The 70,918-nt window shown below is 49.9% G+C and overlaps 2 protein-coding genes across 2 annotated transcripts; both read left to right on the top strand.

Moving 5' to 3' along the window:
* The first annotated feature begins 10,742 nt into the window (after nucleotides 1-10,742).
* On the top strand, nucleotides 10,743-13,822 carry tyw3 (tRNA-yW synthesizing protein 3 homolog). Its single transcript, XM_079243557.1, has 6 exons — nucleotides 10,743-11,006; nucleotides 11,741-11,821; nucleotides 11,897-11,995; nucleotides 12,865-12,936; nucleotides 13,221-13,354; nucleotides 13,418-13,822. The coding sequence occupies exons 1-6, from the start codon at nucleotides 10,839-10,841 to the stop codon at nucleotides 13,599-13,601; spliced, it is 738 nt and encodes a 245-aa protein (XP_079099683.1). The 5' UTR covers nucleotides 10,743-10,838; the 3' UTR covers nucleotides 13,602-13,822.
* Nucleotides 13,823-14,202: 380 nt separating this feature from the next.
* Nucleotides 14,203-56,029, top strand: LOC306758589 (phospholipid phosphatase-related protein type 5-like; the record flags this gene model as incomplete). The annotated part of the gene is made up of 8 exons (XM_079243916.1): nucleotides 14,203-14,406; nucleotides 14,812-14,944; nucleotides 19,070-19,320; nucleotides 19,404-19,580; nucleotides 21,053-21,189; nucleotides 21,411-21,462; nucleotides 54,768-54,870; nucleotides 55,860-56,029. The coding sequence occupies 8 exons, from the start codon at nucleotides 14,203-14,205 to the stop codon at nucleotides 56,027-56,029; spliced, it is 1,227 nt and encodes a 408-aa protein (XP_079100042.1).
* Nucleotides 56,030-70,918: the final 14,889 nt, after the last annotated feature.

Raw genomic sequence — 70,918 nt, forward strand, 5'->3', positions numbered from 1 at the left:
GGACACAATAGGCCTCTATTTTCATAAAATTGTTTTTTTTAAAGTTGTACTTACCAAGTCTTTTACAGAAAGGCTTGTAATATTCATGACCATCTGCAAAATTGTTTGTATCTTTCTTCTTACACTGATGAATACCAGTCTCTTTAAAGTTGAAGGGACAGACCAGCTGGATTGTCTTAGCAGAACTATGCACCTAAAGTTTGTCCATAAAGGACCTGAGACCTGCGGCTGTGTGCAAACAGACTCAACCATCAGTGAGACTGACAAGGAGAAATAACAAGCATAATGACAAAAAGGTGAAAGAAAAAAAGATAATATTAATGATGTGCACTGAAGCCAGATTTACCGAATTTTGAAACTGATAAATTAGTGATAAAAAAAAAAAACCCCACACAATGACATTAAAATGATATAAAAACGGCTTTATGTTATGTTTCTGTAATCCCTCCTGAACTTGGACTGTTCATTCCCCCATCTCGCCTCTTCTGTGTGTTCTGGTACAGATCGCTTTCTTTTCCACACTTTGGTTCTTGTGTTTGTAATTGTTTAGTCTTATTGTTTTGTCGTGATGGCAGAAATGGAACGTTTTATAAGACTGAATCGTTTGGAACGACTGTTTCAATCAAAGAATCGATCTTCTGAAGACGTTACCGCAGTGACACCTAGTGGCCAAAATGTGACTGAACTCAATGAACTGGAACGTTTTCATGTGTTTTTGGTCTGTTGGAAACTCTTTTGTTGGTTTAAAGAAATGTCAGTGTGGAAAGATGGACTTCAGCATAATTTCAGTGTATTTCCGAAAGGGAGAATGTAAAAGGGGTCAACAGTCATCGTCCGCGATTGATCAGGTCAGGTCAACAAGCAGAGCGCCGCCAGGAATTGTGGGCCCGATGACGACCCCACCACTTGATTGCAAATTAGAGATTTTTGTTTCTGCTTCAACTGCTTCATGTTGATGAAATAAATAGCTTTTCATGGTAATAATAAAGATCTGTGGCTGTATTTAAATCACAATGCATACATCTAACTGGCTACTTTAATATTGACGGTTACAGACAGCTGGAGGATACTCAGAGTTTCATATCAATGGTCCAATATCCAGCAAAACCAGTAGAGACTGTTGTTTGTTATTTCATACTGATTATTGTATCATAAAAATAATGCTTTTTTTTCAATTTATTTAAAAATGTGTTTCATTCTATATGATATAAAAAACACAGGACACTGGGACAGGAGGGACACTGGGACAGAAGGGACACTGGGACAGAAGGGACACTGGGACAGGAGGGACACTGGGACAGAAGGGACACTGGGACAGGAGGGACACTGGGATAGGAGGGACACTGGGACAGGAGGGACACTGGGACTGGGAGAGAGGGACACTGGGACAGAAGGGACACTGGGACAGGAGGGACACTGGGACAGGGAGGGACACTGGGACAGGAGGGACACTGGGACAGAAGGGACACTGGGACAGGAGGGACACTGGGACAGGAGGGACACTGGGACAGAAGGGACACTGGGACAGGAGGGACACTGGGATAGGAGGGACACTGGGACAGGGAGGGACACTGGGACTGGGAGAGAGGGACACTGGGACAGGAGGGACACTGGGACTGGGAGAGAGGGACACTGGGACAGGAGGGACACTGGGAAAGGGAGAGAGGGACACTTGGACAGGTGGGACACTGGGACAGGAGGGACACTAGGACAGGGAGGGACACTGGGACAGGAGGGACACTGGGACAGGGTGGGACACTGGGAAAGGAGGGACACTGGGACAGGAGGGACACTGGGACAGGGAGAGAGGGACACTGGGACAGGTGGGACACTGGGAAAGAAGGGACACTGGGACAGGGAGGGACACTGGGAAAGGGTGGGACACCTGGACAGGGAGGGACACTGGGACAGGGAGGGACACTGGGACAGGAGGGACATTGGGACAGGTGGGACACTGGGAAAGAAGGGACACTGGGACAGGGAGGGACACTGGGAAAGGGTGGGACACCTGGACAGGGAGGGACACTGGGACAGGGAGGGACACTGGGACAGGAGGGACATTGGGACAGGAGGGACACTGGGACAGGGTGGGACACTGGGAAAGGGAGAGACATTGGGACAGGAGGGACACTGGGACAGGGTGAGACACTGGGACAGGGAGAGAGGGACACTGGGACAGGAGGGACACTGGGGCAGGGAGGGAGGGACACTGGGAAAGGTGGGACACTAGGGCAGGGAGGGAGGGACACTGGGACAGGAGGGACATTGGGACAGGGGGGGACACTGGGACAGGAGGGACACTGCGACAGGGTGAGACACTGGGACAGGGAGAGAGGGACACTGGGAAAGGAGGGACACAAGGGCAGTGAGGGAGGGACACTGGGACAGGAGGGACACTGGGACAGAAGGGACACCTGGACAGGGAGAGACACTGGGACAAGAGGGACACTACGGCAGGGAGGGAGGGACACTGGGACAGGTGGGACACTGGGACAGGGTGAGACACTGGGAAAGGGAGAGAGGGACACTGGGACAGGAGGGACACTGGGACAGGGTGAGACACTTGGAAAGGGAGAGAGGGAAACTGGGACAGGGTGGGACACCTGGACAGGGAGAGACACTGGGACAGGAGGGACACTACGGCAGGGAGGGAGGGACACTGGGACAGGGTGGGACACTGGGATAGGAGGGACACTGGGACAGGGTGGGACACTGGGACAGGGTGGGACACCTAGAAACGGAGAGACACTAGGACAGGAGGGAAACTGGGACAGGGAGGGACACGGGGACAGGTAGAGACACTGGGACAGGAGGGACACTGGGACAGGGAGGGAGGGGCACTGGGACAGGAGGGACACTGAGACAGGTAGAGACACTGGGACAGGAGGGACACTGGGACAGGGAGGGACACTAGGACAGGTGGGACACTGGGACAGGAGGGACACTGGAACAGAAGGGACACTGGGACAGGGAGGGACACTGGGACAGGGTGGGACACTGAGACAGGAGGGACACTGGGACAGGGAGAGAGGGACACTGGGACAGGAGGGACACTAGGGCAAGGAGGGAGGGACACTGGGACAGGGTGGGACACTGGGAAAGGAGGGACACTGGGAAAGAAGGGACACTGGGACAGGGAGGGACACTGGGACTGGATGGGACACTGGGACAGGGAGGGACACTGGGAAAGGAGGGACATTGGGACAGGATGGGACACTGGGACAGGAGGGACATTGGGACAGGGTGGGACATTGGGACAGGGTGAGACACTGGGACAGGAGGGACACTGGGACAGGGAGAGAGGGACACTGGGACAGGAGGGACACTAGGGCAAGGAGGGAGGGACACTGGGACAGGGTGGGACACTGGGAAAGGAGGGACACTGGGAAAGAAGGGACACTGGGACAGGGAGGGACACTGGGACTGGATGGGACACTGGGACAGGGAGGGACACTGGGAAAGGAGGGACATTGGGACAGGATGGGACACTGGGACAGGAGGGACATTGGGACAGGGTGGGACATTGGGACAGGAGGGACACTGGGACAGGAGGGACACTGGGACAGGAGGGACACTGGGAAAGGTGGGACACTGGGACAGGTTGGGACACTGGGACAGGGATAGACACTGGGACAGGAGGGACACTGGGAAAGGTGGGACACTGGGACAGGTTGGGACACTGGGACAGGAGGGACACTGGGACAGGGAGGGACACTGGGAGAGGAGGGACACTGGGAAAGAAGGGACACTGGGACAGGGAGGGACACTGGGACTGGATGGGACACTGGGACAGGAGGGACACTGGGACAGGGAGGGACACTGGGAAAGGAGGGACATTGGGACAGGGTGGGACACTGGGACAGGAGGGACATTGGGACAGGGTGGGACATTGGGACAGGAGGGACACTGGGACAGGGATAGACACTGGGACAGGAGGGACACTGGGACAGGGAGGGAGAGACACTGGGAAAGGAGGGACACTGGGAAAGGAGGGACACTAGGGCAGGGAGGGAGGGACACTGGGACAGGAGGTACACTGGTAAGGGGAGGGAGAGACACTGGGACAGGAGGGACACTGGGACAGGGTGAGACACTGGGACAGGAGGGACACTGGGACAGGAGGGACACTGGGAAAGGAAGAGACACTGGGACAGGGAGGGAGGGACACTGGGACAGGGTGGGACACTGGGACAGAGTGGGACACTGGAACAGGGAGGGACACTGGGACAGGGTGGGAAACCTGGACAGGGAGAGACACTAGGACAGGGTTGGACACTGGGACAGGAGGGACACTGGGACAGGAGGGACACTGGGACAGGAGGGACATTGGGACAGGGTGGGACACTGGGAAAGGGAGAGACATTGGGACAGGAGGGACACTGGGACAGGGAGAGAGGGACACTTGGACAGGTGGGACACTGGGACAGGGTGGGACAGTGGGACAGGAGGGACACTGGGACAGAAGGGACACTGGGACAGGGAGGGACACTGGGACAGGGTGGGACACCTAGACAGGGAGGGACACTGGGAAAGGAGGGACACTAGGGCAGGGAGAGACACTAGGACAGGGTTGGACACTGGGACAGGAGGGACACTGGGACAGGGAGAGAGGGACACTTGGACAGGTGGGACACTGGGACAGGGTGGGACAGTGGGACAGGAGGGACACTGGGACAGAAGGGACACTGGGACAGGGAGGGACACTGGGAGAGGGTGGGACACCTAGACAGGGAGAGACACTGGGACAGGAGGGACACTAGGGCAGGGAGAGACACTAGGACAGGGTTGGACACTGGGACAGGGTGGGACACCTGGACAGGGAGAGAGGGACACTGGGACAGGAGGGACATTTGGAAAGGGTGGGACACTGGGACAGGGGGGACATTGGAACAGGGTGGGACACTGGGACAGGGGGGACATTGGAACAGGGTGGGACACTGGGACAGGGAGGGACACTGGGACAGGGTGAGACACTGGGACAGGGAAGGACACTGGGACAGGGAGAGAGGGACACTGTGACAGGAGGGACACTGGGACAGGGAGGGACACTGGGACAGGAGGGACACTGGGAAAGGAGGGACATTGGGACAGGAAGGACACTGGGACAGGAGGGACACTGGGAAAGGGAGAAAAACTGGGACAGGAGGTACACTGGGAAAGAATGGACACTGGGACAGGAGGGACATTGGGACAGGGTGGGACACTGGGACAGAAGGGACACTGGGACAGGGAGGGACACTGGGACAGGGAGGGACACTGGGACAGGAGGGACATTGGGACAGGGTGGGACACTGGGACAGGAGGGACACTGGGACAGAAGGGACACTGGGACAGGGTGGGACACTGGGACAGGGAGGGACACTGGGACAGGAGGGACATTGGGACAGGGTGGGACACTGGGAAAGGGAGAGACATTGGGACAGGAGGGACACTGGGACAGGGAGAGAGGGACACTGGGACAGGAGGGACATTTGGAACAGGGTGGGACACTGGGACAGGGAGGGACACTGGGACAGGGGGGACATTGGAACAGGGTGGGACACTGGGACAGGGAGGGACACTGGGACAGGGAAGGACACTGGGACAGGGAGAGAGGGACACTGTGACAGGAGGGACACTGGGACAGGGAGGGACACTGGGACAGGAGGGACACTGAGACAGGTAGAGACACTGGGACAGGAGTGACACTGGGACAGAAGGGACACTGGGACAGGGAGGGACACTGAGACAGGTAGAGACACTGGGACAGGAGTGACACTGGGACAGAAGGGACACTGGGACAGGGAGGGACACTGAGACAGGTAGAGACACTGGGACAGGAAGGATACTGGGACAGGGAGAGAGGGACACTGGGACAGGGAGAGAGGGACACTTGGACAGGTGGGACACTGGGACAGGGTGGGACAGTGGGACAGGAGGGACACTGGGACAGAAGGGACACTGGGACAGGGAGGGACACTGGGACAGGGTGGGACACCTAGACAGGGAGAGACACTGGGACAGGAGGGACACTAGGGCAGGGAGAGACACTAGGACAGGGTTGGACACTGGGACAGGGTGGGACACCTGGACAGGGAGAGAGGGACACTGGGACAGGAGGGACATTTGGAAAGGGTGGGACACTGGGACAGGGGGGACATTGGAACAGGGTGGGACACTGGGACAGGGAGGGACACTGGGACAGGGGGGGCATTGGAACAGGGTGGGACACTGGGACAGGGAGGGACACTGGGACAGGGTGAGACACTGGGACAGGGAAGGACACTGGGACAGGGAGAGAGGGACACTGTGACAGGAGGGACACTGGGACAGGGAGGGACACTGGGACAGGAGGGACACTGGGAAAGGAGGGACATTGGGACAGGAAGGACACTGGGACAGGAGGGACACTGGGAAAGGGAGAAAAACTGGGACAGGAGGTACACTGGGAAAGAATGGACACTGGGACAGGAGGGACATTGGGACAGGGTGGGACACTGGGACAGAAGGGACACTGGGACAGGGAGGGACACTGGGACAGGAGGGACATTGGGACAGGGTGGGACACTGGGACAGGAGGGACACTGGGACAGAAGGGACACTGGGACAGGGTGGGACACTGGGACAGGGAGGGACACTGGGACAGGAGGGACATTGGGACAGGGTGGGACACTGGGAAAGGGAGAGACATTGGGACACGAGGGACACTGGGACAGGGAGAGAGGGACACTGGGACAGGAGGGACATTTGGAAAGGGTGGGACACTGGGACAGGGGGGACATTGGAACAGGGTGGGACACTGGGACAGGGAGGGACACTGGGACAGGGGGGACTTTGGAACAGGGTGGGACACTGGGACAGGGAGGGACACTGGGACAGGGAAGGACACTGGGACAGGGAGAGAGGGACACTGTGACAGGAGGGACACTGGGACAGGGAGGGACACTGGGACAGGAGGGACACTGAGACAGGTAGAGACACTGGGACAGGAGTGACACTGGGACAGAAGGGACACTGGGACAGGGAGGGACACTGAGACAGGTAGAGACACTGGGACAGGAGTGACACTGGGACAGAAGGGACACTGGGACAGGGAGGGACACTGAGACAGGTAGAGACACTGGGACAGGAAGGATACTGGGACAGGGAGAGAGGGACACTGGGACAGGGAGAGAGGGACACTTGGACAGGTGGGACACTGGGACAGGGTGGGACAGTGGGACAGGAGGGACACTGGGACAGAAGGGACACTGGGACAGGGAGGGACACTGGGACAGGAGGGACACTAGGGCAGGGAGAGACACTAGGACAGGGTTGGACACTGGGACAGGGTGGGACACCTGGACAGGGAGAGAGGGACACTGGGACAGGAGGGACATTTGGAAAGGGTGGGACACTGGGACAGGGGGGACATTGGAACAGGGTGGGACACTGGGACAGGGAGGGACACTGGGACAGGGGGGACATTGGAACAGGGTGGGACACTGGGACAGGGAGGGACACTGGGACAGGGTGAGACACTGGGACAGGGAAGGACACTGGGACAGGGAGAGAGGGACACTGTGACAGGAGGGACACTGGGAAAGGAGGGACATTGGGACAGGAAGGACACTGGGACAGGAGGGACACTGGGAAAGGGAGAAAAACTGGGACAGGAGGTACACTGGGAAAGAATGGACACTGGGACAGGAGGGACATTGGGACAGGGTGGGACACTGGGACAGAAGGGACACTGGGACAGGGAGGGACACTGGGACAGGGAGGGACACTGGGACAGGAGGGACATTGGGACAGGGTGGGACACTGGGACAGGAGGGACACTGGGACAGAAGGGACACTGGGACAGGGTGGGACACTGGGACAGGGAGGGACACTGGGACAGGAGGGACATTGGGACAGGGTGGGACACTGGGAAAGGGAGAGACATTGGGACAGGAGGGCCACTGGGACAGGGAGAGAGGGACACTGGGACAGGAGGGACATTTGGAAAGGGTGGGACACTGGGACAGGGGGGACATTGGAACAGGGTGGGACACTGGGACAGGGAGGGACACTGGGACAGGGGGGACATTGGAACAGGGTGGGACACTGGGACAGGGAGGGACACTGGGACAGGGTGAGACACTGGGACAGGGAAGGACACTGGGACAGGGAGAGAGGGACACTGTAACAGGAGGGACACTGGGACAGGGAGGGACACTGGGACAGGAGGGACACTGAGACAGGTAGAGACACTGGGACAGGAGTGACACTGGGACAGAAGGGACACTGGGACAGGGAGGGACACTGAGACAGGTAGAGACACTGGGACAGGAGTGACACTGGGACAGAAGGGACACTGGGACAGGGAGGGACACTGAGACAGGTAGAGACACTGGGACAGGAAGGATACTGGGACAGGGAGAGAGGGACACTGGGACAGGGAGAGAGGGACACTGGGACAGATTGGGACACTGGGACAGGGTGGGACACTGGGACAGGGTTGGAGACTGGGACAGGGAGGGAGGGACACTGGGACAGGAGGGACACTGGGACAGGAAGGACACTGGGACAGGGAGAGAGGGACACTGGGACAGGAGGGACACTGGGACAGGGAGGGACACTGGGACAGGGAGGGAGGGACACTGGGACAGATTGGGACACTGGGACAGGGTGGGACACTGGGACAGGAAGGACACTGGGACAGGAGGGACACTGGGACAGGAAGGACACTGGGACAGGGAGAGAGGGACACTGGGACAGGAGGGACACTGGGACAGGGAGGGACACTGGGACAGGGAGAGAGGGACACTGGGACAGGAGGGACACTGGGACAGGGAGGGACACTGGGAAAGGAGGGACACAAGGGCAGTGAGGGACACTGGGACAGGGAGGGAGGGACACTGGGACAGGAGGGACACTGGGACAGGGAGGGACACTGGGACAGATTGGGACACTGGGACAGGGTGGGACACTGGGACAGGAAGGACACTGGGACAGGAGGGACACTGGGACAGAAGGGACACTGGGACAGAAGGGACACTGGGACAGGAGGGACACTGGGACAGAAGGGACACTGGGACAGGGAGGGACACTGGGACAGGACGGACACTGGGACAGGGAGGGAGGGACACTGGGACAGGAGGGACACTGGGACAGGGAGGGACACTGGGACAGGGAGGGAGGGACACTGGGACAGGAGGGACACTGGGACAGGGAGGGACACTGGGACAGGGAGGGAGGGACACTGGGACAGAAGGGACACTGGGACAGGAGGGACACTGGGACAGGAAGGACACTGGGACAGAAGGGACACTGGGACAGAAGGGACACTGGGACAGGAGGGACACTGGGACAGAAGGGACACTGGGACAGGAGGGACACTGGGACAGAAGGGACACTGGGACAGGAGGGACACTGGATCTGAGCTGAGACAAAATGACTTTAATTTAACGTGACATTTACTAGATGTTGGTTAGCTCTGTGGTGGATTCCTCCTTCTTTGTCTGGTTGTGTCTGAATGTTTGTGAATTCTCAGAACTGTGAACTTTCTGACTTAAAGCTCGGCCAATAAATTAGCTACAGACACGTGATAGCTTTTTACAGAAACTTCAGACTCCAGGTTTTTATTATTTTAAATAAATAAATTACAAAAAAAACACACAAGACGTGTTACCCTGGTTGACTCGCGGGTCAAGTTTTTCTGTCACATATGTATAAATCCATCATTCCTGTCCAAACCTGTGGCTGAACATGCTGAGTATGCACGTGAAGGCTTTCTTTGGCCTGATATGTGCTGACAACAGGGACTTTTCTAGACCCAGTCGGACCCGACCTGCAGGAAACATGCGGGACCTGAGGGTCGCGGGTCGGCCTGCACCCCCAGCTGGCATCATGAACGATGTGACCTCCGACCTCAGACACTGATGAGGGCGAAGTGGAGACAACAGGTTCATTTAAACCGATCACAAACTGAAGAGGCAGGAAACTTTTCTTGGATTGGATCATCATTAGTATAAAGCTGATTGTCATTTATTTTTATTTTTCTGATTAGACAGTTATTGTGCTTCTTTTTGTTTGTTTGCTTTTCTGTTTCCTTCTGGCTGTTTTTGAGTTAATTAGACATTTTGTTGTTTAAGCAGCGCCGCTAACAACATTTTGTTTGCATGAAAGGAAAATCATTTTGATCATTTCATGCTTCATCTTCTATTGAGACAATAAATCTCTATTGGTCCATCATTCAGCATCTTGCCACAGTTCAGAGTTGGGTCGTAACACAGTGGTTGTGAAAAAGAGACACATCTTTCCTCAGAAAGCTTGAACACACCATCAGCATCGTGTCATTCTTTTGTTCCGTTGCTAACGATTATGAACATTATCTGTGGAGTTACAAGCTGTAATAACAAAAGTATCTCTCCATAATAAAGACTAATAAAGTTCTGGACAGGGTGGGACACTGGGACATAATCTAATATCTTGTTCATTATTCATGTAGTTTTTATAGGATTTGTATCCGTATCATCTGTTTTATGTCTTGTCTCCATTTACTGTGGCCAGTTTACCTGTCCAGATGCTAATTAGCTCTTAGCTGACTCTAGTGTGATTATCTAACTGCAAACTGTCCGTGTCAGATAAACAAAGGGGAGAAAAACAGAGAATAGACAGACAACTCATGGCCACATAAACCAGCAGAAGTGGCGGACTGGTTTTGGGGGTGATGTGCCCTCCGGTCCAGCAGGGGGCGGAAACGCGCCTTTAGACGGATTATTTTCCGTTCAGAGAAGAAGAAGAAGAAAGTGAAACCAAATAAAAAGATGTTTCTTTCATCTTCTCGATGTTTTTAGTAGAATTGTTGAATTTCTCTGAAACTTCCGGTTGTCATGGAGGAAACTTTCATCCGGTGGAAGAAACAGAGTCTGAAGAAGCTGGACCAGAGCAAGAAAGGCAGCGTGGATGAAGACATCGGACATGTTGTGTCTCTGCTCAACAGCCAGGACGAGTTCTTCACCACGAGCTCCTGTTCCGGCAGGATCCTCCTGCTGGACGGGGTGAGACAGTCTGTCCTCCCCCCCCGTCCTCCTGCTGGACGGGGTGAGACAGTCTGTCCTCCCCCCCCCGTCCTCCTGCTGGACGGGGTGAGACAGTCTGTCCTCCCCCCCCCGTCCTCCTGCTGGACGGGGTGAGACAGTCTGTCCTCCCCCCCCCCCGTCCTCCTGCTGGACGGGGTGAGACAGTCTGTCCTCCCCCCCCCCCGTCCTCCTGCTGGACGGGGTGAGACAGTCTGTCCTCCCCCCCCGTCCTCATGCTGGACGGGGTGAGACAGTCTGTCCTCCCCCCCCCCCCCGTCCTCATGCTGGACGGGGTGAGACAGTCTGTCCCCCCCCGTCCTCCTGCTGGACGGGGTGAGACAGTCTGTCCTCCCCCCCCCCGTCCTCCTGCTGGACGGGGTGAGACAGTCTGTCCTCCCCCCCCGTCCTCATGCTGGACGGGGTGAGACAGTCTGTCCTCCCCCCCCCCCCCCCGTCCTCATGCTGGACGGGGTGAGACAGTCTGTCCTCCCCCCCCCCCGTCCTCCTGCTGGACGGGGTGAGACAGTCTGTCCTCCCCCCCCGTCCTCATGCTGGACGGGGTGAGACAGTCTTTCCTCCCCCCCCCCCCCGTCCTCATGCTGGACGGGGTGAGACAGTCTGTCCTCCCCCCCCCCCCGTCCTCATGCTGGACGGGGTGAGACAGTCTTCCAGCACACTGAACTGTCCTTACGGATGTCTGTCCTCTTTTCCAGCCTCCAGGAAGCAGCGATGTCCAGAAGCAGAACTGTCTCTGGCTCTTCGTCTCACACCGTGTCTGCAGCTGTGAGGACCTGGTGAGTTCCTGTCCTCACAGATAAACTAGACCAGGACTGAACGTCCTCTCTGTTCACTGCTGTGTCTGTGTCCAGATGTCCGGTCTGTCCCGGTCCAGCAGAGACGCTGTCCTGAAGTTTGAGCCGTTTGTGCTTCATGTTCAGTGTCGGAGGCTGGAGGACGCACAGCTGATGGTGAGGCAAGGACATCTGTCTTCCGGCTAACGGAGACATTCTGTCCTCAGTGGCAACGTGGTCTGATCCGAAACCTGTTCATCGCCGCAGATCGGTCGGTTCTGATCGGTCGGTCCTGATCGGTCGGTTCTGGTCGGTTCTGATCGGTCGGTCCTGATCGGTCGGTCCTGATTGGTCGGTCCTGATTGGTCGGTTCTGATTGGTCGGTTCTGATCGGTCGGTTCTGGTCGGTTCTGGTCGGTTATGATTGGTCTGTTCTGGTCGGTTATGATTGGTCGGTTCTGATCGGTCGGTTCTGATCGGTCGGTTCTGGTCGGTTATGATTGGTCTGTTCTGATCGGTCGGTTCTGGTCGGTTCTGATCGGTCGGTTCTGATCGGTCGGTTCTGATCGGTCGGTTCTGATTGGTTGGTTCTGATTGGTTGGTTCTGATTGGTCGGTTCTGATCGGTCGGTCCTGATCGGTCGGTCCTGATTGGTCGGTCCTGATTGGTCGGTCCTGATTGGTCGGTTCTGATCGGTCGGTTATGATTGGTCGGTTCTGATCGGTCGGTTCTGGTCGGTTCTGATCGGTCGGTTCTGGTCGGTTCTGATTGGTCGGTTCTGGTCGGTCGGTTCTGATCGGTCAGTTCTGATCGGTGGGTTCTGATTGGTCCGGACTGGTTTGTGGTTCTGAATGAAGCTTTAAAATTCTGCTCTGAAAATCCAGAGAAATAAAGTTTCCTTTCCAACCAGTTTGCTGACTGGGATTGATCCCAGTCCTGGTTCCGGCTCTGCAGACTGCTTGGCGTTAAACCGGCTCGTTTTTCAGGTTTCATGTTTTAGATTTTTTATCTCATTGCGGCGACGTGTCCCGTCTTCTGTCCTGCAGCACAACGTGGCCGTCGGCTCGGGCTTCAGGAACTCTGGGATCTCTGTGGGGAAGACGGGAAAGATCGTTACGGTACGCTGAAGACATGCCGCTCACGTTCCCCTGCAGGGAGACGTCAGGCCTGGTGTCCACGCCAACTGGGACGTGGTCCTCCTCCAGGGACCAGACGTCCCGGTCCGGTCCGACTCTTCGTTCCAGACCGGCAGAGTCGGACCAGACGTCCCGGTCTCTGTCTCCAGCAGACAAGTGAAGAACTGGTCTTCATATGTCTCTCTGAGATGTTCTGTGGACAGACCTGATCCTGTAAATCGCCATGCTTTGCTTTGGTCTCTGAAGACCTGTCTCCTGCCCACCAGGCGGTCCGCAGCACCCACGGTCTGGAGGTTCCTCTGAGCCATGATGGGAAGCTCCTCGTTGGACAGGATTACGTCCACTTCCTGACAGAAGCAGCCAATCAGAAGATGGAGGAGAACCTGAGGCGCATCCACCGGTCAGTCTACGGTTGGACACATAAAACTGTTGGTGTCCCGTCCTGATCCTCTGTCCTTTCCAGGTTTTACCAGAATCTTCAAGCAGCCTTGTCCTCAGAAAAACCCCGCCCCCTTTCACCGGAGACCAGGAATGAGACCAGTGTGTATAAACGGAGGAGGAGGAGACGGCGGGAGCCTGGCCGTTACCATGGTGACGGGGACGGCAGCCTGTGGGAACTGGAGGACTGTCTGCATCTGTTGACATGAACCAGGTTGTGGGTTTGTGGACGGTAGAGGTCCTGTTGTTGGACAGATTCAGATCTGAGCCGTCTGCAGGACTGGGCTCGGTCTGAGCGTAAACCGGTTTGATCCGGATCTCTGTCCTCAGAGACGACGAGGACAGCAGCGGACAGAGGGACAAACAGTAAAAACATAAGTCTGTCATTAGTTTATTAATAAACACGTTCAATAAATAAATTGATCAGTAACCAAAATGTGTCGTTGATTTATTGAAACTAGAAATAAGGACGTTAATAATTCATTTAAATTGTGTTCTGGTCCCCTGGTGTCTGATCGTCCCCGGCCTGGGGGTCTCTCAGGCTCCCTGGGACCCAACGGGGCCGGTGGCCACTGTCCCTGAGCCGCTGTGGCCGCGGGGCGCTCTGGATGGTGATGATGACTGTCTTCAGTCCTGGGCTCGTCATGACGACGGCTGTAAGTGCTTGTCTCCAGGCGGCTCAGTGAGGTGGAAGAAATCCGGCTGCTTTCTGAAGTCTGAATGAGGTCAGAGGAGCGTGAAGTCCTGGTTTCCAGTCTGACAGAGAGACGAAGGACGCAGGCGGCTCTGGTCTGGACGCGTTCCGCCACCATGCTCTACTTCCAGGTGATGATCCTGACAGCAGCTTTGATGCTCGTCTACTACTGCGAGTTCACAGACGTTTTCAGTCCGACCCTGCAGGGCTTCGTCTGCAGGGACCCAGCTCTGAGCAAACCGGATCCCGGACCTGAACAGGACAGCCGGGTCCAGCCGGTAATCCTCTGCTCGGTGGTGTGCGGTCTGCCGGTGGTGTTGGTAAGTCAGCAGAGCTTCTGCTTGTCCTTTGTGGTGATGTGGACATGGATGTTTCCGACATTTGGACAGTTAATCAGCGACCATTTGTTCACACCAATTATTCCCTTGAAGTAACAGAATAAAAGCTTGGAGAAGTCCTACTTTGTGACTGACAGCGTCAAAAGTTTTTTTCAGATTCAGAAATATTAACTAAAGACCTCTTTCTATCGATATATTAGTTATTTATCTGGAGGAAGTGCCACAATTAAATACATAGATAAAGCTGCGTAATTAATTAAATGTGTCATTGATTTATTATAATACAGGAAAAAAACATCAAATAACTAACAACTTAAACATGGTGCTAGTTTATTAAAACTGGAAATAAAAGCATGAATCCATCATGTCTTTTCTTTTTGTTTGCAGATTTCAGGTGTGGAGCTCGTTATCTTCCTCCTTCATTCCAGCTCGAACAGCCTCTACGACCACGAGAAGATGGTTTTGATGGGGGATTGTTGCTACGTGAACCCCATGGTGCGAAGAACCTCTTGTTTTCTTGGTAATTATATGTTGCCATTTATTTTTCACTTTACCAAACGCCTGCAAACTGTTTGTCAGCTGACACAGTGGGAATGACACAGTTTACAGATACAGTCCAGTTTAGTGCAGTTTAATCCAGTTCAGTTCATATCTGTTTAATTCAGTTTAGTTCATTCCAGTTCAGTCCAGTTTATTCTTGGTTCCAGTTCAGTTCGGTCTGTTTCAGTCCAATTCAATCCATTTTAATTCAGTTCACTTAAGCTTAATCCAGTTCAATCCACTTTAATCCAGTTTAGACCAGTTTGCTCAAGTTAACCAAAGTCCAATATAACTTACCCATTACTTAAACAGTAGAATCCAGTTTAAAAAGAAAAATAAAGGACCTAGTCAAGGAAAACCTTGTTCAGGACCAGAACCAGGAAGGAAAACCTCCGTCGGGACCAGAACCAGGAAGGAAAACCTTGTTCAGGACCAGAACCAGGAAGGAAAACCTCCGTCGGGACCAGAACCAGGAAGGAAAACCTTGTTCAGGACCAGAACCAGGAAGGAAAACCTCCGTCGGGACCAGAACCAGGAAGGAAAACCTCAGTCGGGACCAGAACCAGGAAGGAAAACCTTGTTCAGGACCAGAACCAGGAAGGAAAACCTCCGTCGGGACCAGAACCAGGAAGGAAAACCTCCGTCGGGACCAGAACCAGGAAGGAAAACCTCCGTCGGGACCAGAACCATGAAGGAAAACCTCCGTCGGGACCAGAACCAGGAAGGAAAACCTCCGTTGGGACCAGAACCAGGAAGGAAAACCTCCATCAGGACCAGAACCAAGAAGGAAAACCTCCATCAGGACCAGAACCAGGAAGGAAAACCTCCGTTGGGACCAGAACCAGGAAGGAAAACCTCCATCAGGACCAGAACCAGGAAGGGAAACCTCCATCAGGACCAGAACCAGGAAGGAAAACCTCCGTTGGGACCAGAACCAGGAAGGAAAACCTCCATCAGGACCCGAACCAGGAAGGAAAACCTCCATCAGGACCAGAACCATGAAGGAAAACCTCCATCGGTACCAGAACCATGAAGGAAAACCTCCGTCGGGACCAGAACCAGGAAGGAAAACCTCCGTTGGGACCAGAACCAGGAAGGAAAACCTCCATCAGGACCAGAACCAGGAAGGAAAACCTCCATCAGGACCAGAACCAGGAAGGAAAACCTCCATCAGGACCAGAACCAGGAAGGAAAACCTCCTTTGGGACCAGAACCAGGAAGGAAAACCTCCATCAGGACCAGAACCAGGAAGGAAAACCTCCATCAGGACCAGAACCAGGAAGGAAAACCTCCGTTGGGACCAGAACCAGGAAGGAAAACCTCCATCAGGACCAGAACCAGGAAGGAAAACCTCCATCAGGACCAGAACCATGAAGGAAAACCTCCATCGGGACCAGAACCATGAAGGAAAACCTCCATCGGGACCAGAACCATGAAGGAAAACCTCCGTCGGGACCAGAAGCAGGAAGGAAAACCTCTGTCTACACAGTTATTTAGCAGACGCTTTTCTCCGAAGCAGCTTACATCTGAGAGTGAGAGCAACACAAGCAAGAAATCAAACAATAGAGGACATGTTAGATGATTGCAACGGTTGTAAGTAAAGTTTTTGTTCCATTCCCTCATTGCAGTAGTCCCTTTGTTAAAATATGAGGAACAATTGATCTCACATCATCGTCATGGGTGCAGAACCAAGACAGAAAGGAAACACTCCCAAGTCTTTTTTAGTTTTCCATATCCAGTATTTTTCTTTAAGCGGAACCAAACTTTGCTTTTGTAAAACCGTGTTCTGTCTGGCTAAACGATCTACAGGCAGACATTGTGTTCTTGAAGGAGATTCATATGACAAATACTTCAGTGGATGTTCTCCCCAAATCACAGTTTCCTCATGTTTACTCTGCCTGCTATGAATCCAGACAGAGAGGGGTCGCCATTTTGATAAATAGAAACATAACATGCATAGAAACCAACATAACCACAGATCCAGAAGGAAGATTTATTGACATTGACATTATCTATTCAAAATATGAATTTACCCTTAGCTAACTTATATGGCCCAAATGTTGATGATCCCAGCTTGTTTGATTCTTTTTTCACATCACTTTCAGGAAACTCAGATAGCACGCTGGTCATATGAGGAGATTTTAACTTAGTTCTGGGTCCAGCTGACAGGCTTAGTAATATAGGAAACTATAGAAACTCTACAAACACTTTTAAACAATATATTGAGAAACTTGGTCTTTGGTCTATATTTTCACCCTAATATCAAAGAGTACACTCTTTTTTTCCCCCTCAGTTTACCATTCATATTCCAGGATAAATGATGTCCTGGTTAGCAGCTCGTTGGTGTGTGAGATTCTAGAATTCCAGACCCACCCCGTTACAGTCAGCGATCACGCACCAGTTTCCTTCATTCAGGGGAACACCAGAACCACACCACCTGCTAAAAGCACTGCCAAAAGGCCCTGACTTTATCAGCTATTTCACAAAACAATGGGCTTTATATCTAAAAAACAATGATAAACCAGGAACTTCAGCATGTGTTCTGTGGGAAGCAGGTAAAGCGGTAAGGTGAGGTAAAATGATCTCTTTTGTATCACATAAAAAAAGAAGAAAAACTCTAAAATATCAGAACTGGAATTAGGAATTAAATCATTAGGGAACGTTTATAGTGCATCACCAAGTGAACAAATGACAAACCAAATAAGGAAGGCTCAACTTGAATGAAATAAAATCATGAATAAGAGAAGGGAGTTTCTGGTGCAAAGATTTCTCTTGGAGAGGTTTGAACACAGTAAGAAATCTGGAAAATTCTTCACCAATCAACTAAAAACAAAAAAAAAGAAAGATCTACTATCCAGCAGGTAATATCATCCATGACCCAGACACAATAAATAGCATTTTTAGAGGTGGGGGGGGTTGGTAGCAGGGAGGGGGGAGTTGGGAGGGAGTTGGGGAGTTGGTCGGGGGGGGGGGGGGGGCTTTGGATGTGTCCTCGTCCTCTGGCTCTCGGTGTGTCCCAGGCTTCTGCGCCTGGTTGCCGTCGTACTGTGCTACTCTGTTCCCCTCCCCCGTCGTGCCTGGGGGGCAAGCACAAACAAAAACAGTTACAGAGAAGCTGAAGGAAGATGACTGGTAGTTTGTGGTGAGCAATGGCCGACTGATGTTACCTCTGGGTGAACAAACTATCCGGGGACGGCTGGAGGACCAAGCAGGCCTAAATACTGATGCTGATTGCAGATGAAGGGATCATGAAGACCCTCAGCAACAGGAGCAACACTAACAGCAGTTTATATAAGAACATATATGTTTATACACCATTTATGTAATTTAATCTAATCATCCTAGCTGGTGGGCGGGGCTAAAGGTGGCATTCTTCTTCTTCAGTTTTATTCTTCATTCACAGTAATTAACAGGTGAAGCCAACCATATAATTACAGGACAATATAGATGAATACATATAGATAAATGCAGATTAATATAGAAAAATGCAGACAAATATAAAAAATTACAGATAAATACAGATGAATAAAGATAAATATAGATAATACAGATAAATACAGATGAATAAAGATAAATATAGATAATACAGATGACTAAAGTCTCTGAATACAGCCTCTGGATATTTTTCTACTGGATCTTTCATCTGGGATGGATTTATAATGTCTTGCAGTGCAAAGCAACCAATGAAATGTCACTATTTGTTGAGCTGCAGTGATAGATTAAATTAATTCATGACAAATGATTGATTATACAAATTACTATTTGTTTAAAAATCAATGTGATTTACATAATTAATCATAACTTTTATAAATGACAAAGAAGATTATTTTTTATTCATTACAGTTTTTTCATTTTCTAATATGAAATTAAATTAATGAAAAATACTTCAAATATTGATGAATTATTTACAAATTTATTTATTTATTTAATGTGTCTATTTCTTATTTTGATAAAAATGACAAATTTTAATAAACCCCATGATGTCCCAGTATTTTTGGTAATGTCATGTTGACTGGATTTTTTCACCTGAAGTCTGAGTTAATGTAAATTGTCTAACGTGTGTGTGTGTGTGTGTGTGTGTGTGTGTGTGTGTGTGTGTGTGTAGGTGTCTATGTCTTCGGCCTGTTCACAACAGATATTTTTGTCAATGCTGGTCAACTGGTCACAGGAAGTCTTTCTCCGTACTTCCTGTCCGTTTGTCAGCCTAACTACACCGCCCTCGGCTGCCAGGACACCGTGCGCTTTGTCAGCCAATCAGATGCCTGCACCGGCAACCCCGATGACATCACCAGAGCCAGGAAGACGTTTCCATGCAAGGAGGCTGCAGTCAGTGTGTATGTGGCCGTTTACCTGGCGGTGAGGAGACCCTCTCATGCAGAATCCACTCATTTATCAGAAAAGTCTTTCTGAAGAGTGAAGGATGCAAACTTGTCTTTCAGATGTACGTCATGTCCTGTGCCGGCTCCCGTGGGGGTCTCCTGCCGGGCCCGCTTCTCAGTCTCTCATTGGTCAGTCTGGCTACTCTAACAGGAATCAACCGAGTCGCTGAATACCGTAACTACTGGAGTGACGTGATAGCAGGACAGCTCATTGGGGCGGCTGTCGCCGTCTTTCTGGTCAGTAGTCCTCCACCGTCTCCAGTAGCAGGTCACCTGAATCCAGCCCTGGCATGTAAATACTGACAGAAACATGCACAAGTGTTTTTGTCTGGTCTGATCGGATCATGGAGTGAGGTCAGTTGTCTTACAAACGCAGGTCTTGGTCTGTTTTAAGCAGACCAAATACAGGAAGTGGACTACAGGACAAAATGCTTTGTGGGTTCAGCGCACGGCATCGTGGGTTAACACAACCAGAACACATGCGTGTGATGAAGAGATGGGTAAAAGATGTCGCGCTCAAAAGTTCTGATCAACCAGACCTCTAAGACCTGATTCATATTGTCTGGTTGAGAGATCCGCTTCAGCACCAGATGTGGGCCGCATCAGCGCCAGATGTGGGCCGCATCAGCGCCAGATGTGGGCCGCATCAGCGCCAGATGTGGGCCGCGTCAGTGCCAGATGTGGGCCGCATCAGCGCCAGATGTGGGCCGCATCAGCGCCAGATGTGGGCCGCATCAGCGCCAGATGTGGTCCGCATCAGCGCCAGATGTGGGCCGCATCAGCGCCAGATGTGGGCCGCATCAGCGCCAGATGTGGGCCGCGTCAGCGCCAGATGTGGTCCGCATCAGCGCCAGATGTGGGCCGCGTCAGCGCCAGATGTGGGCCGCGTCAGCGCCAGATGTGGTCCGCGTCAGCGCCAGATGTGGGCCGCATCAGCGCCAGATGTGGTCCGCATCAGCGCCAGATGTGGTCCGCATCAGCGCCAGATGTGGTCCGCATCAGCGCCAGATGTGGGCCGCATCAGCGCCAGATGTGGGCCGCATCAGCGCCAGATGTGGTCCGCGTCAGCGCCAGATGTGGGCCGCGTCAGCGCCAGATGTGGGCCGCGTCAGCGCCAGATGTGGGCCTCGTCAGCGCCAGATGTGGGCCGCATCAGCGCCAGATGTGGGCCGCATCAGCGCCAGATGTGGGCCGCATCAGCGCCAGATGTGGGCCGCATCAGCGCCAGATGTGGGCCGCATCAGCGCCAGATGTGGGCCGCGTCAGCGCCAGATGTGGGCCGCATCTGGAATGTTCTCTTGAACTTAAAACATTTTTTCTCATCCTGGGAATGAGAAAGTTGTTGCAGCTCTTCCTCAGAAAACAATCCAGAAATGTTTTATTTCACTAATTTCTCACATTTTAAAGAATCTTAAATCTCTTATAAATGAATAATTTTTTCCATCATATCCAGCCTAACGTCGCCAAAAGTACTCCAGCAGTAATGGAAAACTCTGTAATGGACTGAATGCCTGCAGGTTCCACACTTACACAACACGGCTGCTTGTTGGACCATGTAAACCCTTGTGGCCATTCACCACGGCGTGCTGGGTCACACAAACAGCCTTTTATGGTGGCTCAGTACATGATGTCACTCCAAGCGCGGACTATTAAGGAAACATTTTGAATGACTAAACCATCATGTCTGACTGTCTTCTTTGTCTCCTCAGGTCGTCTTTGTGGTCCACCATTTCAGAATGAGACATGGGATTCTTGCTGTGAGCCCCTCCGATGCCGGCACAGCGAACACGGACGAGGCTTCTGCTCAGATGAATCCCAGCATGGAGGCCAGTAATAACTGTGTCAAGTCTGAGGTGAAGAATCCACTCTTTCAAACAACAGAATAAAACTTATGACTTTATTCACTCCGACAGGAACATTCAGCTCTGCGTCCAGCGTCTCCAGCGGCTCTCACTCTTCTCCACTCAGTCACAATTAAGACTTAGCATCCTGTAAAAACACAGCATGTTTCAGCGTCTGTACAACTATGACTTTTTCTATTTAATATTGTTTCTCTTTCTGTTTCAGAGCTCAGGATCCTTCACAGAAGTCACATGACTATGATGGACTTGGCGCCCACGTACGTGGGGCAAGACCAGGGAGGACGCTGATGTAACAAATTCTGGGAAATACATGCATGGATGAGATAAATGTCAGATGTTATGTGTGTACGAATACAAACTGCATGTTGTGCATAAATAAAACATCTGTAAGAGAAGATTCACATGTAAATGTAGAAAAACTTTCAGGTTTAACAATGGAGAGTGAATTTGTGTTTTTTATCCGGCTCTGAGCTAGAAGCTGAGTTTGGTGTGTGTCGACACACCAAACTCTTTGACACAGATGTGTTCTGTTATTAAAGATGGGGAGGAACCGTCTTTCTGAAACATCCTGGTTTGTGTTTCAATCCGCTCATCATCCTGCAGCGAGGGTGTGTGTGTGTGTGTGTGTGTGTGTGTGTGTGTGTGTGTGCGTGTGCGTGTGCGTGTAGATGTCTCTCCGTTTCGTCCCATAGATGTCTCTTCGTCTCATCCTGTATATGTCTCTGTCTCGTCCCGTAGATGTCTCTTCGTCTCGTCCCATAGATGTCTCTTCGTCTCGTCCCATAGATGTCTCTCCGTTTCGTCCCCTAGATGTCTCTTCATCTCGTCCCCTAGATGTCTCTTCGTCTCATCCTGTATATGTCTCTTCGTCTCGTCCCGTAGATGTCTCTTCGTCTCGTCCCCTAGATGTCTCTCCGTTTCGTCCCCTAGATGTCTCTTCGTCTCATCCTGTATATGTCTCTTCGTCTCGTCCCGTAGATGTCTCTTCGTCTCGTCCCCTAGATGTCTCTCCGTTTCGTCCCCTAGATGTCTTTCCGTTTCATCCCCTAGATGTCTCTCCGTTTCGTCCTGTATATGTCTCTGTCTCGTCCCGTAGATGTCTCTTCGTCTTATCCTGTAGATGTCTCTTTCTTCTCGTCCCGTAGATGTCTCTTCGTCTCGTCCCCTAGATGTCTCTTCGTCTCGTCCCATAGATGTCTCTCCGTTTCGTCCCCTAGATGTCTCTTCGTCTCATCCTGTATATGTCTCTGTCTCGTCCCGTAGATGTCTCTTCGTCTCGTCCCGTAGATGTCTCTTCGTCTCGTCCCATAGATGTCTCTTCGTCTCGTCCCATAGATGTCTCTTCGTCTCGTCCCCTAGATGTCTCTCCGTTTCGTCCCCTAGATGTCTCTTCGTCTCATCCTGAATATGTCTCTGTCTCGTCCCGTAGATGTCTCTTCGTCTTATCCTGTAGATGTCTCTTTCTTCTCGTCCCGTAGATGTCTCTTCGTCTCGTCCCCTAGATGTCTCTTCGTCTCGTCCCATAGATGTCTCTTCGTCTCGTCCCATAGATGTCTCTCCGTTTCGTCCCCTAGATGTCTCTTCGTCTCATCCTGTATATGTCTCTGTCTCGTCCCGTAGATGTCTCTTCGTCTCGTCCCCTAGATGTCTCTTCGTCTCGTCCCATAGATGTCTCTCCGTTTCGTCCCCTAGATGTCTCTTCGTCTCATCCTGTATATGTCTCTGTCTCGTCCCGTAGATGTCTCTTCATCTTATCCTGTAGATGTCTCTTTCTTCTTGTCCCGTAGATGTCTCTTCGTCTCATCCCCTAGATGTCTCTTCGTCTCGTCCCATAGATGTCTCTTTGTCTCGTCCCATAGATGTCTCTTCGTCTCGTCCCGTAGATGTCTCTTCATCTTATCCTGTAGATGTCTCTTTCTTCTTGTCCCGTAGATGTCTCTTCGTCTCATCCCCTAGATGTCTCTTCGTCTCATCCCCTAGATGTCTCTTCGTCTCGTCCCATAGATGTCTCTTCGTCTCGTCCCATAGATGTCTCTTCGTCTCGTCCCATAGATGTCTCTTCGTCTCGTCCCATAGATGTCTCTTCGTCTCGTCCCATAGATGTCTCTTCGTCTCGTCCCCTAGATGTCTCTTCGTCTCGTCCCATAGATGTCTCTTCGTCTCGTCCCATAGATGTCTCTTCGTCTCGTCCCATAGATGTCTCTGTCTCGTCCCATAGATGTCTCTTCGTCTCGTCCCATAGATGTCTCTGTCTCGTCCCATAGATGTCTCTTCGTTTCCTCCCATAGATGTCTCTTCGTCTCCTCCCATAGATGTCTCTTCGTCTCGTCCCATAGATGTCTCTCCGTTTCGTCCCCTAGATGTCTCTTCGTCTCGTCCCATAGATGTCTCTGTCTCGTCCCATAGATGTCTCTTCGTCTCGTCCCATAGATGTCTCTTCGTCTCGTCCCCTAGATGTCTCTCCATTTCGTCCCCTAAATGTCTCTCCGTTTCGTCCCCTAGATGTCTTTCCGTTTCATCCCCTAGATGTCTCTCCGTTTCGTCCTGTATATGTCTCTGTCTCGTCCCGTAGATGTCTCTTCGTCTTATCCTGTAGATGTCTCTTTCTTCTCGTCCCGTAGATGTCTCTTCGTCTCGTCCCATAGATGTCTCTCCGTTTCGTCCCCTAGATGTCTCTTCGTCTCATCCTGTATATGTCTCTGTCTCGTCCCCTAGATGTCTCTTCGTCTCGTCCCATAGATGTCTCTCCGTTTCGTCCCATAGATGTCTCTTCGTCTCATCCTGTATATGTCTCTGTCTCGTCCCGTAGATGTCTCTTCGTCTTATCCTGTAGATGTCTCTTTCTACTCGTCCCGTAGATGTCTCTTCGTCTCGTCCCATAGATGTCTCTTCGTCTCGTCCCCTAGATGTCTCGTCGTCTCGTCCCCTAGATGTCTCTTCGTCTCGTCCCATAAATGTCTCTTCGTCTCGTCCCATAGATGTCTCTCCGTTTCGTCCCCTAGATGTCACTCCGTTTCGTCCCCTAGATGTCTCTTCGTCTCATCCTGTAGATGTCTCTTTCTTCTCGTCCCATAGATGTCTCTTCGTCTCGTCCCCTAGATGTCTCTCCGTTTCGTCCCCTAGATGTCTTTCCGTTTCATCCCCTAGATGTCTCTCCGTTTCGTCCTGTATATGTCTCTGTCTCGTCCCGTAGATGTCTCTTCGTCTTATCCTGTAGATGTCTCTTTCTTCTCGTCCCATAGATGTCTCTTCGTCTCGTCCCCTAGATGTCTCTTCGTCTCGTCCCATAGATGTCTCTTCGTCTGGTCCCATAGATGTCTCTCCGTTTCGTCCCCTAGATGTCTCTTCGTCTCATCCTGTATATGTCTCTGTCTCGTCCCGTAGATGTCTCTTCGTCTCGTCCCATAGATGTCTCTCCGTTTCGTCCCCTAGATGTCTCTTCGTCTCATCCTGTATATGTCTCTGTCTCGTCCCGTAGATGTCTCTTCATCTTATCCTGTAGATGTCTCTTTCGTCTCGTCCCGTAGATGTCTCTTCGTCTCATCCCCTAGATGTCTCTTCGTCTCGTCCCATAGATGTCTCTTCGTCTCGTCCCATAGATGTCTCTTCGTCTCGTCCCCTAGATGTCTCTTCGTCTCGTCCCATAGATGTCTCTTCGTCTCGTCCCATAGATGTCTCTCCGTTTCGTCCCTAAGATGTCTCTCCGTTTCGTCCCCTAGATGTCTCTTCGTCTCATCCTGTATATGTCTCTTCATCTTATCCTGTAGATGTCTCTTTCTTCTCGTCCCGTAGATGTCTCTTCGTCTCGTCCCCTAGATGTCTCTTCGTCTCGTCCCTTAGATGTCTCTTCGTCTGGTCCCATAGATGTCTCTCCGTTTCGTCCCCTAGATGTCTCTTCGTCTCATCCTGTATATGTCTCTGTCTCGTCCCGTAGATGTCTCTTCGTCTCGTCCCATAGATGTCTCTTCGTCTCGTCCCATAGATGTCTCTTCGTCTCGTCCCATAGATGTCTCTGTCTCGTCCCATAGATGTCTCTGTCTCGTCCCATAGATGTCTCTTCGTCTCGTCCCATAGATGTCTCTGTCTCGTCCCATAGATGTCTCTGTCTCGTCCCATAGATGTCTCTTCGTTTCCTGCCATAGATGTCTCTTCGTCTCCTCCCATAGATGTCTCTTCGTCTCGTTCCATAGATGTCTCTGTCTCGTCCCATAGATGTCTATCTTCTCGTCCCATAGATGTCTCTCCGTTTCGTCCCCTAGATGTCTCTTCGTTTCGTCCCATAGATGTCTCGTTCTCGTCCCATAGATGTCTCTTCGTCTCGTCCCATAGATGTCTCTTCGTCTCGTCCCCTAGATGTCTCTCCATTTCGTCCCCTAGATGTCTCTCCGTTTCGTCCCCTAGATGTCTTTCCGTTCCATCCCCTAGATGTCTCTCCGTTTCGTCCTGTATATGTCTCTGTCTCATCCCGTAGATGTCTCTTCGTCTTATCCTGTAGATGTCTCTTTCTTCTCGTCCTGTAGATGTCTCTTCGTCTCGTCCCCTAGATGTCTCTTCGTCTCGTCCCATAGATGTCTCTCCGTTTCGTCCCCTAGATGTCTCTTCGTCTCATCCTGTATATGTCTCTGTCTCGTCCCGTAGATGTCTCTTCGTCTCGTCCCGTAGATGTCTCTTTGTCTCGTCCCCTAGATGTCTCTTCGTCTCGTCCCATAGATGTCTCTCCGTTTCGTCCCATAGATGTCTCTTCGTCTCATCCTGTATATGTCTCTGTCTCGTCCCGTAGATGTCTCTTCGTCTTATCCTGTAGATGTCTCTTTCTACTCGTCCCGTAGATGTCTGTTCGTCTCGTCCCCTAGATGTCTCTTCGTCTCGTCCCCTAGATGTCTCTTCGTCTTGTCCCATAGATGTCTCTTCGTCTCGTCCCATAGATGTCTCTTCGTCTCGTCCCCTAGATGTCTCTTCGTCTCCTCCCATAGATGTCTCTTCGTCTCGTCCCATAGATGTCCCTTCGTCTCGTCCCCTAGATGTCTCTCCGTTTCGTCCCCTAGATGTCTTTCCGTTTCGTCCCCTAGATGTCTCTTCGTCTCATCCTGTATATGTCTCTGTCTCGTCCCGTAGATGTCTCTTCGTCTTATCCTGTAGATGTCTCTTTCTTCTCGTACCGTAGATGTCTCTTCGTCTCGTCCCCTAGATGTCTCTTCGTCTCGTCCCATAGATGTCTCTCCGTTTTGTCCCCTAGATGTCTCTTCGTCTCATCCTGTATATGTCTCTGTCTCGTCCCGTAGATGTCTCTTCGTCTCGTCCCCTAGATGTCTCTTCATCTCGTCCCATAGATGTCTCTCCGTTTCGTCCCCTAGATGTCTCTTCGTCTCATCCTGTATATGTCTCTGTCTCGTCCCGTAGATGTCTCTTCATGTTATCCTGTAGATGTCTCTTTCTTCTTGTCCCGTAGATGTCTCTTCGTCTCGTCCCCTAGATGTCTCTTCGTCTCGTCCCATAGATGTCTCTTCGTCTGGTCCCATAGATGTCTCTTCGTCTCGTCCCCTAGATGTCTCTTTGTCTCATCCCATAGATGTGTCTCCGTTTTCGTCCCCTAGATGTCTCTTCGTCTCATCCTGTATATGTCTCTGTCTCGTCCCGTAGATGTCTCTTCGTCTTATCCTGTAGATGTCTCTTTGTCTCGTCCCCTAGATGTCTCTTCGTCTCGTCCCATAGATGTCTCTGTCTCGTCCCATAGATGTCTCTTCGTCTCGTCCCATAGATGTCTCTCCGTTTCGTCCCCTAGATGTCTCTTCGTCTCGTCCCCTAGATGTGTCTTCGTCTCGTCCCATAGATGTCTCTTCGTCTCGTCCCATAGATGTCTCTCCGTTTCGTCCCCTAGATGTCTCTTCGTCTCGTCCCCTAGATGTCTCTTCGTCTCGTCCCATAGATGTCTCTTCGTCTCGTCCCATAGATGTCTCTTCGTCTCGTCCCCTAGATGTCTCTCCATTTCGTCCCCTAGATGTCTCTCCGTTTCGTCCCCTAGATGTCTTTCCGTTTCATCCCCTAGTTGTCTCTCCGTTTCATCCTATATATGTTTCTGTCTCGTCCCGTAGATGTCTCTTCGTCTTATCCTGTAGATGTCTCTTTCTTCTCGTCCCGTAGATGTCTCTTCGTCTCGTCCCCTAGATGTCTCTTCGTCTCGTCCCATAGATGTCTCTCCGTTTCGTCCCATAGATGTCTCTTCGTCTCATCCTGTATATGTCTCTGTCTCGTCCCGTAGATGTCTCTTCGTCTTATCCTGTAGATGTCTCTTTCTACTCGTCCCGTAGATGTCTCTTCGTCTCGTCCCATAGATGTCTGTTCGTCTCGTCCCCTAGATGTCTCTTCGTCTCGTCCCCTAGATATCTCTTCGTCTCGTCCCATAGATGTCTCTTCGTCTCGTCCCATAGATGTCTCTTCGTCTCGTCCCCTAGATGTCTCTGCGTCTCGTCCCATAGATGTCTCTTCGTCTCGTCCCATAGATGTCTCTTCGTCTCGTCCCATAGATGTCTCTTCGTCTCGTCCCCTAGATGTCTCTCCGTTTTGTCCCCTAGATGTCTCTCCGTTTCGTCCCCTAGATGTCTCTTCGTCTCATCCTGTATATGTCTCTGTCTCGTCCCGTAGATGTCTCTTCGTCTCGTCCCCTAGATGTCTCTCCATTTCGTCCCCTAGATGTCTTTCCGTTTCGTCCCCTAGATGTCTTTCCGTTTCATCCCCTAGATGTCTCTCCGTTTCATCCTGTATATGTCTCTGTCTCGTCCCGTAGATGTCTCTTCGTCTTATCCTGTAGATGTCTCTTTCTTCTCGTCCCGTAGATGTCTCTTCGTCTCGTCCCCTAGATGTCTCTTCGTCTCGTCCCATAGATGTCTCTCCGTTTCGTCCCCTAGATGTCTCTTCGTCTCATCCTGTATATGTCTCTGTCTCGTCCCGTAGATGTCTCTTCGTCTCGTCCCGTAGATGTCTCTTTGTCTCGTCCCCTAGATGTCTTTTCGTCTCGTCCCATAGATGTCTCTCCGTTTCGTCCCATAGATGTCTCATCGTCTCATCCTGTATATGTCTCATTCTCGTCCCGTAGATGTCTCTTCGCCTTATCCTGTAGATGTCTCTTTCTACTCGTCCCGTAGATGTCTCTTCGTCTCGTCCCCTAGATGTCTTTCCGTTTCATCCCCTAGATGTCTCTCCGTTTCATCCTGTATATGTCTCTGTCTCGTCCCGTAGATGTCTCTTCGTCTTATCCTGTAGATGTCTCTTTCTTCTCGTCCCGTAGATGTCTCTTCGTCTCGTCCCCTAGATGTCTCTTCGTCTCGTCCCATAGATGTCTCTCCGTTTCGTCCCCTAGAATTCTCTTCGTCTCATCCTGTATATGTCTCTGTCTCGTCCCGTAGATGTCTCTCCGTCTCGTCCCGTAGATGTCTCTTTGTCTCGTCCCCTAGATGTCTCTTCGTCTCGTCCCATAGATGTCTCTCCGTTTCGTCCCATAGATGTCTCTTCGTCTCATCCTGTATATGTCTCTGTCTCGTCCCGTAGATGTCTCTTCGTCTTATCCTGTAGATGTCTCTTTCTACTCGTCCCGTAGATGTCTCTTCGTCTCGTCCCATAGATGTCTGTTCGTCTCGTCCCCTAGATGTCTCTTCGTCTCGTCCCCTAGATGTCTCTTCGTCTCGTCCCCTAGATGTCTCTTCGTCTCGTCCCATAGATGTCTCTTCGTCTCGTCCCCTAGATTTCGTTCCGTTTCATCCCCTAGATGTCTCTCCGTTTCATCCTGTATATGTCTCTGTCTCGTCCCGTAGATGTCTCTTCGTCTTATCCTGTAGATGTCTCTTTCTTCTCGTCCCGTAGATGTCGCTTCGTCTCGTCCCCTAGATGTCTCTTCGTCTCGTCCCATAGATGTCTCTCCGTTTCGTCCCCTAGATGTCTCTTCGTCTCATCCTGTATATGTCTCTGTCTCGTCCTGTAGATGTCTCTCCGTCTCGTCCCGTAGATGTCTCTTTGTCTCGTCCCCTAGATGTCTCTTCGTCTCGTCCCATAGATGTCTCTCCGTTTCGTCCCATAGATGTCTCTTCGTCTCATCCTGTATATGTCTCTGTCTCGTCCCGTAGATGTCTCTTCGTCTTATCCTGTAGATGTCTCTTTCTACTCGTCCCGTAGATGTCTCTTCGTCTCGTCCCATAGATGTCTGTTCGTCTCGTCCCATAGATGTCTCTCCGTTTCGTCCCCTAGAATTCTCTTCGTCTCATCCTGTATATGTCTCTGTCTCGTCCCGTAGATGTCTCTCCGTCTCGTCCCGTAGATGTCTCTTTGTCTCGTCCCCTAGATGTCTCTTCGTCTCGTCCCATAGATGTCTCTCCGTTTCGTCCCATAGATGTCTCTTCGTCTCATCCTGTATATGTCTCTTTCTACTCGTCCCGTAGATGTCTCTTCGTCTCGTCCCATAGATGTCTGTTCGTCTCGTCCCCTAGATGTCTGTTCGTCTCGTCCCCTAGATGTCTCTTCGTCTCGTCCCCTAGATGTCTCTTCGTCTCGTCCCATAGATGTCTCTTCGTCTCGTCCCCTAGATGTCGTTCCGTTTCATCCCCTAGATGTCTCTCCGTTTCATCCTGTATATGTCTCTGTCTCGTCCCGTAGATGTCTCTTCGTCTTATCCTGTAGATGTCTCTTTCTTCTCGTCCCGTAGATGTCTCTTCGTCTCGTCCCCTAGATGTCTCTTCGTCTCGTCCCATAGATGTCTCTCCGTTTCGTCCCCTAGATGTCTCTTCGTCTCATCCTGTATATGTCTCTGTCTCGTCCTGTAGATGTCTCTCCGTCTCGTCCCGTAGATGTCTCTTTGTCTCGTCCCCTAGATGTCTCTTCGTCTCGTCCCATAGATGTCTCTCCGTTTCGTCCCATAGATGTCTCTTCGTCTCATCCTGTATATGTCTCTGTCTCGTCCCGTAGATGTCTCTTCGTCTTATCCTGTAGATGTCTCTTTCTACTCGTCCCGTAGATGTCTCTTCGTCTCGTCCCATAGATGTCTGTTCGTCTCGTCCCCTAGATGTCTGTTCGTCTCGTCCCCTAGATGTCTCTTCGTCTCGTCCCCTAGATGTCTCTTCGTCTCGTCCCATAGATGTCTCTTCGTCTCGTCCCATAGATGTCTCTTCGTCTTATCCTGTAGATGTCTCTTTCTTCTCGTCCCGTAGATGTCTCTTCGTCTCGTCCCCTAGATGTCTCTCCGTTTCGTCCCCTAGATGTCTCTTCGTCTCATCCTGTATATGTCTCTGTCTCGTCCCGTAGATGTCTCTTCGTCTCGTCCCATAGATGTCTGTTCGTCTCGTCCCCTAGATGTCTCTTCGTCTCGTCCCCTAGATGTCTCTTCGTCTCGTCCCATAGATGTCTCTTCGTCTCATCCTGTATATGTCTCTGTCTCGTCCCGTAGATGTCTCTTCGTCTTATCCTGTAGATGTCTCTTTCTTCTCGTCCCGTAGATGTCTCTTCGTCTCGTCCCCTAGATGTCTCTTCGTCTCGTCCCATAGATGTCTCTCCGTTTCGTCCCATAGATGTCTCTGTCTCGTCCCATAGATGTCTCTGTCTCGTCCCATAGATGTCTCTTCGTTTCCTCCCATAGATGTGTCTTCGTCTCCTCCCATAGATGTCTCTTCGTCTCGTCCCATAGATGTCTCTGTCTCGTCCCATAGATGTCTATCGTCTCGTCCCATAGATGTCTCTCCGTTTCGTCCCCTAGATGTCTCTTCGTTTCGTCCCATAGATGTCTCTGTCTCGTCCCATAGATGTCTCTTCGTCTCGTCCCATAGATGTCTCTTCGTCTCGTCCCCTAGATGTCTCTCCATTTCGTCCCCTAGATGTCTCTCCGTTTCGTCCCCTAGATGTCTTTCCGTTCCATCCCCTAGATGTCTCTCCGTTTCGTCCTGTATATGTCTCTGTCTCGTCCCGTAGATGTCTCTTCGTCTTATCCTGTAGATGTCTCTTTCTTCTCGTCCTGTAGATTTCTCTTCGTCTCGTCCCCTAGATGTCTCTTCGTCTCGTCCCATAGATGTCTCTCCGTTTCGTCCCCTAGATGTCTCTTCGTCTCATCCTGTATATGTCTCTGTCTCGTCCCGTAGATGTCTCTTCGTCTCGTCCCGTAGATGTCTCTTTTTCTCGTCCCCTAGATGTCTCTTCGTCTCGTCCCATAGATTTCTCTCCGTTTCGTCCCATAGATGTCTCTTCGTCTCATCCTGTATATGTCTCTGTCTCGTCCCGTAGATGTCCCTTCGTCTTATCCTGTAGATGTCTCTTTCTTCTCGTCCCGTAGATGTCTCTTCGTCTCGTCCCCTAGATGTCTCTTCGTCTCGTCCCCTAGATGTCTCTTCGTCTCGTCCCATAGATGTCTCTTCGTCTCGTCCCATAGATGTCTCTTCGTCTCGTCCCCTAGATGTCTCTTCGTCTCCTCCCATAGATGTCTCTTCGCCTCGTCCCATAGATGTCTCTTCGTCTCGTCCCCTAGATGTCTCTCCGTTTCGTCCCCTAGATGTCTCTCCGTTTCGTCCCCTAGATGTCTCTTCGTCTCATCCTGTATATGTCTCTGTCTCGTCCCGTAGATGTCTCTTCGTCTTATCCTGTAGATGTCTCTTTCTTCTCGTACCGTAGATGTCTCTTCGTCTCGTCCCCTAGATGTCTCTTCGTCTCGTCCCATAGATGTCTCTCCGTTTTGTCCCCTAGATGTCTCTTCGTCTCATCCTGTATATGTCTCTGTCTCGTCCCGTCGATGTCTCTTCGTCTCGTCCCCTAGATGTCTCTTTGTCTCGTCCCATAGATGTCTCTTCGTCTGGTCCCATAGAAGTCTATTCGTCTCGTCCCATAGATGTCTCTTCGTCTCGTCCCATAGATGTCTCTTCGTCTGGTCCCATAGATGTCTCTTCGTCTCGTCCCCTAGATGTCTCTTTGTCTCATCCCATAGATGTGTCTCCGTTTTCGTCCCCTAGATGTCTCTTCGTCTCATCCTGTATATGTCTCTGTCTCGTCCCGTAGATGTCTCTTCGTCTCGTCCTGTAGATGTCTCTTTGTCTCGTCCCCTAGATGTCTCTTCGTCTCGTCCCATAGATGTCTCTGTCTCGTCCCATAGATGTCTCTTCGTCTCGTCCCATAGATGTCTCTCCGTTTCGTCCCCTAGATGTCTCTTCGTCTCGTCCCCTAGATGTGTCTTTGTCTCGTCCCATAGATGTCTCTTCGTCTCGTCCCATAGATGTCTCTCCGTTTCGTCCCCTAGATGTCTCTTCGTCTCGTCCCCTAGATGTCTCTTCGTCTCGTCCCATAGATGTCTCTTCGTCTCGTCCCATAGATGTCTCTTCGTCTCGTCCCCTAGATGTCTCTCCATTTCGTCCCCTAGATGTCTCTCCGTTTCGTCCCCTAGATGTCTTTCCGTTTCATCCCCTAGTTGTCTCTCCGTTTCATCCTGTATATGTCTCTGTCTCGTCCCGTAGATGTCTCTTCGTCTTATCCTGTAGATGTCTCTTTCTTCTCGTCCCGTAGATGTCTCTTCGTCTCGTCCCCTAGATGTCTCTTCGTCTCGTCCCATAGATGTCTCTCCGTTTCGTCCCATAGATGTCTCTTCGTCTCATCCTGTATATGTCTCTGTCTCGTCCCGTAGATGTCTCTTCGTCTTATCCTGTAGATGTCTCTTTCTACTCGTCCCGTAGATGTCTCTTCGTCTCGTCCCATAGATGTCTGTTCGTCTCGTCCCCTAGATGTCTCTTCGTCTCGTCCCCTAGATATCTCTTCGTCTCGTCCCATAGATGTTTCTTCGTCTCGTCCCATAGATGTCTCTTCGTCTCGTCCCCTAGATGTCTCTGCGTCTCGTCCCATAGATGTCTCTTCGTCTCGTCCCATAGATGTCTCTTCGTCTCGTCCCCTAGATGTCTCTCCGTTTTGTCCCCTAGATGTCTCTCCGTTTCGTCCCCTAGATGTCTCTTCGTCTCATCCTGTATATGTCTCTGTCTCGTCCCGTAGATGTCTCTTCGTCTCGTCCCCTAGATGTCTCTCCATTTCGTCCCCTAGATGTCTTTCCGTTTCGTCCCCTAGATGTCTTTCCGTTTCATCCCCTAGATGTCTCTCCGTTTCATCCTGTATATGTCTCTGTCTCGTCCCGTAGATGTCTCTTCGTCTTATCCTGTAGATGTCTCTTTCTTCTCGTCCCGTAGATGTCTCTTCGTCTCGTCCCCTAGATGTCTCTTCGTCTCGTCCCATAGATGTCTCTCCGTTTCTTCCCCTAGATGTCTCTTCGTCTCATCCTGTATATGTCTCTGTCTCGTCCCGTAGATGTCTCTTCGTCTCGTCCCGTAGATGTCTCTTTGTCTCGTCCCCTAGATGTCTTTTCGTCTCGTCCCTTAGATGTCTCTCCGTTTCGTCCCATAGATGTCTCATCGTCTCATCCTGTATATGTCTCATTCTCGTCCCGTAGATGTCTCTTCGCCTTATCCTGTAGATGTCTCTTTCTACTCGTCCCGTAGATGTCTCTTCGTCTCGTCCCCTAGATGTCTTTCCGTTTCATCCCCTAGATGTCTCTCCGTTTCATCCTGTATATGTCTCTGTCTCGTCCCGTAGATGTCTCTTCGTCTTATCCTGTAGATGTCTCTTTCTTCTCGTCCCGTAGATGTCTCTTCGTCTCGTCCCCTAGATGTCTCTTAGTCTCGTCCCATAGATGTCTCTCCGTTTCGTCCCCTAGAATTCTCTTCGTCTCATCCTGTATATGTCTCTGTCTCGTCCCGTAGATGTCTCTCCGTCTCGTCCCGTAGATGTCTCTTTGTCTCGTCCCCTAGATGTCTCTTCGTCTCGTCCCATAGATGTCTCTCCGTTTCGTCCCATAGATGTCTCTTCGTCTCATCCTGTATATGTCTCTGTCTCGTCCCGTAGATGTCTCTTCGTCTTATCCTGTAGATGTCTCTTTCTACTCGTCCCGTAGATGTCTCTCCGTCTCGTCCCATAGATGTCTGTTCGTCTCGTCCCCTAGATGTCTGTTCGTCTCGTCCCCTAGATGTCTCTTCGTCTCGTCCCCTAGATGTCTCTTCGTCTCGTCCCATAGATGTCTCTTCGTCTCGTCCCCTAGATGTCGTTCCGTTTCATCCCCTAGATGTCTCTCCGTTTCATCCTGTATATGTCTCTGTCTCGTCCTGTAGATGTCTCTTCGTCTTATCCTGTAGATGTCTCTTTCTTCTCGTCCCGTAGATGTCTCTTCGTCTCGTCCCCTAGATGTCTCTTCGTCTCGTCCCATAGATGTCTCTCCGTTTCGTCCCCTAGATGTCTCTTCGTCTCATCCTGTATATGTCTCTGTCTCGTCCTGTAGATGTCTCTTTGTCTCGTCCCCTAGATGTCTCTTCGTCTCGTCCCATAGATGTCTTTCCGTTTCGTCCCATAGATGTCTCTTCGTCTCATCCTGTATATGTCTCTGTCTCGTCCCGTAGATGTCTCTTCGTCTTATCCTGTAGATGTCTCTTTCTACTCGTCCCGTAGATGTCTCTTCGTCTCGTCCCATAGATGTCTGTTCGTCTCGTCCCCTAGATGTCTGTTCGTCTCGTCCCCTAGATGTCTCTTCGTCTCGTCCCCTAGATGTCTCTTCGTCTCGTCCCATAGATGTCTCTTCGTCTCGTCCCATAGATGTCTCTTCGTCTTATCCTGTAGATGTCTCTTTCTTCTCGTCCCGTAGATGTCTCTTCGTCTCGTCCCCTAGATGTCTCTCCGTTTCGTCCCCTAGATGTCTCTTCGTCTCATCCTGTATATGTCTCTGTCTCGTCCCGTAGATGTCTCTTCGTCTCGTCCCATAGATGTCTGTTCGTCTCGTCCCCTAGATGTCTCTTCGTCTCGTCCCCTAGATTTCTCTTCGTCTCGTCCCATAGATGTCTCTTCGTCTCATCCTGTATATGTCTCTGTCTCGTCCCGTAGATGTCTCTTCGTCTTATCTGTAGATGTCTCTTTCTTCTCGTCCCGTAGATGTCTCTTCGTCTCGTCCCCTAGATTTCTCTTCGTCTCGTCCCATAGATGTCTCTCCGTTTCGTCCCATAGATGTCTCTGTCTCGTCCCATAGATGTCTCTGTCTCGTCCCATAGATGTCTCTTCGTTTCCTCCCATAGATGTGTCTTCGTCTCCTCCCATAGATGTCTCTTCGTCTCGTCCCATAGATGTCTCTGTCTCGTCCCATAGATGTCTATCGTCTCGTCCCATAGATGTCTCTCCGTTTCGTCCCCTAGATGTCTCTGTCTCGTCCCATAGATGTCTCTTCGTCTCGTCCCATAGATGTCTCTCCGTTTTGTCCCCTAGATGTCTCTTCGTCTCATCCTGTATATGTCTCTGTCTCGTCCCGTAGATGTCTCTTCGTCTCGTCCCCTAGATGTCTCTTTGTCTCGTCCCATAGATGTCTCTTCGTCTGGTCCCATAGAAGTCTATTCGTCTCGTCCCATAGATGTCTCTTCGTCTCGTCCCCTAGATGTCTCTTCGTCTCATCCCATAGATGTGTCTCCGTTTTCGTCCCCTAGATGTCTCTTCGTCTCATCCTGTATATGTCTCTGTCTCGTCCCGTAGATGTCTCTTCGTCTCGTCCTGTAGATGTCTCTTTGTCTCGTCCCCTAGATGTCTCTTCGTCTCGTCCCATAGATGTCTCTGTCTCGTCCCCTAGATGTCTCTTCGTCTCATCCTGTATATGTCTCTGTCTCGTCCCGTAGATGTCTCTTCGTCTTATCCTGTAGATGTCTCTTCGTCTCGTCCCCTAGATGTCTCTTCGTCTCGTCCCATAGATGTCTCTTCGTCTCGTCCCCTAGATGTCTCTTCGTTTCGTCCCCTAGATGTCTCTCCGTTTCGTCCCCTAGATGTCTCTTCGTCTCATCCTGTATATGTCTCTGTCTCGTCCCGTAGATGTCTCTTCGTCTTATCCTGTAGATGTCTCTTTCTTCTCGTCCAGTAGATGTCTCTTCGTCTCGTCCCCTAGATGTCTCTTCGTCTCGTCCCATAGATGTCTCTTCGTCTCGTCCCATAGATGTCTCTCCGTTTCCTCCCCTAGATGTCTCTTCGTCTCATCCTGTATATGTCTCTGTCTCGTCCCGTAGATGTCTCTTCGTCTCGTCCCCTAGATGTCTCTTCGTCTCGTCCCATAGATGTCTCTTCGTCTCGTCCCCTAGATGTCTCTTCGTCTCGTCCCATAGATGTCTCTTCGTCTCGTCACATAGATGTCTCTTCGTCTCGTCCCCTAGATGTCTCTTCGTCTCGTCCCATAGATGTCTCTTCGTCTCGTCCCATAGATGTCTCTTCGTCTCGTCCCATAGATGTCTCTTCGTCTCGTCCCCTAGATTTCTCTTCGTCTCGTCCCATAGATGTCTCTTCGTCTCGTCCCATAGATGTCTCTGTCTCGTCCCATAGATGTCTTTGTCTCGTCCCATAGATGTCTCTTCGTCTCGTCCCATAGATGTCTCTGTCTCGTCCCATAGATGTCTCTGTCTCGTCCCATAGATGTCTCTTCGTTTCCTCCCATAGATGTCTCTTCGTCTCCTCCCATAGATGTCTCTTCGTCTCGTCCCATAGATGTCTCTTCGTCTCGTCCCATAGATGTCTCTGTCTCGTCCCATAGATGTCTTTGTCTCGTCCCATAGATGTCTCTTCGTCTCGTCCCATAGATGTCTCTGTCTCGTCCCATAGATGTCTCTGTCTCGTCCCATAGATGTCTCTTCGTTTCCTCCCATAGATGTCTCTTCGTCTCCTCCCATAGATGTCTCTTCGTCTCGTCCCATAGATGTCTCTTCGTCTCGTCCCCTAGATGTCTCTTCGTCTCCTCCCATAGATGTCTCTTCGCCTCGTCCCATAGATGTCTCTACGTCTCGTCCCCTAGATGTCTCTCCGTTTCGTCCCCTAGATGTCTCTCCGTTTCGTCCCCTAGATGTCTCTTCGTCTCATCCTGTATATGTCTCTGTCTCGTCCCGTAGATGTCTCTTCGTCTTATCCTGTAGATGTCTCTTTCTTCTCGTACCGTAGATGTCTCTTCGTCTCGTCCCCTAGATGTCTCTTCGTCTCGTCCCATAGATGTCTCTCCGTTTTGTCCCCTAGATGTCTCTTCATGTCATCCTGTATATGTCTCTGTCTCGTCCCGTAGATGTCTCTTCGTCTAGTCCCCTAGATGTCTCTTTGTCTCGTCCCATAGATGTCTCTTCGTCTGGTCCCATAGAAGTCTCTTCGTCTCGTCCCATAGATGTCTCTTCGTCTCGTCCCCTAGATGTCTCTTCGTCTCATCCCATAGATGTGTCTCCGTTTTCGTCCCCTAGATGTCTCTTCGTCTCATCCTGTATATGTCTCTGTCTCGTCCCATAGATGTCTCTTAGTCTCGTCCTGTAGATGTCTCTTTGTCTCGTCCCCTAGATGTCTCTTCGTCTCGTCCCATAGATGTCTCTGTCTCGTCCCATAGATGTCTCTTCGTCTCGTCCCATAGATGTCTCTCCGTTTCGTCCCCTAGATGTCTCTTCGTCTCGTCCCCTAGATGTCTCTTCGTCTCGTCCCATAGATGTCTCTTCGTCTCGTCCCATAGATGTCTCTCCGTTTCGTCCCCTAGATGTCTCTTCGTCTCGTCCCCTAGATGTCTCTTCGTCTCGTCCCATAGATGTCTCTTCGTCTCGTCCCCTAGATGTCTCTCCGTTTTGTCCCCTAGATGTCTCTCCGTTTCGTCCCCTAGATGTCTCTTCGTCTCATCCTGTATATGTCTCTGTCTCGTCCCGTAGATGTCTCTTAGTCTCGTCCTGTAGATGTCTCTTTGTCTCGTCCCCTAGATGTCTCTTCGTCTCGTCCCATAGATGTCTCTGTCTCGTCCCATAGATGTCTCTTCGTCTCGTCCCATAGATGTCTCTCCGTTTCGTCCCGTAGATGTCTCTTCGTCTCGTCCCCTAGATGTCTCTTCGTCTCGTCCCATAGATGTCTCTTCGTCTCGTCCCATAGATGTCTCTCCGTTTCGTCCCCTACATGTCTCTTCGTCTCGTCCCCTAGATGTCTCTTCGTCTCGTCCCATAGATGTCTCTTCGTCTCGTCCCCTAGATGTCTCTCCGTTTTGTCCCCTAGATGTCTCTCCGTTTCGTCCCCTAGATGTCTCTTCGTCTCATCCTGTATATGTCTCTGTCTCGTCCCATAGATGTCTCTTCGTCTTATCCTGTAGATGTCTCTTTCTTCTCGTCCCGTAGATGTCTCTTCGTCTCGTCCGCTAGATGTCTCTTCGTCTCGTCCTATAGATGTCTCTTCGTCTCGTCCCATAGATGTCTCTCCGTTTCGTCCCCTAGATGTCTATTCGTCTCATCCTGTATATGTCTCTGTCTCGTCCCGTAGATGTCTCTTCGTCTCGTCCCCTAGATGTCTCTACGTCTCGTCCCCTAGATGTCTCTCCGTTTCGTCCCCTAGATGTCTCTTCGTCTCATCCTGTATATGTCTCTGTCTCGTCCCGTAGATGTCTCTTCATCTTATCCTGTAGATGTCTCTTTCTTCTCGTCCCGTAGATGTCTCTTCGTCTCGTCCCCTAGATGTCTCTTCGTCTCGTCCCATAGATGTCTCTTCGTCTCGTCCCATAGATGTCTCTTCGTCTCGTCCCCTAGATGTCTCTTCGTCTCGTCCCATAGATGTCTCTTCGTCTCGTCCCATAGATGTCTCTGTCTCGTCCCATAGATGTCTCTGTCTCGTCCCATAGATGTCTCTTCGTCTCGTCCCATAGATGTCTCTGTCTCGTCCCATAGATGTCTCTTTCTCGTCCCATAGATGTCTCTTCGTTTCCTCCCATAGATGTCTCTTCGTCTCCTCCCATAGATGTCTCTTCGTCTCGTCCCATAGATGTCTCTGTCTCGTCCCATAGATGTCTCTTCGTCTCGTCCCCTAAATGTCTTTCCGTTTCATCCCCTAGATGTCTCTCCGTTTCATCCTGTATATGTCTCTGTCTCGTCCCATAGATGTCTCTTCGTCTTATCCTGTAGATGTCTCTTTCTTCTCGTCCCTTAGATGTCTCTTCGTCTTATCCTGTAGATGTCTCTCCGTTTCGTCCCCTAGATGTCTCTTCGTCTCATCCTGTATATGTCTCTGTCTCGTCCCGTAGATGTCTCTTCGTCTCGTCCCGTAGATGTCTCTTTGTCTCGTCCCATAGATGTCTCTTCGTCTCGTCCCCTAGATGTCTCTTCGTCTCGTCCCATAGATGTCTCTTTCTCGTCCCCTAGATGTCTCTGTCTCGTCCCATAGATGTCTCTTCGTCTCGTCCCATAGATGTCTCTGTCTCGTCCCATAGATGTCTCTTTCTCGTCCCATAGATGTATCTTCGTTTCCTCCCATAGATGTCTCTTCGTCTCCTCCCATAGATGTCTCTTTGTCTCGTCCCATAGATGTCTCTGTCTCGTCCCATAGATGTCTCTTCGTCTCGTCCCCTAGATGTCTTTCCGTTTCATCCCCCTGATGTCTCTCCGTTTCATCCTGTATATGTCTCTGTCTCGTCCCGTAGATGTCTCTTCGTCTTATCCTGTAGATGTCTCTTTCTTCTCGTCCCGTAGATGTCTCTTCGTCTCGTCCCCTAGATGTCTCTTCGTCTCGTCCCATAGATGTCTCTCCGTTTCGTCCCCTAGATGTCTCTTCGTCTCATCCTGTATAAGTCTCTGTCTCGTCCCGTAGATGTCTCTTCGTCTCGTCCCGTAGATGTCTCTTTGTCTCGTCCCCTAGATGTCTCTTCGTCTCGTCCCATAGATGTCTCTCCGTTTCGTCCCATAGATGTCTCTTCGTCTCATCCTGTATATGTCTCTGTCTCGTCCCGTAGATGTCTCTTCGTCTTATCCTGTAGATGTCTCTTTCTACTCGTCCCGTAGATGTCTCTTCGTCTCGTCCCATAGATGTCTGTTCGTCTCGTCCCCTAGATGTGTCTTCGTCTCGTCCCCTAGATGTCTCTTCATCTCGTCCCATAGATGTCTCTTCTTCTCGTCCCATAGATGTCTCTTCGTCTGGTCCCCTAGATGTCTCTTCGTCTCGTCTCATAGATGTCTCTTCGTCTCGTCCCATAGATGTCTCTTCGTCTCGTCCCCTAGATGTCTCTCCGTTTTGTCCCCTAGATGTCTCTCCGTTTCGTCCCCTAGATGTCTCTTCGTCTCATCCTGTATATGTCTCTTTCTTCTCGTCCCGTAGATGTCTCTTCGTCTCGTCCCCTAGATGTCTCTTCGTCTCGTCCTATAGATGTCTCTTCGTCTCGTCCCATAGATGTCTCTCCGTTTCGTCCCCTAGATGTCTATTCGTCTCATCCTGTATATGTCTCTGTCTCGTCCCGTAGATGTCTCTTCGTCTCGTCCCCTAGATGTCTCTTCGTCTCGTCCCATAGATGTCTCTCCGTTTCGTCCCCTAGATGTCTCTTTGTCTCATCCTGTATATGTCTCTGTCTCGTCCCGTAGATGTCTCTTCATCTTATCCTGTAGATGTCTCTTTCTTCTCGTCCCATAGATGTCTCGTTGTCTCGTCCCCTAGAAGTCTCTTCGTCTCGTCCCATAGATGTCTCTTCGTCTCGTCCCATAGATGTCTCTTCGTCTCGTCCCCTAGATGTCTCTTCGTCTCGTCCCATAGATGTCTCTTCGTCTCGTCCCATAGATGTCTCTTCTACTCGTCCCATAGATGTCTCTTCGTCTCGTCCCCTAGATGTCTCTTCGTCTCGTCCCATAGATGTCTCTTCGTCTCGTCCCATAGATGTCTCTGTCTCGTCCCATAGATGTCTCTGTCTCGTCCCATAGATGTCTCTTCGTCTCGTCCCATAGATGTCTCTGTCTCGTCCCATAGATGTCTCTTTCTCGTCCCATAGATGTCTCTTCGTTTCCTCCCATAGATGTCTCTTCGTCTCCTCCCATAGATGTCTCTTCGTCTCGTCCCATAGATGTCTCTGTCTCGTCCCATAGATGTCTCTTCGTCTCGTCCCATAGATGTCTCTCCGTTTCGTCCCCTAGATGTCTCTTCGTCTCGTCCCATAGATGTCTCTGTCTCGTCCCCTAGATGTCTCTCCATTTCGTCCCCTAGATGTCTTTCCGTTTCATCCCCTAGATGTCTCTCCGTTTTGTCCTGTATATGTCTCTGTCTCGTCCCATAGATGTCTCTTCGTCTCGTCCCATAGATGTCTCTTCGTCTCGTCCCATAGATGTCTCTGTCTCGTCCCATAGATGTCTCTGTCTCATCCCATAGATGTCTCTTTCTCGTCCCATAGATGTCTCTTCGTTTCCTCCCATAGATGTCTCTTCGTCTCCTCCCATAGATGTCTCTTCGTCTCGTCCCATAGATGTCTCTCCGTTTCGTCCCCTACATGTCTCTTCGTCTCGTCCCACAGATGTCTCTGTCTCGTCCCATAGATGTCTCTTCGTCTCATCCCCTAGATGTCTCTCCATTTCGTCCCCTAGATGTCTCTCCGTTTCGTCCCCTAGATGTCTTTCCGTTTCATCACCTAGATGTCTCTCCGTTTCGTCCTGTATATGTCTCTGTCTCGTCCCGTAGATGTCTCTTCGTCTTATCCTGTAGATGTCTCTTTCTTCTCATCCCGTAGATGTCTCTTCGTCTCGTCCCCTAGATGTCTCTTCGTCTCGTCCCATAGATGTCTCTCCGTTTCGTTCCCTAGATGTCTCTTCGTCTCATCCTGTATATGTCTCTGTCTCGTCCCGTAGATGTCTCTTTGTTTCGTCCCATAGATGTCTCTTCGTCTCATCCTGTATATGTCTCTGTCTCGTCCCGTAGATGTCTCTTCGTCTTATCCTGTAGATGTCTCTTTCTACTCGTCCCGTAGATGTCTCTTCGTCTCGTCCCATAGATGTCTCTTCGTCTCGTCCCCTAGATGTCTCTTCATCTCGTCCCATAGATGTCTCTTCGTCTCGTCCCATAGATGTCTCTTCGTCTCGTCCCCTAGATGTCTCTTCGTCTCGTCCCATAGATGTCTCTTCGTCTCGTCCCATAGATGTCTCTTCGTCTCGTCCCCTAGATGTCTCTTCGTTTCGTCCCCTAGATGTCTCTCCGTTTCGTCCCCTAGATGTCTCTTCGTCTCATCCTGTATATGTCTCTGTCTCGTCCCGTAGATGTCTCTTCGTCTTATCCTGTAGATGTCTCTTTCTTCTCGTCCAGTAGATGTCTCTTCGTCTCGTCCCCTAGATGTCTCTTCGTCTCGTCCCATAGATGTCTCTTCGTCTCGTCCCATAGATGTCTCTCCGTTTCCTCCCCTAGATGTCTCTTCGTCTCATCCTGTATATGTCTCTGTCTCGTCCCGTAGATGTCTCTTCGTCTCGTCCCCTAGATGTCTCTTCGTCTCGTCCCAAAGATGTCTCTTCGTCTCGTCCCCTAGATGTCTCTTCGTCTCGTCCCATAGATGTCTCTTAGTCTCGTCCCATAGATGTCTCTTCGTCTCTTCCCCTAGATGTCTCTTCGTCTCGTCCCATAGATGTCTCTTCGTCTCGTCCCATAGATGTCTCTTCGTCTCGTCCCATAGATGTCTCTTCGTCTCGTCCCCTAGATTTCTCTTCGTCTCGTCCCATAGATGTCTCTTCGTCTCGTCCCATAGATGTCTCTTCGTCTCGTCCCATAGATGTCTCTTCGTCTCGTCCCCTAGATGTCTCTTCGTTTCGTCCCCTAGATGTCTCTCCGTTTCGTCCCCTAGATGTCTCTTCGTCTCATCCTGTATATGTCTCTGTCTCGTCCCGTAGATGTCTCTTCGTCTTATCCTGTAGATGTCTCTTTCTTCTCGTCCCCTAGATGTCTCTCCATTTCGTCCCCTAGATGTCTTTCCGTTTCATCCCCTAGATGTCTCTCCGTTTTGTCCTGTATATGTCTCTGTCTCGTCCCATAGATGTCTCTTCGTCTCGTCCCATAGATGTCTCTGTCTCGTCCCATAGATGTCTCTGTCTCATCCCATAGATGTCTCTTTCTCGTCCCATAGATGTCTCTTCGTTTCCTCCCATAGATGTCTCTTCGTCTCCTCCCATAGATGTCTCTTCGTCTCGTCCCATAGATGTCTTTGTCTCGTCCCATAGATGTCTCTTCGTCTCGTCCCATAGATGTCTCTCCGTTTCGTCCCCTAGATGTCTCTTCGTCTCGTCCCACAGATGTCTCTGTCTCGTCCCATAGATGTCTCTTCGTCTCATCCCCTAGATGTCTCTCCATTTCGTCCCCTAGATGTCTCTCCGTTTCGTCCCCTAGATGTCTTTCCGTTTCATCACCTAGATGTCTCTCCGTTTCGTCCTGTATATGTCTCTGTCTCGTCCCGTAGATGTCTCTTCGTCTTATCCTGTAGATGTCTCTTTCTTCTCGTCCCGTAGATGTCTCTTCGTCTCGTCCCCTAGATGTCTCTTCGTCTCGTCCCATAGATGTCTCTCCGTTTCGTCCCCTAGATGTCTCTTCGTCTCATCCTGTATATGTCTCTGTCTCGTCCCGTAGATGTCTCTTTGTTTCGTCCCATAGATGTCTCTTCGTCTCATCCTGTATATGTCTCTGTCTCGTCCCGTAGATGTCTCTTCGTCTTATCCTGTAGATGTCTCTTTCTACTCGTCCCGTAGATGTCTCTTCGTCTCGTCCCATAGATGTCTCTTCGTCTCGTCCCCTAGATGTCTCTTCATCTCGTCCCATAGATGTCTCTTCGTCTCGTCCCATAGATGTCTCTTCGTCTCGTCCCCTAGATGTCTCTTCGTCTCGTCCCATAGATGTCTCTTCGTCTCGTCCCCTAGATGTCTCTTCGTTTCGTCCCCTAGATGTCTCTCCGTTTCGTCCCCTAGATGTCTCTTCGTCTCATCCTGTATATGTCTCTGTCTCGTCCCGTAGATGTCTCTTCGTCTTATCCTGTAGATGTCTCTTTCTTCTCGTCCAGTAGATGTCTCTTCGTCTCGTCCCCTAGATGTCTCTTCGTCTCGTCCCATAGATGTCTCTTCGTCTCGTCCCATAGATGTCTCTCCGTTTCCTCCCCTAGATGTCTCTTCGTCTCATCCTGTATATGTCTCTGTCTCGTCCCGTAGATGTCTCTTCGTCTCGTCCCCTAGATGTCTCTTCGTCTCGTCCCATAGATGTCTCTTCGTCTCGTCCCCTAGATGTCTCTTCGTCTCGTCCCATAGATGTCTCTTCGTCTCGTCACATAGATGTCTCTTCGTCTCGTCCCCTAGATGTCTCTTCGTCTCGTCCCATAGATGTCTCTTCGTCTCGTCCCATAGATGTCTCTTCGTCTCGTCCCATAGATGTCTCTTCGTCTCGTCCCCTAGATTTCTCTTCGTCTCGTCCCATAGATGTCTCTTCGTCTCGTCCCATAGATGTCTCTGTCTCGTCCCATAGATGTCTTTGTCTCGTCCCATAGATGTCTCTTCGTCTCGTCCCATAGATGTCTCTGTCTCGTCCCATAGATGTCTCTGTCTCGTCCCATAGATGTCTCTTCGTTTCCTCCCATAGATGTCTCTTCGTCTCCTCCCATAGATGTCTCTTCGTCTCGTCCCATAGATGTCTCTTCGTCTCGTCCCATAGATGTCTCTGTCTCGTCCCATAGATGTCTTTGTCTCGTCCCATAGATGTCTCTTCGTCTCGTCCCATAGATGTCTCTGTCTCGTCCCATAGATGTCTCTGTCTCGTCCCATAGATGTCTCTTCGTTTCCTCCCATAGATGTCTCTTCGTCTCCTCCCATAGATGTCTCTTCGTCTCGTCCCATAGATGTCTCTGTCTCGTCCCATAGATGTCTCTTCGTCTCGTCCCATAGATGTCTCTCCGTTTCGTCCCCTAGATGTCTCTTCGTCTCGTCCCATAGATGTCTCTGTCTCGTCCCATAGATGTCTCTGTCTCGTCCCATAGATGTCTCTTCGTTTCCTTCCATAGATGTCTCTTCGTCTCCTCCCATAGATGTCTCTTCGTCTCGTCCCATAGATGTCTCTGTCTCGTCCCATAGATGTCTCTTCGTCTCGTCCCATAGATGTCTCTCCGTTTCGTCCCCTAGATGTCTCTTCGTCTCGTCCCATAGATGTCTCAATCTCGTCCCATAGATGTCTCTGTCTCGTCCCATAGATGTCTCTTCGTCTCGTCCCATAGATGTCTCTGTCTCGTCCCATAGATGTCTCTTCGTTTCCTGCCATAGATGTCTCTGTCTCGTCCCATAGATGTCTCTTCATCTTATCCTGTAGATGTCTCTTTCTTCTCGTCCCATAGATGTCTCGTTGTCTCGTCCCCTAGAAGTCTCTTCGTCTCGTCCCATAGATGTCTCTTCGTCTCGTCCCATAGATGTCTCTTCGTCTCGTCCCCTAGATGTCTCTTCGTCTCGTCCCATAGATGTCTCTTCGTCTCGTCCCATAGATGTCTCTTCTACTCGTCCCATAGATGTCTCTTCGTCTCGTCCCCTAGATGTCTCTTCGTCTCGTCCCATAGATGTCTCTTCGTCTCGTCCCATAGATGTCTCTGTCTCGTCCCATAGATGTCTCTGTCTCGTCCCATAGATGTCTCTTCGTCTCGTCCCATAGATGTCTCTGTCTCGTCCCATAGATGTCTCTTTCTCGTCCCATAGATGTCTCTTCGTTTCCTCCCATAGATGTCTCTTCGTCTCCTCCCATAGATGTCTCTTCGTCTCGTCCCATAGATGTCTCTGTCTCGTCCCATAGATGTCTCTTCGTCTCGTCCCATAGATGTCTCTCCGTTTCGTCCCCTAGATGTCTCTTCGTCTCGTCCCATAGATGTCTCTGTCTCGTCCCCTAGATGTCTCTCCATTTCGTCCCCTAGATGTCTTTCCGTTTCATCCCCTAGATGTCTCTCCGTTTTGTCCTGTATATGTCTCTGTCTCGTCCCATAGATGTCTCTTCGTCTCGTCCCATAGATGTCTCTTCGTCTCGTCCCATAGATGTCTCTGTCTCGTCCCATAGATGTCTCTGTCTCATCCCATAGATGTCTCTTTCTCGTCCCATAGATGTCTCTTCGTTTCCTCCCATAGATGTCTCTTCGTCTCCTCCCATAGATGTCTCTTCGTCTCGTCCCATAGATGTCTCTCCGTTTCGTCCCCTACATGTCTCTTCGTCTCGTCCCACAGATGTCTCTGTCTCGTCCCATAGATGTCTCTTCGTCTCATCCCCTAGATGTCTCTCCATTTCGTCCCCTAGATGTCTCTCCGTTTCGTCCCCTAGATGTCTTTCCGTTTCATCACCTAGATGTCTCTCCGTTTCGTCCTGTATATGTCTCTGTCTCGTCCCGTAGATGTCTCTTCGTCTTATCCTGTAGATGTCTCTTTCTTCTCATCCCGTAGATGTCTCTTCGTCTCGTCCCCTAGATGTCTCTTCGTCTCGTCCCATAGATGTCTCTCCGTTTCGTTCCCTAGATGTCTCTTCGTCTCATCCTGTATATGTCTCTGTCTCGTCCCGTAGATGTCTCTTTGTTTCGTCCCATAGATGTCTCTTCGTCTCATCCTGTATATGTCTCTGTCTCGTCCCGTAGATGTCTCTTCGTCTTATCCTGTAGATGTCTCTTTCTACTCGTCCCGTAGATGTCTCTTCGTCTCGTCCCATAGATGTCTCTTCGTCTCGTCCCCTAGATGTCTCTTCATCTCGTCCCATAGATGTCTCTTCGTCTCGTCCCATAGATGTCTCTTCGTCTCGTCCCCTAGATGTCTCTTCGTCTCGTCCCATAGATGTCTCTTCGTCTCGTCCCATAGATGTCTCTTCGTCTCGTCCCCTAGATGTCTCTTCGTTTCGTCCCCTAGATGTCTCTCCGTTTCGTCCCCTAGATGTCTCTTCGTCTCATCCTGTATATGTCTCTGTCTCGTCCCGTAGATGTCTCTTCGTCTTATCCTGTAGATGTCTCTTTCTTCTCGTCCAGTAGATGTCTCTTCGTCTCGTCCCCTAGATGTCTCTTCGTCTCGTCCCATAGATGTCTCTTCGTCTCGTCCCATAGATGTCTCTCCGTTTCCTCCCCTAGATGTCTCTTCGTCTCATCCTGTATATGTCTCTGTCTCGTCCCGTAGATGTCTCTTCGTCTCGTCCCCTAGATGTCTCTTCGTCTCGTCCCAAAGATGTCTCTTCGTCTCGTCCCCTAGATGTCTCTTCGTCTCGTCCCATAGATGTCTCTTAGTCTCGTCCCATAGATGTCTCTTCGTCTCTTCCCCTAGATGTCTCTTCGTCTCGTCCCATAGATGTCTCTTCGTCTCGTCCCATAGATGTCTCTTCGTCTCGTCCCATAGATGTCTCTTCGTCTCGTCCCCTAGATTTCTCTTCGTCTCGTCCCATAGATGTCTCTTCGTCTCGTCCCATAGATGTCTCTTCGTCTCGTCCCATAGATGTCTCTTCGTCTCGTCCCCTAGATGTCTCTTCGTTTCGTCCCCTAGATGTCTCTCCGTTTCGTCCCCTAGATGTCTCTTCGTCTCATCCTGTATATGTCTCTGTCTCGTCCCGTAGATGTCTCTTCGTCTTATCCTGTAGATGTCTCTTTCTTCTCGTCCCCTAGATGTCTCTCCATTTCGTCCCCTAGATGTCTTTCCGTTTCATCCCCTAGATGTCTCTCCGTTTTGTCCTGTATATGTCTCTGTCTCGTCCCATAGATGTCTCTTCGTCTCGTCCCATAGATGTCTCTGTCTCGTCCCATAGATGTCTCTGTCTCATCCCATAGATGTCTCTTTCTCGTCCCATAGATGTCTCTTCGTTTCCTCCCATAGATGTCTCTTCGTCTCCTCCCATAGATGTCTCTTCGTCTCGTCCCATAGATGTCTTTGTCTCGTCCCATAGATGTCTCTTCGTCTCGTCCCATAGATGTCTCTCCGTTTCGTCCCCTAGATGTCTCTTCGTCTCGTCCCACAGATGTCTCTGTCTCGTCCCATAGATGTCTCTTCGTCTCATCCCCTAGATGTCTCTCCATTTCGTCCCCTAGATGTCTCTCCGTTTCGTCCCCTAGATGTCTTTCCGTTTCATCACCTAGATGTCTCTCCGTTTCGTCCTGTATATGTCTCTGTCTCGTCCCGTAGATGTCTCTTCGTCTTATCCTGTAGATGTCTCTTTCTTCTCGTCCCGTAGATGTCTCTTCGTCTCGTCCCCTAGATGTCTCTTCGTCTCGTCCCATAGATGTCTCTCCGTTTCGTCCCCTAGATGTCTCTTCGTCTCATCCTGTATATGTCTCTGTCTCGTCCCGTAGATGTCTCTTTGTTTCGTCCCATAGATGTCTCTTCGTCTCATCCTGTATATGTCTCTGTCTCGTCCCGTAGATGTCTCTTCGTCTTATCCTGTAGATGTCTCTTTCTACTCGTCCCGTAGATGTCTCTTCGTCTCGTCCCATAGATGTCTCTTCGTCTCGTCCCCTAGATGTCTCTTCATCTCGTCCCATAGATGTCTCTTCGTCTCGTCCCATAGATGTCTCTTCGTCTCGTCCCCTAGATGTCTCTTCGTCTCGTCCCATAGATGTCTCTTCGTCTCGTCCCCTAGATGTCTCTTCGTTTCGTCCCCTAGATGTCTCTCCGTTTCGTCCCCTAGATGTCTCTTCGTCTCATCCTGTATATGTCTCTGTCTCGTCCCGTAGATGTCTCTTCGTCTTATCCTGTAGATGTCTCTTTCTTCTCGTCCAGTAGATGTCTCTTCGTCTCGTCCCCTAGATGTCTCTTCGTCTCGTCCCATAGATGTCTCTTCGTCTCGTCCCATAGATGTCTCTCCGTTTCCTCCCCTAGATGTCTCTTCGTCTCATCCTGTATATGTCTCTGTCTCGTCCCGTAGATGTCTCTTCGTCTCGTCCCCTAGATGTCTCTTCGTCTCGTCCCATAGATGTCTCTTCGTCTCGTCCCCTAGATGTCTCTTCGTCTCGTCCCATAGATGTCTCTTCGTCTCGTCACATAGATGTCTCTTCGTCTCGTCCCCTAGATGTCTCTTCGTCTCGTCCCATAGATGTCTCTTCGTCTCGTCCCATAGATGTCTCTTCGTCTCGTCCCATAGATGTCTCTTCGTCTCGTCCCCTAGATTTCTCTTCGTCTCGTCCCATAGATGTCTCTTCGTCTCGTCCCATAGATGTCTCTGTCTCGTCCCATAGATGTCTTTGTCTCGTCCCATAGATGTCTCTTCGTCTCGTCCCATAGATGTCTCTGTCTCGTCCCATAGATGTCTCTGTCTCGTCCCATAGATGTCTCTTCGTTTCCTCCCATAGATGTCTCTTCGTCTCCTCCCATAGATGTCTCTTCGTCTCGTCCCATAGATGTCTCTTCGTCTCGTCCCATAGATGTCTCTGTCTCGTCCCATAGATGTCTTTGTCTCGTCCCATAGATGTCTCTTCGTCTCGTCCCATAGATGTCTCTGTCTCGTCCCATAGATGTCTCTGTCTCGTCCCATAGATGTCTCTTCGTTTCCTCCCATAGATGTCTCTTCGTCTCCTCCCATAGATGTCTCTTCGTCTCGTCCCATAGATGTCTCTGTCTCGTCCCATAGATGTCTCTTCGTCTCGTCCCATAGATGTCTCTCCGTTTCGTCCCCTAGATGTCTCTTCGTCTCGTCCCATAGATGTCTCTGTCTCGTCCCATAGATGTCTCTGTCTCGTCCCATAGATGTCTCTTCGTTTCCTTCCATAGATGTCTCTTCGTCTCCTCCCATAGATGTCTCTTCGTCTCGTCCCATAGATGTCTCTGTCTCGTCCCATAGATGTCTCTTCGTCTCGTCCCATAGATGTCTCTCCGTTTCGTCCCCTAGATGTCTCTTCGTCTCGTCCCATAGATGTCTCAATCTCGTCCCATAGATGTCTCTGTCTCGTCCCATAGATGTCTCTTCGTCTCGTCCCATAGATGTCTCTGTCTCGTCCCATAGATGTCTCTTCGTTTCCTGCCATAGATGTCTCTGTCTCGTCCCATAGATGTCTCTTCGTTTCCTCCCATAGATGTCTCTTCGTCTCGTCCCATAGATGTCTCTGTCTCGTCCCATAGATGTCTCTTCGTCTCGTCCCATAGATGTCTCTCCGTTTCGTCCCCTAGATGTCTCTTCGTCTCATCCCATAGATGTCTCTTCGTCTCGTCCCCTAGATGTCTCTTCGTCTCGTCCCCTAGATGCCTCTCCATTTCGTCCCCTAGATGTCTCTCCGTTTCGTCCCCTCGATGTCTCTCCGTTTCATCCCCTAGATGTCTCTTCGTTTCGTCCTGTATATGTCTCTGTCTCGTCCCGTAGATGTCTCTTCGTCTTATCCTGTAGATGTCTCTTTCTTCTTGTCCCATAGATGTCTCTTCGTCTCGTCCCCTAGATGTCGTTTCGTCTCGTCCCATAGATGTCTCTCCGTTTCGTCCCCTAGATGTCTCTTCGTCTCATCCTGTATATGTCTCTGTCTCGTCCCGTAGATGTCTCTTCGTCTTATACTGTAGATGTCTCTTTATTCTCGTCCCGTAGATGTCTCTTCGTCTCGTCCCCTAGATGTCTCTTCGTCTCGTCCCATAGATGTCTCTTCGTCTCGTCCCATAGTTGTCTCTTCGTCTCGTCCCCCAGATGTCTCTTCGTCTCGTCCCATAGATGTCTCTTCGTCTCGTCCCATAGATGTCTCTTCGTCTCGTCCCATAGATGTCTCTGTCTCGTCCCATAGATGTCTCTTCGTCTCGTCCCCTAGATGTCTCTTCGTCTTGTCCCATAGATGTCTCTGTCTCGTCCGCTAGATTTCTCTTCGTCTCGTCCCATAGTTGTCTCTTCGTCTCGTCCCCTAGATGTCTCTTCGTCTCGTCCCATAGATGTCTCTTCGTCTCGTCCCATAGATGTCTCTTCGTCTCGTCCCATAGATGTCTCTGTCTCGTCCCATAGATGTCTTTGTCTCGTCCCATAGATGTCTCTTCGTCTCGTCCCATAGATGTCTCTGTCTCGTCCCCTAGATGTCTCTGTCTCGTCCCATAGATGTCTCTTCATTTCCTCCCATAGATGTCTCTTCGTCTCCTCCCATAGATGTCTCTTCGTCTCGTCCCATAGATGTCTCTGTCTCGTCCCATAGATGTCTCTTCGTCTCGTCCCATAGATGTCTCTCCGTTTCGTCCCCTAGATGTCTCTTCGTCTCGTCCCATAGATGTCTCTGTCTCGTCCCATAGATGTCTCTTCATTTCCTCCCATAGATGTCTCTTCGTCTCCTCCCATAGATGTCTCTTCGTCTCGTCCCATAGATGTCTCTGTCTCGTCCCATAGATGTCTCTTCGTCTCGTCCCATAGATGTCTCTCCGTTTCGTCCCCTAGATGTCTCTTCGTCTCGTCCCATAGATGTCTCTGTCTCGTCCCATAGATGTCTCTGTCTCGTCCCATAGATGTCTCTTCGTCTCGTCCCATAGATGTCTCTGTCTCGTCCCATAGTTGTCTCTTCGTTTCCTCCCATAGATGTCTCTTCGTCTCGTCCCATAGATGTCTCTTCGTCTCCTCCCCTAGATGTCTCTCCGTTTCATCCCCTAGATGTCTCTTCGTTTCGTCCTGTATATGTCTCTGTCTCGTCCCGTAGATATCTCTTCGTCTTATCCTGTAGATGTCTCTTTCTTCTCGTCCCGTAGATGTCTCTTCGTCTCCTCCCCTAGATGTCTCTTCGTCTCGTCCCATAGATGTCTCTCCGTTTCGTCCCCTAGATGTCTCTTCATCTCATCCTGTATATGTCTCTGTCTCGTCCCGTAGATGTCTCTTCGTCTCGTCCCCTAGATGTCGTTTCGTCTCGTCCCATAGATGTCTCTCCATTTCGTCCCCTAGATGTCTCTTCGTCTCATCCTGTATATGTCTCTGTCTCGTCCCGTAGATGTCTCTTCGTCTTATACTGTAGATGTCTCTTTATTCTCGTCCCGTAGATGTCTCTTCGTCTCGTCCCCTAGATGTCTCTTCGTCTCGTCCCGTAGATGTCTCTTCGTCTCGTCCCCTAGATGTCTCTGTCTCGTCCCATAGTTGTCTCTTCGTCTCGTCCCCCAGATGTCTCTTCGTCTCGTCCCATAGATGTCTCTTCGTCTCGTCCCATAGATGTCTCTTCGTCTGGTCCCATAGATGTCTCTGTCTCGTCCCATAGATGTCTCTGTCTCGTCCCATAGATGTCTCTTCGTCTGGTCCCATAGATGTCTCTGTCTCGTCCCATAGATGTCTCTTCGTCTCGTCCCCTAGATGTTTCTTCGTCTCGTCCCATAGATGTCTCTGTCTCGTCCCATAGATGTCTCTTCGTCTCGTCCCATAGATGTCTCTTCATCTCGTCCCATAGATGTCTCTTCGTCTCGTCCCATAGATGTCTCTTCGTCTCGTCCCATAGATGTCTCTCCGTTTCGTCCCCTAGATGTCTCTTCGTCTCATCCCATAGATGTCTCTTCGTCTCATTCCATAGATGTCTCTTCGTCTCGTCCCCTAGATGTCTCTTCGTCTCGTCCGCTAGATGTCTCTCCGTTTCGTCCCCTAGATGTCTCTCCGTTTCGTCCCCTAGATGTCTCTCTGTTTCGTCCCCTAGATGTCTCTTCGTCTCATCCTGTATATGTCTCTGTCTCGTCCCGTAGATGTCTCTTCGTCTTATCCTGTAGATGTCTCTTTCTTCTCGTCCCGTAGATGTCTCTTCGTCTCCTCCCCTAGATGTCTCTTCGTCTCGTCCCATAGATGTCTCTCCGTTTCGTCCCCTAGATGTCTCTTCGTCTCATCCTGTATATGTCTCTGTCTCGTCCCGTAGATGTCTCTTCGTCTCGTCCCCTAGATGTCGTTTCGTCTCGTCCCATAGATGTCTCTCCATTTCGTCCCCTAGATGTCTCTTCGTCTCATCCTGTATATGTCTCTGTCTCGTCCCGTAGATGTCTCTTCGTCTTATACTGTAGATGTCTCTTTATTCTCGTCCCGTAGATGTCTCTTCGTCTCGTCCCCTAGATGTCTCTTCGTCTCGTCCCGTAGATGTCTCTTCGTCTCGTCCCCTAGATGTCTCTTCGTCTCGTCCCATAGTTGTCTCTTCGTCTCGTCCCCCAGATGTCTCTTCGTCTCGTCCCATAGATGTCTCTTCGTCTCGTCCCATAGATGTCTCTTCGTCTGGTCCCATAGATGTCTCTGTCTCGTCCCATAGATGTCTCTGTCTCGTCCCATAGATGTCTCTTCGTCTGGTCCCATAGATGTCTCTGTCTCGTCCCATAGATGTCTCTTCGTCTCGTCCCCTAGATGTTTCTTCGTCTCGTCCCATAGATGTCTCTGTCTCGTCCCATAGATGTCTCTTCGTCTCGTCCCATAGATGTCTCTTCATCTCGTCCCATAGATGTCTCTTCGTCTCGTCCCATAGATGTCTCTTCGTCTCGTCCCATAGATGTCTCTCCGTTTCGTCCCCTAGATGTCTCTTCGTCTCATCCCATAGATGTCTCTTCGTCTCATTCCATAGATGTCTCTTCGTCTCGTCCCCTAGATGTCTCTTCGTCTCGTCCGCTAGATGTCTCTCCGTTTCGTCCCCTAGATGTCTCTCCGTTTCGTCCCCTAGATGTCTCTCTGTTTCGTCCCCTAGATGTCTCTTCGTCTCATCCTGTATATGTCTCTGTCTCGTCCCGTAGATGTCTCTTCGTCTTATCCTGTATATGTCTCTCCGTCTCGTCCCCTAGATGTCTCTCCGTTTCGTCCCCTAGATGTCTCTTCGTCTCATCCTGTATATGTCTCTGTCTCGTCCCGTAGATGTCTCTTCGTCTTATCCTGTAGATGTCTCTTTCTTCTCGTCCCATAGATGTCTCTTCGTCTCGTCCCCTAGATGTCTCTTCGTCTCGTCCCATAGATGACTCTTCGTCTCGTCCCATAGATGTCTCTTCGTCTCGTCCCATAGATGTCTCTTCGTCTCGTCCCCTACATGTCTCTCCGTTTCGTCCCCTAGATGTCTCTCCGTTTCGTCCCCTAGATGTCTTTTCGTCTCATCCTGTATATGTCTCTGTCTCGTCCCGTAGATGTCTCTTCGTCTTATCCTGTAGATGTCTCTTTCTTCTCGTCCCCTAGATGTCTCTTCGTCTCGTCCCATAGATGTCTCTTCGTCTCGTCCCCTAGATGTCTCTTGATCAGGTCTGTATCCATCCTCTTGTCCCCATTATGAAGCTGATTGGACTTTGGTCTCATGATCAGAAAGTGGGACGGATCAAAAGCAGAAATTCCCCTTAATGTTGGACATTTCTTTAAACTTTCATTATCCGGTTCTCACATGAAATTTTTTACGTGTGACTTTCTTAATGCACAACTTTAGACGTGTGTGTTTGTACATACATGTTACCTGGCAGCTGTCTGACCTCGTGCAGCAACATGAGCACACATCTGGCTTTCATATTGGCCAGTTGTTTTGGAAACTTCTGAGAGTTCATGTCAGATTAGGTTCTGGTGGGTGAATAAAAAAACTGTAACTACTGTAACATGGACGTGTAGGCGCCATCATTTCCTTTCATGCATGATGTGTTTCTACAACCATACTTATTTATTTGTGCTAAATTCACCCAGTAGACTCAGAGTTAGCTGAAACTCCGATCTGGAACAGAGTCCTGGTCTCTTCTGGAACAACACGTGTTCCTATGACAGTATAAGTCCCTCTTTTCTTTTACTGCTCTGATGTATCTCGGATGTAACAACAAAAATCTCAAACTGTCTAAACCTGCGGTGTCCAAGTTCCCATCTACTGTCCTGCACCTATCAGATGCATCCCTTCTCCAACACACCTGAATCAGATGGCCGAATTCCCTCCTCCACATCTCATCCAGCTCTGCAGAATCCTGGTAACAAGACGTTCACTGATTCAGGTGTGTTGGAGCAGAGATGCACCTAAAAGTTGCTGAATAGTAGAGCTCCAGGACCTGCATGCTGGTTCTGAATAAAGTAGTTTGCTGCCATCTGGTGGTGGGATTGTGCACTACTTCATTTGTATTTAATCCAAATGGGATTCAACCACTGTTCCAGTGTTTCTCAGGCCCGCTGCCCTGCATGTTCTATAGGTAACCCTACCTCAAAGGCTCATTATAACAGGCTGCAATCAACTTGAGGAGGAAGTTCAATAATCTGACTCAGGTGTTTTGGCGGACATGCAGGGCAGGGGGTCCTGAGGACCTGGGTTGAGAAACACTTCCCTATGTTCCAAAGATGTTTGGTCTCTGTGTAAAATGTAAATAAAAGCAGAATCTCATCAGGTCATCGTTTCTTCCCAGTAGAAGATAAACAACATGTCAGATGAGGAAATGGGAACATTTAATAAAAAAAATATGAGCAGATTGTGAATCTGATGCTACCAGGTGTATGTAAAAGGCTGGAAAAGTAGTTGGCACAAATGAAAAACAACTGCTGCAGCATTTCACTACTAATTAGCTTGATTGGCAGTAGGTCAGTAACCTGACTGGTTTAACTGGGAACATGTTGGTAAAATAACTGAGTACATAAAAATCACTCCAGAGGCAGGGTCTCTCAGAAGGAAAGATAAACAAAACTTAACCAATCTGAACCAAGTTGGATTTAAATATACAGAAAAATGTTCCTCAGATGTTTAACCCTCCGGGGACCAAGGGTGTTTTAGAGAAATAAACCTCGCCTGACTTTTTTTTTTATAGTTTAAATGCTAAAAAACACCACCTTTCAATGCCCAATAATGTCCTATACCTTCACAAGGGTTTAGGACACAAGGCCCACACTTCCTCACACAGACTCCTGATACCTGACCAAAGCCCCCTACAGAGATTCCAGACTGTAACAGAAGAACTCAGAAAAGCTGCTTTCCATGTCCTCACATCTGTATCCCCAGGCCTGCCAGACCCAAACCAGTGCACATCTTTAGACGACCTGATTCTGGTGACTCACAAATCCCTTCATGGGGTGGCAGCTAACCCTCTCACTGCTACTGAGCAGGCAAAAACCCAGTTGCTTCGTTCTGCTCAGAAGGACAGTTTCCCAGAAGAGGTCAAAGCTCTTTAAAGGAGCCACCCTGTGCGCTCTAGTGGCCATCTCAGTGTTCGTTCTCCTGAGTACGACAGCCTCAGTGGACTGATCAGAGCGGAGGGGGACACAGACAGATGTAGAGTTCCTCTCATGAGATTTCACGAGAATTGAGACTCATGGGCTAAACACTGTTCAGTCGAAAAACCCGCAACTTGCAGTTGTTGTTTGTTGAAACTTCCAAATATCCCTTTATTTTGCATAAAAAATGTAATGGGAACACCTCAAAAGACTCGTGGGTGTCCAAATTCAAAAGTCTGTCAGCTGAGCTTGAGGATGTCAGAAAGCGTCTGCTGCCCAAAGCCACAAATAGAGTGAAATGGAGAGCCCTCCAACGCCTGAGAAACTTGAATCTGAAACACAGAAAGCTCTTCCTGACAGTTATAAGTACATTAAGAAATAGGTATTTGGAGTATTATCCATCTTTGGATCGACATACATGTGCAGGCAAATATTCTCAGACATGAACTACATCAAGTTGAAATACCGTACCCGCCTCGCAGATGAGAGCTTGCAGGCCTGTGTGAATTTTAGTTACATCCAGGGGTGGCTGGGCAATAGAGAGCTCTAGGGCATTGCCCCTACCATTCACCACAGACGCAAGAGAAAATAAAGAAATAATTAAATATATGTATATATGTTTAGAGATTAGAAAAAACATATTATATAGTTAATTAGTAATTTTTTTTCTGATAATCTTTTGTCTCAAGTTGTAAATTGATGGTGTGTTAGAAACACGGAAACATGTTCCCTCCCTTGGTGCAAAAATCTTTGTCCATGGACAAAACCATTGGAGTTAAATCCCACCACCCACCACAGTGTAGCAGAGTAAGTTTAAGCGCGAGTCACGAGTTGGAGACGAGAAACAGAGGAAGAACGAAGAAGCAAATTGGAGAAAGAGAAATGAAATAATTCTGTAAAGTCGCTTAAAACAACACCATATCAGAGGAGAAGATTTCAGGCGAAGCGCGATGTGCAACAGCTTGGACCTGATCAGCCAGACATCAGATCAATCAGCAGTCCAAAGACAGAAGGAGACAATTCCAGGACCTGGTTCAACAAGAAGGTTTGGCTAACTGCATGTAGTTCCCACTGGGCCCAGGTGACGTCCATACTGGGTCCAGGTGACGTCCATACTGGGCCCAGGTGACGTCCATACTGGGCCCAGGTGACGTCCATACTGGGCCCAGGTGACGTCCATACTGGGCCCAGGTGACGTCCATACTGGGCCCAGGTGACGTCCATACTGGGCCCAGGTGACGTCCATACTGGGCCCAGGTGACGTCCATACTGGGCCCAGGTGACGTTCCCACTGGGCCCAGGTGACGTCCATACTGGGCCCAGGTGACGTCCATACTGGGCCCAGGTGACGTCCATACTGGGCCCAGGTGACGTTCCCACTGGGCCCAGGTGACGTCCATACTGGGCCCCGGTGACGTCCATACTGGGCCCAGGTGACGTTCCCACTGGGCCCAGGTGACGTCCATACTGGGCCCAGGTGACGCCCATACTGGGCCCAGGTGACGTTCCCACTGGGCCCAGGTGACGTCCATACTGGGCCCAGGTGACGCCCATACTGGGCCCAGGTGACGTTCCCACTGGGCCCAGGTGACGTCCATACTGGGCCCAGGTGACGCCCATACTGGGCCCAGGTGACGTCCATACTGGGCCCAGGTGACGTCCATACTGGGTCCAGGTGACGTCCATACTGGGCCCAGGTGACGTCCATACTGGGCCCAGGTGACGTCCATACTGGGCCCAGGTGACGTCCATACTGGGTCCAGGTGACGTTCCCACTGGGCCCAGGTGACGCCCATACTGGGCCCAGGTGACGTCCATACTGGGCCCAGGTGACGTTCCCACTGGGCCCAGGTGACGTCCATACTGGGCCCAGGTGACGTCCATACTGGGCCCAGGTGACGTCCATACTGGGCCCAGGTGACGCCCATACTGGGCCCAGGTGACGCCCATACTGGGCCCAGGTGACGTCCATACTGGGTCCAGGTGACGTCCATACTGGGCCCAGGTGACGTCCATACTGGGCCCAGGTGACGTCCATACTGGGCCCAGGTGACGTCCATACTGGGCCCAGGTGACGTCCATACTGGGCCCAGGTGACGTTCCCACTGGGCCCAGGTGACGTCCATACTGGGCCCAGGTGACGTCCATACTGGGCCCAGGTGACGTCCATACTGGGCCCAGGTGACGCCCATACTGGGCCCAGGTGACGCCCATACTGGGCCCAGGTGACGTCCATACTGGGCCCAGGTGACGTCCATACTGGGCCCAGGTGACGCCCATACTGGGCCCAGGTGACGTCCCCACTGGGCCCAGGTGACGTCCATACTGGGCCCAGGTGACGTCCATACTGGGCCCAGGTGACGTCCATACTGGGCCCAGGTGACGCCCATACTGGGCCCAGGTGACGTCCATACTGGGCCCAGGTGACGTTCCCACTGGGCCCAGGTGACGCCCATACTGGGCCCAGGTGACGTCCATACTGGGCCCAGGTGACGTCCATACTGGGCCCAGGTGACGTCCATACTGGGCCCAGGTGACGTTCCCACTGGGCCCAGGTGACGTCCATACTGGGCCCAGGTGACGTCCATACTGGGCCCAGGTGACGTCCATACTGGGCCCAGGTGACGTCCATACTGGGCCCAGGTGACGTTCCCACTGGGCCCAGGTGACGTCCATACTGGGCCCCGGTGATGTCCATACTGGGCCCAGGTGACGTTCCCACTGGGCCCAGGTGACGTCCATACTGGGCCCCGGTGATGTCCATACTGGGCCCAGGTGACGTTCCCACTGGGCCCAGGTGACGTCCATACTGGGCCCCGGTGATGTCCATACTGGGCCCAGGTGACGTTCAAGGTGCAGCTACAGAGGTGAGATAGAAACTAAATGTGCAGTTTTGGTCTTTTATAATGTTACAGGCGGTAATGAAAAATAACCAAAAAATCCAGTATTTAAACAAGCAAGCAATTTTATTAACATAGACTTCAGTGAAATCCCACCTCAGTTTAACCCGAACTGGTCATACACATCCAAAGAACCCCAGCATACTCAGAACTCTGAAGAACAAACCAGAAGTGGCACCACAAAGCACACCAATCAGACGCTGTAAGTCTCACCTGTGCAGAGCCACCGTCAGAGGTCAGGGTTCAGGAACCAGGGAAACCGAGGTCTATTTGACCACCAGATCAATTTGGCGGGGGGAGTACTCCAAATGAACAAACAAAAGAAAATAAAATACAAATAAACAAAAACAATTTGTCTGCCTCACAGCTGTTAGTCCAACACCATTCCAATTTGCCCTGCAAGGCCAGGCGGACTAAGTACTATAACGAAACTAAAACCCAAACCAAGTACAGTAGGAAACGGTGACGAAAACCATCCAGCAACTGTAAAATACAAAAACAATTAACTCAACCTTTCAGAATACAAACCATTTTAATTCATCCATCCATCCATCTTCTGCCGCTTATCTGGGGTCGGGTCGCGGGGGCAGCAGCCTAAGCAGGGAAGCCCAGACTTCCCTCTCCCCAGCCACATTTGCCAACTCTGCGGGGTGGATCCCGAGGCGTTCCCAGGCCAGCCGAGAGATATAATCCCTCCAGCGTGTCCTGGGTCTTCCCCGGGGTCTCCTCCTGGAGCTGGGGATCGGACCGCCAGGGTCCCCGTCCCTTGCTGCCGCCCAGCTCACATTGCACCGACCCCTACGGCTCCTCCCGCAGATGGTGAGCCCACGGGAGGTGGGGCCCATGTAACCCTTTCAGGCTGAGCCCGACCGGGCCCCATGGGTAAAGACCCGGCCACCAGACGCTCACTCTCGTACCCCGCCTCCAGGCCTGGCTCCAGAGGGGGGCCCCGGTAACCTATGTCTGGGCAAGGGAACATTTCTGCCCAGGTTTGTCGTCATCATAGGGGTCTATGAGCCGTGCTTGGTCTGGTCCCTCCCCTAGACACCTGTTTGCCATGGGTGACCCTACCAGGGGCATAAAGCCCCCGAGAACATAGCTGCTAGGATCTTTGGGACACACAAACCCCTCCACCACGATAAGGCGACGGCTCATGGAGGGGCCATTGTAATTCCTCACAATTAAATATACTCAAATTATGGAAATCACCTGCTAGGTCGGTGCCCCCACTCCATCAACACGTCAAACTTTCTTCAAAATCTTGTGTGGCCACTCTGCAATATCAAAAATAATTTAAAAAAGTACCCACATTCAAATATTACTAAAAACAAAAAACAGTCATGTTAAAAACAAATTGCTTACCGAGCTCACTCTCACCTGACACCATCTTGAGCCATGCAAAAGGCAGGTTCTCCTTCACCAAGCATCTGATCAGAGCTGCACTTCTGCAAGCAGACAGATGCCAGGAATACAGCAGCCGGTTCCCTGAAGCAGCACTGAACACCACTGTGGAGGTTTGCCCCCAGCTAAACTAGAACAAGCTGAAAACTGAACTGGTCCTCATTTACAGCAATGAGTTTAAGAGTTGCACTGGAGCTGTGGCTCCAGACCAGTTCTTCATGGGGAACAATCTTCTCTTCTCAGAGACTGTTGCTCTGCCTAAAAGCATCACCACAACTCCTATGGCTACAGCTGAATCTGAGATGTGCTTCTCAACACTGAAGAGAATCAAGACCTTCCTTGGCAACACGATGGCACTGGTTTTGCTCTCTGTGGAGTAGAAACTTATCCAAAACATTCCTGATTTTAACCAGTCATTGAAAAATTTCCTTCTCTGGAGGATAGAAGGGCAAAATTTACGTACAAAATGTAAAACACGTGTCATAAAGTTCCTGTTATGTTCATTTAGGTAAATAAATACACTGATGTGATACTTTAATACACTATAATTGCTATTTCATATGTGTCTATGTTGGAGCCCCCCCTGGGGAAAACTTCACCAGCTGCCACTGGTCACATCCTACATGCCCGATTTGAGAAGCTATCCAGTGATGTCGGAACACAAAACTCACATGAAACGGGTGAGAACACAATCTTGTTATAGGCACATATTAAGTAACACAATGGCTGTTTTAATTAAATGATTTCTGATTTTTGTTAATAAATATTTGAAATGACACTATTTAAAATTTTTTTTATTGTGTTTCATTGCTCAGGTCCAAGGATTTCTGTGTTATATTGTGTGTGTCTGGGTAAGGGTTTCTTGGTATTTGCAGAGAATAATGCACAGAAATTGAACTTACACTGTCTTATTTTAATTACACTGCTCAAATCAATAAAGGGAACACCTAAACAACACAATGTAACTCCAAGTCAGCCAGACTTCTGTGAAATGGAACTGTCCACTTAGGAAGCAACACTGATTGACAATCAGTTCCACCTGCTGTTGTGCAAATGGAATAGACAACAGGTGGAAATTATAGGCAACTGGCAAGACACACCCAATAAAGGAGTGGTTCTGCAGGTGGAGACCACAGACCACTTCTCAGTTCCGATGCTTTCTGGCTGATGTTTTGGTCTGAATGCTGGCGGTGCGTTCACTCTAGTGGTAGCATGAGACGGAGTCTACAACCCACACAAGTGGCTCAGGTAGTGCAGCTCATCCAGGATGGCACATCAATGCCAGCTGTGGCAAGAAGGTTTGCTGTGTCTGTCAGCGTAGTGTCCAGAGCATGGAGGCGCTACCAGGAGACAGGCCAGTACATCAGGAGACGTGGAGGAGGCCGTGGGAGGACAACAACCCAGCAGCAGGACCGCTACCTCCTTCTTTGTGCAAGGAGGAACAGGAGGAGCACTGCCAGAGCCCTGCAGAATGAGCTCCAGCAGGACACAAATGTGCATGTGTCTGCTCCAACAGTCAGAAACAGACTCCATGAGGGTGGTATGAGGGCCCGACGTCCACAGCTGGGGGTTGTGCTTCCAGCCCAACACCATGCAGGACGTTTGGCGTTTGCCAGAGAACACCAAGATTGGTAAATTCTCCACTGGCGCCCTGAGCTCTTCACAGATGGAAGCAGGTTCACACTGAGCACATGTGGCAGACGTGACAGAGTCTGGAGATGCCGTGGAGAACGTTCTGCTGCCTGCATCGTCCTCCAGCAGGACCGGTTTGGCAGTGGGTCAGTAATGGTGTGGGGGGGCATTTCTTTGGAGGGCCGCACAGCCCTCCATGTGCTCGCCAGAGGTAGCCTGACTGCCATTAGGTACCGAGATGAGATCCTCAGACCCCTTGTGGGACCATATGCTGGTGCAGTTGGCCCTGGGTTCCTCCTAATGCAAGACAATGCTAGACCTCATGTGGCTGGAGTGTGTCAGCAGTTCCTGCAACACCAAGGCATTGATGTTATGGACCGGCCCGCCCGTTCCCCAGACCTGGATCCAGCTGAGCACATCTGGGACATCATGTCTCGCTCCATCCACCAACGCCAAGTTGCACCACAGACTGTCCAGGAGTTGGCGGATGCTTTAGTCCAGGTCTGGGAGGAGATCCCTCAGGAGAACATCCACCGCCTCATCAGGAGCATGCCCAGGCGTTGTAGGGAGGTCATACAGGCACGCGGAGGCCACACACACTACTGAGCCTCATTCTGACTTGTTTAAAGGACATTACATCAAAGTTGGATCAGTCTGTAGTGTGTTTTTCCACTTTCATTTGGAGTAGAACTCCAAATCCAGACCTCCATGGGTTGATACGATTGATTTTCATAGATCATTTATGTGTGATTTTTGTCAGAACATTCAACTATGGAGAGAACAAAGTATTTGATAAAAATATTTCATTCATTCAGATCTACAACGTGTTACTTTCGTGTTCTCTTTATTTTTTTGAGCAGAGTATATGCTTTACATTTTCAAAAGGGTACTTTGCTGTGTTTGATATTTTTAAACAAGTAGCCTTTTAATTGCAGGCTGTTTAATTTCCTTATTGTATTTTTTCATCAATGCAACAAAACATAAATACTGTAATTATAATATTTATGTTGTATTCAAAGTTAAACTTAAAGCACCAAATATTGTACAGCAGAGTAGTCACTTGGTCTGTCATTTTCTCCAGGATGCGCTGCAGGAAAAATGAACATTTAATCATGAATGCTCATTATGTATTTGAGTCTACTTAGCCATTTTGATCGTGCACTAATACAGCTACTAAACACTAAAGCCTGCGCTGCCTTCATATATAAGGCTTACATAAGACTTAGACATTTTCCCAACTCCAGACATTATTTGTTTACTGTCTTTTTGGTCCAATATGGCTCTTTGAACATTTTGGTTCGCCAGGGGTCGGCGAGCAGGGACCCCTGCTCTGAGAAGAGATGGGATGAAGATTGGACAGAGGACAACGGGGAGCTATCGTTCGGAGATGTCTCAGAAGAAACAGGATAAAGACAATGCTGCATTAGGTGTTGTTAGGGGAGCTCGAAGACACAGTGAGGAAAATCTTTTATGTTAAAAAAACTACTGATTAAAAACACTGGTGGGACATTTTTAACCTGCGACAGTGTTGTGTGTAAATGTGTGTGACAGAACAAGGGGATGCTCTATGTTTTCTACTGACCACAAGGTTCCTGCTGCCAGGACACACAAACAAATGGAACTGTGAGTAATTCAGCCGGCAAACGTTCAGCGTGCCGTTAGAGGGAAAATAATCCTCTGAATGGTTGGATAAGATGGTCCCACATGACAGATGTGATCATGTGTGTGTGTGTGTTGGGGACAGAGGTAGAGAATTGTGTTTGTGTCCAAGTATGTCAGAGTATTAGACTGAACATGTGTGCACAGCAAATGTCACCAAAGCTGCTGCTGCCTGATTGGCTGCGGCCCACACACGCTCAGTATGAACCCCCACTGAGAGGAGTGCATGAGAAAGAGAGAGAGAGAGAGAGAGAGAGAAAGAGAGAGGGGGGGGGGGGGGTATAAAAGGAAAAACACAGGAATAATATAAAGAAGAAGAGAAAGCCATTGGTTTAGTTGCAGTCATACAGCATAGATATAAATAACATAGAGAGCTTTGTCTTCACAGCGCCACCTCCACCAGCTCCACCAGCAGGTAGGACACCTTCTTTAATTCAATTCAATTCAACTTTATTTATATAGCGTCAAATCACGGCAATGCCATCTCAAGACGCTTTACAGACAGAGGGGAAAACATAATGAAAGCCAATTCATAACAGCCTATATAAGGAAACCAACAGATTGAGTTGAGTCCAACTCAATCTCCCATCCTGAGCAAGCACACTGGCAACAGTGGGAAGGAAAAAACTCCCTTTTAACAGGAAGGAAACCTCCGGCAGAACCCGGCTCAGGACAGGCAGCCATCTGCCTCTGCTGTGTGGGGGGAAGAGGACAGAAAGACAACAGACAACAGGAACTGCTACTCCCGGCCAGGGAGACCTGCTGAGACAGGAGACATACATGTTAATGATGCAACACTGTTATTGGGGGGAATTAAAGAGAGAGATAAAGAGAAAGAAGCTCAGTGTATCAGGAAATGTCCCTCAGCAGTCTAAACCTATAGCAGCATAACTAAGGGATGCTAACCATCCCTAGCTATAGGACTTATCAAAAAGATAAGTCTTCAGCCTAGTCTTAAAGGTGGGGAGGGTATCTGCTTCCCTAACACTAACTGGGAGCTTATTCCATAAGAGAGGGGCCTGATAACCAAAGGCTCTGCCTCCTGCTCGGCTCTTTGAGACTCTAGGAACCACAAGTAAGCCTGCAGTCTGCGAACGAAGTACTCTGCTTGGTATATAAGGAACTATGAGGTCTTTGATATATAGTGGTGCCTGGTTGTGGAGGGCTTTATATGTAAGGAGAAGGATTTTAAATTCTATTCTAGATTCAACAGGCAGCCAATGAAGAGAGGCTAAAACTGGAGAAATATGATCTCTCCTGCTGGTTCTGGTCAGGACTCTGGCTGCAGAATTCTGGATCAGCTGAAGGCTTTTCAGGGCATATTTAGGACAGCCCAGTAATAGAGAGTTACAGTAATCGAGTCTCGAAGTAACAAAAGCGTGAACCAGTTTTTCTGCATCACTCTGAGACAGAATGTCCCTAATTTTGGCTTTATTACGTAAATGAAAGAAGGCTGTTTTAGTAACCTGCTTAATATGTGGACCAAAGGACAGGTCAGGGTCAAATATTACTCCAAGGTTTCTCACTGTAGCACTGGAAGCTAAAGTAATGCCATCCAGGTTCATTACAAAACCGGAAAATTTAGCTCTGAGTTTTTCAGATCCAACGAGAATTACTTCAGTCTTATCTGAGTTTAAGAGGAGAAAATTTCTAGACATCCAAGTCTTTATGTCTATGAGACAATTTTGTAGCCTATTGGGCTGATTTGTTTCATCTGGTTTAAAGGATAAGTATAGTTGAGTATCATCTGCATAACAATGAAAGTTTATTCCATGCTGTCTAATAATTTTGCCTAAAGGGTGCATATATAGCGTGAAGAGTATTGGTCCAAGTACAGAACCTTGAGGAACTCCATGACTTACTGTAGTTTGGGAGGAGGACTTGTCATTTACATGAACGAACTGAAGTCTATCAGATAAATATGATTTAAACCAGCTTAAAGCTGTACCTGTAATTCCAATCACCTGTTCTAGTCTCTGTAACAGAATGTTATGATCGACTGTATCAAATGCAGCACTAAGATCAAGCAAGATAAGTACGGACACAAGTCCTTTGTCTGAGGCCATAAGAAGGTCATTAGTAACTTTCACCAATGCCGTCTCAGTGCTATGATGAGCTCTAAATCCTGACTGAAACTCCTCGCATAAATTATTTCTGCTCAGGTGGGCATGTAGCTGAGCTGAAACTATTTTCTCCAGAATTTTGGACATAAACGGGAGGTTAGATATAGGTCTATAATTTGCTATCACCTCTGGATCCAGAGATTGCTTTTTAAGTAAAGGCTTGATTACAGCAGTTTTAAATGATTGTGGTACATATCTTGTCACTAAAGACATATTGATAAGATTTAGTAGTGATGTATTAATTAAAGGGAAAATGTCCTTAAAGAGGCTCGTTGGGAGAGGGTCTAAGATACAGGTGGATGGTTTAGATGAAGCTATTATTTTAGTTAATTCAGAGGGTTGGACAGGACAGAAACTATTTAGACACAAGTCAGATCCTGGTTCTAAGGATGCTTCGGAGACCACAACAGGCTCAACATTATAGGTAGAAGGAAGAGTATTGTGAATTTGATCTCTAATAGTGTCAATTTTATTCCTGAAAAAATACATGAAATCATCACAGCTAAGTGAGAAAGGAATACATGGCTCCACAGCGCTCCGGCTCCTAGTAAGCCTAGCTACAGTGCTGAAAAGAAACCGAGGGTTGTTTTTGTTTTCCTCTATCAATGATGAATAATAAGCTGTTCTTGCCGTACGTAAGGCTTTTTTGTATACAATTAAACTTTCTTTCCAGGTTAAGTGAGACTCCTCTAGTCCTGATGAACGCCATCTGTTTTCCAAACGCCTTGACGCCTGTTTTAGAGCTCGAAGCTGGGAATTAAACCAGGGAGCCTTCATAATCTTACCTAATTTCTTCTTCTTTAGGGGAGCAACATTATCCAAGGTTGTACGCATTGAAGCTGTTATAGTATCAGCATGTTGATCAATCTGAGCAGGAGTAAGGCTTAAAGGGGGACTCTCAGTCATGCTAACACATGGTAGAAGGGAAAAAATTGATTCAATTGACGGTTTAAATTTTGTAATATTATTGTCTGATAAACATCTACTATAGTAGAATTTATTTTTGGTCAGTGAGTAATCAAATAAAGTGAATTCAAAGGTTAATAAGAAGTGATCGGACAAGACAGGGTTTTGAGGAAATACTTTGAGCTTATCAGTCTCAATACCAGATGTTAGAACCAGATCAAGAGTATGACCATGAGAGTGAGTGGCTCCATGGACATTTTGTGAAAACCCAATTGAGTTTAGAATAGAGCTAAAGGAAATGTTTAAACTATCATTTTCATTGTCAACATGAATATTAAAATCACCTAGTACAATGACTTTATCAGTAGTCAGCACTAACTCAGACAAGAGATCAGAGAATTCGGCCACCTCGTGTTTCGTGTCTTATTTGGCTAATAAACTTTTGTTTAGTTTTTAGTTTTTGTCATACTTTTTCTACTTTCACACGTGAGTATTTGGTTGTAAAGTTCAGTAACAGGGTTGGGATTCCCAAACACATCTAAAGCCTCCAAACCCTCGCTGATTGGCCGGAAAGGCAGGTTGTTTCTACGGGACAGGTAACGTTCTGGACAAGCTCTCAGTGTTTTAAATGATAAACATCACAGCAGTGTGCAAACAAATTCAGACACATAAAAGAAATGAAATAGAAGCAGAACAACTGAATATACAGAAAAACATGATATGGATAGTCTGAATCAGATTTAATGCTTTCCAAGACTCTCCAGGTCTGGATTAATCTATAGCTTTTCCAGGACTCTCCAGGTCTGGATCAATCTATAGCTTTTCCAGGACTCTCCAGGTCTGGGTCAGACTTAAGGTTTTCCTGGATTCGCCAGGTTTGGATCAAACTTCAGGGTCTCGGTAGATCATACAATACCAGTAGACTAGATCCATACTGTGGGCCAGAGGCGGAACAGAAGGACAGATGTAAGAACTGTTAAGATTTTCTCTCATGTCAAATAATATACTTTGGACATTATACACATTTTTTTTCTTATTGTGAATAATAAAATATAACATAATATAACATAACTTGATATAATATGATATAATATAATATAATATAATATAATCCATCCATCCATCCATCTTCTGCCGCTTATCCGGGGTCAGGTCGCGGGGGCAGCAGCCTAAGCAGGGAAGCCCAGACTTCCCTCTCCCCAGCCACATTTACCAACTCTGTTGGGGGGATCCCAAGGCGTTCCGAGGCCAGCCGAGAGATATAATCCCTCCAGTGTGTCCTGGGTCTTCCCCGGGGTCTCGTCCCAGAGGGACGTACCTGGAACACCTCACCAGGGAGGTCCAGGAGGCATCCTGACCAGATGCCCGAGCCACCTCAACTGGTTCCTCTCGATGCGGAGGAGCAGCGGCTCTACTCTGAACCCCTCCCGGATGACTGAGCTCCTCACCCTATCTCTAAGGGAGAGCCCGGCCACCCTGCGGAGGAAACTCATTTCAGCCGCCTGTATACGAGATCTGGTTCTTTCGGTCACGACCCACAACTCATGACCATAGGTGAGGGTAGGAACGTAGATCGACTGGTAAATCGAGAGCTTCGCCTTCTGGCTCAGCTCCTTCTTCACCACGACAGACCGGCACAGAGTCCGCATTACTGCAGACGCCGCACCGATCTGTCTGTCGATCTCACGCTCCATCCTTCCCTCACTCGTGAACAAGACCCCGAGATATTTAAACTCCTCCACTTGAGGCAGGACCTGACTCCCGACCCGGAGAGGGCAATCCACCCTATTCCGGCTGAGGACCATGGTCTCAGATTTTGAGGTGCTGATTCTCATCCCAGCCGCTTCACACTCGGCCGCGAATCGCTCAAGTGAGAGCTGGAGATCACGACCAGATGAAGCCAACAGGACCACGTTATCCGCAAAAAGCAGGGACCCAATCCTGAGGCCACCAAGTCGGATCCCCTCAACACCTCGGCTGCGCCTAGAAATTCTGTCCATATAAATTATGAACAGAATCGGTGATAAAGGGCAGCCTTGGCGGAGTCCAACCCTCACCGGAAACGAATCCGACTTACTACCGGTAATGTGGACCAAGCTCTGACACCTGTCGTACAGGGACCGGACAGCCCGTACAAGGGGGTCCGGTACCCCATACTCCCGGAGTACCCCCCACAGGAGCCCCCAGGGGACACGGTCGAATGCCTTCTCCAGGTCCACAAAGCACATGTAGACTGGTTGGGCAAACTCCCATGCTCCCTCCAGGACCCCAGAGAGGGTATAGAGCTGGTCCACTGTTCCGCGACCAGGACGAAAACCACACTGCTCCTCCTCAATCCAGGATTCGACTATCCGGCGGACCCTCCTCTCCAGGACCCCTGAATAGACCTTACCAGGGAGGCTGAGGAGTGTGATTCCCCTGTAATTGGAACACACCCTCCGGTCCCCCTTATTAAAAAGGGGGACCACCACCCCAGTCTGCCAATCCAGCGGTACTGCCCCCGATGTCCATGCGATGCTGCAGAGGCGTGTCAGCCAGGACAGCCCCATAGCATCCAGAGCCTTAAGGAACTCCAGGCGGATCTCATCCACCCCCGGGGCCTTGTGGCCAAGGAGCTTTTTGACCACCTCAGCGACTTCAGCCCCAGAGATAGGAGAGTCCACCCCTGAGTCCACCAGCTCTGCTTCCTCATCGGAAGACGTGTTGGTAGGATTGAGGAGGTCTTCGAAGTATTCCCTCCACCGACCCACAACGTCCCGAGTTGAGGTCAGCAGCTCCCCACCTCCACTTTACACAGTGTTGACGGAGCACTGCTTCCCCCTCCTGAGCCGCCAGATGGTGGACCAGAATCGCCTCGAAGCCGTCCGGAAGTCTTTCTCCATGGCCTCGCCGAACTCCTCCCATGCCCGAGTTTTTGCCTCGGCAACAGCCGAAGCCGCATGCCGCTTAGCCTGTCGGTACCCATCAGCTGCCTCCAGAGTCCCACAGGCCAAGAAGGCCCGATAGGACTCCTTCTTCAGCTTGACGGCATCCCTCACTGCTGGTGTCCACCAACGAGTCCTGGGATTACCGCCACGACAGGCACCGGCGACCTTACAGCCACAGCTCCGGCTGCCCGCCTCAGCAATAGAGGCACGGAACACAGCCCATTCGGACTCAATGTCCCCCGCCTCCCCCGGGACATGGTTGAAGCTCTGCTGAAGGTGGGAGTTGAAGCTCGCTCTGACAGGGGACTTTGACTAACTAAAAATAGTAGTAGAGAAAGAAATTCATTTTTATGCTATTTCCATGTAATTATCCTGGTTTAGTCAGGTCCCGTTGGAGGACCTGGAGGTCCTGCTGTATGACGCTGCAGGATCGCAGAAGTTCAGACAAGTGGAGGATGAATCATCTTTTATATTTTTAAAGCTCTTTTGTAGTGAAAGATTTCATATTTTGTACTAGTTAACCTGGTGAACTTGTTTGTGTTTATGATCTACAGAATCATGTGAAGAAAGTGCAAATTAAAACATGACTATTGTCCTGAATTGATGTGATTACACATAATGTAAATGAGTGGGTGTTACGTGGCTGCACAGGGCTTTGCACTGTGGTGTAGCAGAAGGGAAGCTGCCTGATTAGTGGCCTTTCTGCACAAGGTTTGCGTGTGTTGCATGTGTGCTGTGGCTGCTCTGGCATCCTCTCACTACCCACAGACATGTGTATTAGATGAATCGCTATGGCTAATTGATTGCTTCTCAGATGTAAGTCACTTTGGCTAAAAGTTGCCACCAAATAATATAGAATGGAAAATTCACAGTGTATGAATTGATCAATAGTTTACCATCAGTGGTTGGGGGTCTCCCACATCATACTGACATCTAGAGACTGGGTCTGGAGTTGGTGTTTTTTTCTTTCCAGAATCTAAACATATCTAAACATATTGCATACTACATTAAGACACGCTAACATTTGTCATTTTAATCTGGTTAAATGAATAAAATTAGCTTTGTGGATTGAATGTGAACAAGTTCGTCCATGAGAGAAAAGTCCATTATCTCTTCTCCCAGCACCACTTTGTCCTGTGGCATTATTGATCAGGAGCAGCTGCAGCTGGTGGTGTTCAGTCATTGTGAAAAGAAGCGTAAACAGCATCATCGAGCTCTGACCTTGTCCTTCATTACAAGCGAAACGTATGCCATGATTCATGGAACTGGAAAATCCACTGCTGGAAGAACAGTTAGAAC

Source organism: Telmatherina bonti (assembly GCF_933228915.1).
Source record: "Telmatherina bonti genome assembly, chromosome: 7".
Taxonomy (NCBI): Eukaryota; Metazoa; Chordata; class Actinopteri; order Atheriniformes; family Telmatherinidae; genus Telmatherina; species Telmatherina bonti.

Bases quoted from the DNA above. Each gene is read 5' to 3' on its own strand.
- tyw3 (XM_079243557.1), top strand. From the start codon at position 10,839: ATGGAGGAAACTTTCATCCGGTGGAAGAAACAGAGTCTGAAGAAGCTG. The intron at 11,822-11,896 runs GTGAGTTCCTGT...GTCTGTGTCCAG, and splicing joins TCTGCAGCTGTGAGGACCTG to ATGTCCGGTCTGTCCCGGTC. The intron at 11,996-12,864 runs GTGAGGCAAGGA...TCTGTCCTGCAG, and splicing joins TGGAGGACGCACAGCTGATG to CACAACGTGGCCGTCGGCTC.